Source organism: Phoxinus phoxinus (genome assembly GCF_949152265.1).
Source record: "Phoxinus phoxinus genome assembly, chromosome: 19".
Lineage (NCBI taxonomy): Eukaryota > Metazoa > Chordata > Actinopteri > Cypriniformes > Leuciscidae > Phoxinus > Phoxinus phoxinus.
In genome coordinates, this window is record NC_136894.1 from 3,629,189 (window position 1) to 3,699,168 (window position 69,980).

The window sequence follows — 69,980 nt, forward strand, 5'->3', positions numbered from 1 at the left end:
ATCGATCCGAAATCTGATAGGTAGCCATACCTGTGTATGCCATACCATAAATGTGTATAAAATCATTGTTTGTTTTGCAGTTTGAGAAGATGGAGGATTACGCAGGCGTTCAGTGTGAGGTCTGGAAAAAGGTCACACAGGCTGGTCATAAGAAGAACACATATCGTCTGTGGGTCACACGTCCAGAGGGAAGTGATTCCCCAGCCGTCCCGTACCACTATGAGATGATGGGTTTCAACACACTCCTGGAGTCTCACAATGACAAATACATGATTGACTACAGTGACTTCAGTCCTCGAACTGAGTCTGACATTTTCATTACACCTGAAGGTAACTGGAGAACACACATTCAGTGACATGCCTTTGTCCGTCTCTTTTACTCTTACACACCATCTAATCAAATGTTCACTGAGGTTTTATGTGTTAGGAACGTATGAGGAGTTTCCGGATCCTCCTGAGGAGCATCAAATATTGGCCAACCCCCTTCAGGACTATGTCCACACCTCTCCTGTTAGCCACGCCCACCGCTTGTTCGGCCCCTTTAAGAAGAAGTTTGAGCGTCAGTATGGAAGTGAGAAGGAGCACGAGGACCGCGAGATGTACTTTGTACATACTCTCCGGTGAGGAAAAACAAATCTGTGAACTCGTCTGATTTAAGATGCATATGTTTGTTTTGTTTAACATCCTCTTCCTCCTCAGGTTTGTGCACTCTATGAACAGAGCCGGTCTTACGTACAGCCTCGGTATCAACCACTTCGCCGATCGGTCAAAGGCAGAGATTCCCAGGATGACAGGAGGTTTATTAATTCCAGATAAGAAAAAGGCTGTTACAAAATAGTCCTTAAACATTTCCTTGAGTCTGTTGCCAACATATTATATACAGTATGATAAACCTTCTCAGATTAAGTGTTTTTGCAAGAGTTTGTCATTAAAATCTAAAGGTTAATCATTGTTTTAAGTATGATCAACTAACTTAAACTGCCCTCTGATGAGAATAGTGGTCATTTAATATTTTTCTAAATCATCATCATCATTTGGTTTAATTGAGTATCTGCATCTTCAAGCTATTTTGACTAAATGTATAATTTTCAGTTTATGGTTTGTAGCCGGTCTTCTGTGTATAAAGTGTTGATGGTGACATTGCTTATCGAATCCCAAATGTAATTAAATACTAATGATTGAAATACTGATTCAAGCCATGAGTTTTGTCTTTGATTAAATCTACATAACATCAGTTCTGACCAAAGATTTTGTATCAAATCAATAAGTAACTTTTGTGCTAGACTATTCAAAATTCAGGTTTAAAACCAGTGTTTAATTAGGCTGATTTTTATAAAAAAAAAATTGTTTATTTTACAATATGGAAGAAAAGATCTGTTGCGGCTTCCGTTTCATTTCTACTTTAACGCTTGAGGTTTTGAAGGTTTGAAAGTGTTAAAAATTTTGTCAAATTAATTCAAATAATTTTCGGATATTCCTTTTACAGTAATATTTTAATTTACAAAACCTAATTTAATTTAGTGTGTGATTTACACACAGCATCGGATGGTATCAACAACTTCTCAGATTGATCGAAGGAAGAGTGGAGCAAATACTGTTAAAAGTTGCATGGTCATTTGCATAGATTTTAGGGCCAGTACAAAGTCAAATGTGTCTAGATGCAGAGTGTGTACACAATAGAAGATCAATTAAATACACAGGAGCTGAACCGTCTGTACGTGAAAAACGCGAAGGAAAATCCTTTTTCTGTTTTTAGTAGATCATTGACATGTTAACAGTCCCTCAGTGTTGTTGTTTTTTGTCTGAATAATGAAAGTTAATGGGGTCCAATGTTGTTTTTGACTCCACTGACTTTCTTTGTATGGACAAAAACAGTTGAAACAATATAGCTGCAAGCAGCAATCAACGGGGCCAAGCGCAAGCAAGACGACAAGACATGCCAACATGGCTGGGAGCGTGAGACCAACTGCAGCAAGGAGCAATTGAAGACATCTAAAGATGAATTTAGGCGAAACGGCTGAAAAATCAAATACATTAACCAAAAATATGATTTAATGGATTATCACTTTCGACCAATAGGTGGTGCAATTAAGAAACTGATGTGATGTGGTCAGAGTGAAGTGACAATGACACATACAAAGTGTGGTGTCAATATGTCAAGGCATTGCAGATATCATCATCATCATCATCAACTTTTATTCCAGACTCATGGTCCATTCTAGAAGGCTCAGACAAGACATACAACAAACATTTAAAATACAAAATAAAAACAGAAGAGACTACAATACAGCATTTCTATATAGACACTTATACCAGTGCTTCCATAATGATGATTGATATCGTATGGCACTAAACCTAGGATTTACCAGTACCATAATAATGCTGTTCCGGGAGTCGTTCAGGCGACAAATGAATTTGTAAACGAGTCTCCTCAATAATGCCTGAAAGGTGCTGACCCCTACCTTACAAAACAAGTCACTAGCACTGGAGCCCCTGGGTTTGTTGAGCAGAATCCTCATACAGTCATTATAAGCAACCATGAGCTTCTGCATACTTGCCTTTTTAAACTTAATCCATAACGGAGCAGTATACAAAGGAGTGCAATATGCTTTAAAAAGGCTAATTTTGACGTCATCCGTACACATGTAGTGTTTTGAGTTTTGTGATTATTCCAGCAAACTTTGTCCCTCTCCCAGAAATAAATTGAATCTATTTTTATTTTATTTTTATGTTTCTGTGCACATGTTGCTGCTCATATCTTATATAGAATATGGAAAAAATGTTCGTTTTTGTTTTAAAATACGGTATTGAGTTTTATGGCTGAGTGACATTTCCACTTGCTGATTTGTCCAATCGCGTTTCGCTCAAAGCTTAGAACAGCTTTGGATTTGAGCGAGACAGGTATGTTGTAAACGAGCTCTGAAGTAAAGTGTTTAAATATAATAGATTAAGTCAATATTTTGATCAATATCGGTGGATGACATGTTTTAATGCTGAATTGAGTCACTTAGTGTGTTTAAATATTGTTATTTTTGTGCATATTTTGGGTTTCGTGTTAATGAGCTCTTAAAGGGCACCTATTATGACATTTAAAATGTTCCTAATGTTGTTGTGGGAGTCCCCAACAACAGTTTTACATGCATGCAATGACAAAAAACACTTTTGTTTTCGTATAATATGCATTTATTTTTACCTGATTTGCTCACCGACTCTTAAATGATTCGTTCAACGACTCGTTTTTCCAAACCCCTCCTCTGCGCGACGCTAATCTGCGTTGATTGGTCAGATGACCCAGCAGTGTTTACAGAGATAATACTTATTTTTAACACGGAGTGCAATGATGCTTTTATCAATTAAATTGTATTATAATAATGATTATAGTCCACTGCTTTATAGTTTGTAGTAAAAAACGAAAAATAAGATAAAGAATTTAATGTTATGTTAGCGAGCATAGCCCATAGTTCATATTGTAAAAACATAATCAGTCTTTGTTTGCATTAGCCCGATGCATAAACATAACGTTTTTACAAAAAAAAAAAAAATGCAGTTACGTTACTACGAGGTATATTACTCTATTCTTTAGACAACTCCGAAAACAACGACAAACACTTCACATATCTCAATACAATTGTCATTGAAGACCTAGAAGCTAAACGGTGCTTACACAACAAACAAAATAATTATTAAGCATGCTACAAATTATTAATAACACTTACAGGTTGTGATACGGAGGAGGAAGCTGATGCAAATACACTTGGAACTGAACCTTCCTTCAATATCAGCCAGCTCGCGAATCCAAGTTTGATTGCATTTAAAAAGCAATCGTCTTCAAAATGACGCGAACAAAGCACAAGGCTCGGACTATACTTCTGTGGTATAGTGAATTGTAGCCACTTAGTCTTCAAATGCTCCTCCTTGGGCAGATGAAAAAAGTTTGCTTTTGAGCCGCACTTCAGAACACAGCGTCTCGTCGCCATGATGTTTCCCTGCTGGCCTTGGAGAGCAATAAGTGGGCGTATCGTATTCAAATAACTTGACAAGTTGACGTCATCTAGTCAGAGAAAAAGCTTCGGTCTTCTAACGATTCATAAAAATGACTCAGAGTCGACTCTCACTTTTGAAAGACAATAACTTTATATACGGTGCACTTTCATATTTCAAACTTTGCAGGATGTTTTTGTTCACTTAGATCTATGTTACACACTACATGAAAGGTAAATTTCAAAATTCCATAATAGGTGCCCTTTAATGTGCTGGTTCAAATTGCCGCCCGCACGCCATTTTGAATGGCGGGTTTCTATAGTAATATGGTTCTTAAATATAATTAAAAAGGGTGGATTACGCTCATAGAGTATCATGCAGTTAACTTTGTCGAAGTATATTGTCTTTATCTGTCTAAAATTGTGTATTTGTAGTCATGTGTGTACTTGAAATAGCAGATGCAGTTACAGTGTTAATGGGGACAGAGGTTCACTTTTCTATCTTTTCACACTCCTCACAGAGACCACAGAACGTACTCGGTTACTAACGTAACCTCGGTTCTCTCTAGGAGAGGGAACGAGTACTGCGTCGAAAGAACGCTACGGGAAAGTATTTCTTTGTCGAGATTGAAGCCTAAAAATTAATCCTTAATTTTGTAAACATGTAAAACGCTTTTCTGTAGCATACAACCTTAGGCGGAGCAATATCGCTCACCCATTGGCTGCTCCGCCAGAAAAGCACAGCCTATGCGAGGCCAGAGACGCTGACCAATGAGGACGCTTCGCGCCCATTCTGCGTCATCTCCCGCCGAAACAGGCGTGGCCTAGGCCTATAAATACGAGCATAGCTGTCTAACACACCGATTTTCGTCACGAAAGCGACGCAGCGTGGGCACGCACGGCATGAGACGCAGTACTCGTTCCCTCTCCTAGAGAGAACCGAGGTTACGTTAGTAACCGAGTACGTTCTCTTACGTAGAGTTCTCTCGTACTGCGTCGAAAGAACGCTACGGGAACCCCATGTAAAACGCCGTGCGTGCTCTTGGACCGACACAGACACCTAAGGGCGCGCGCGCCCTGGCATACAAGTGCCTACCCCAAGAAGTATAGGGAGAGCGGCTAAAATAGCATCATCCCTTTATAGTAGTGCCTCTAAGGGCATAATAACATATATATGATTAATATAAATATATATATGAGGGGTAATAGCATGCTCATGGGACACCATGTCAGTGAGTGATGCTTAAACATTGAAGTGACCTGGGCCGCAACGCGGGGCAGGAACACTAAAACATAGTCTTCTAGACCGAGAGCAGTTTAGCCTGCAGCGCAGGAACCTCTAGGTTATAGAACCGTATAAATGTAGACGGGGAGGCCCAGCCTGCCGCCATACAGATATCTTGTAGCGAGATTCCACTATACCAAGCCCACGAAGAGGCCATGCCTCTCGTAGAATGTGCTCTGATGCCCAGGGGGCATTCCAAACCTCTAGATGCGTAGGCTAGCGCAATGGCATCCACTACCCATCGAGATAGACTCTGTTTCGTCGCGGCTCGCCCTTTAGAGCGCCCACTGAACGAAACAAAGAGCTGCTCCGTCTGTCGAAAAACAGCAGAGCGGGACACATAAGCTCTTAATGCCCTGACCGGGCAAAGGGAGCTATTTCCGTCCTCCGAGGCCGGCAGGGCCGACAGGGAGATGACCTGAGCCCTGAACGGTGTGTTGAGGGACTTAGGTACGTACCCATGCTTCGGTTTCAACACGACTACAGAGTCGTTTGGCCCGAACTCCATACAAGAAGCTCTAACTGAGAGCGCTTGCAAATCCCCCACACGCTTCACTGAAGCGAGAGCCAGAAGAAACACGGTCTTGAAAGACAGGTGTTTCATGTCAACTGAGTGAATAGGCTCGAAAGGGGCCCCTTTCATAGCGTTCAACACTGTAGAAAGGTCCCAAACGGGGACTGAAGGAGGCCTTGGAGGGTTTAACCTCCTGGCTCCTCTAAGGAAACGGACCACCAGGTCGTTTCTGCCCAGTGAATGGCCAAGCGTTGGATTAACGAACGCTGATATGGCAGCCACATAGACTTTGAGCGTGGATGGGGTTCTTCCCTTATCCAACAGTTCTTGGAGGAAGGAGAGAATCTCCGTTTCCCCGCACTGGAGCGGTGACAGACCTTGGTCTGAACACCAGCCAGAGAACACCGACCATTTGGAAGCGTAGAGCCGTCTAGTAGACGGAGCCCTAGCCTGTTCGATCGTGTCTAACACTCCCTTTGGGAGGTTAGCGGGTACCCGTTTATGGCCCATACGTGTAGGGACCAGAGCTCCGGGCGAGGATGCAAAATCGAGCCCTTGGCCTGCGAGAGGAGGTCTCTCCTCACTGGAACCGGCCACGGGGCAGTACTCTTCAGTCGCATCAAAACTGGGAACCTGGGTTGATTCGTCCAGTCTGGAGCGACTAGTAGCACTGAGCATCCGCTTTCCTTGATCCGCTCCAGCACTTGAGGCAGGAGTGAGACAGGGGGAAAAGCATAGAGCGGACGGCGGGGCCAGACACTGGCCAGCGCATTCGTGCTCTTCGAAAAAAATTCTGGGCAGTGAGCGTTTTCCTGGTTTGCAAACAGGTCTATTTCCGCTCTGCCGAACGTTTTCCACAGCAGACGCACTGTCTGTGTGTGTAGAGACCACTCTCCCGTCGGAACATTGTTCCGTGAGAGTCTGTCTGGGCCTACATTCAGGTGGCCTGGCACATGCATTGCTCTCAACGAGCGCAGGTTGTGCTGGGCCCATACCAGTATGCGTTCCGCTAACCTGAATAGGTTTCGAGATTTCACGCCCCCCTGGCGGTTTATGTAGGCTACTACCGACATGTTGTCCGAACGGACCAGGACGTGGTGCCCTTTTATCCGGGGACAAAAACGCCTCAGCGCAAAGTCCACCGCCATCATTTCCAGGCAGTTTATGTGCGGTAGTTTGGCTCGTTCTGGCCACTGGCCAAAGAACGGTCTGCCGTCGAGCAGTGCTCCCCAGCCTGAGGTGGACGCGTCCGTGGACACCACCTTCAGGCTCGAGGAAGTCCCCAGGCTTACACCTGACCGGTACCAGTCTGACGCTCTCCATGGTGTCAGGGCTGAAATGCATTCCTGATTGACCTTGAGGCGATAACGACCGTGCAACCATGCTCGGCGCGGTACGCGCGCTTTCAACCAGAACTGCAGTGGGCGCATGCGCAGCAGGCCCAGCTGCAGTACCGCTGAGGCTGAGGCCATGAGGCCTAGCATTTTCTGAAATCTCTTGAGCGGCACTAAATGGCCGTTGCAGAAGGATTTCGCCATTTGCAGGGTGTCCTGCCTGCGCTGTGATGACAGCTGTGCTGTCATAGACAGCGAGTTCAGATCCAGTCCTAAAAAGGAGACCCTTTGACTGGGAAACAGTGAACTTTTCTCCCAATTGACTCTCAGACCTAAGCACTCGAGGTGATCGAGTATTAGTGTCTTGTGGTGAGCGAGTTCTGAAGGCGATTGAGCCAGAATCAGCCAATCGTCCAAATAGTTCAGAATTCGAATGCCTCGGAGTCTCAGGGGTGCCAGCGCCGCGTCCATGCACACTGTAAATGTACGAGGTGCTAGGGATAGGCCGAATGGCAGGACTGTGTACTGATATGCCCGGCCCTCGAAGGCGAATCTCAAAAATCACCTGTGACGTGACGCAATTTGTATGTGAAAATACGCGTCTTTCAGATCTATCGCCATAAACCAGTCTCCTCGGCGAATCTGCGCGAGGATTTTTCTGGTCGTGAGCATTCTGAACTTTCTGGTCGTGAGCATTCTGAACCGTGGTTTCGACTTTCTCCGTGAAACGGGGAGGGCGTCGATGAAACTGTAGCGAATAGCCTCTTTTTATAGTCTCTAGCACCCATTCTGAGACCCCGGGAAGTCTTTCCCATGCATCTGCACGTGTGACTAGGGGTTGAATGTAATCTGGGCCCTGGTCGCGAAATGGCGGCGACACGAGAGCAACCGTGTGCTGTAACATGGACGCCGTGGCGTGTGAGGCGGGGGGCATGTTTAACACAGTATGCATCCCGCGCGCGCTCGGCTCTCTGAGTTGAGAGAGAGCGCGCGGGGCGAGCCCCGTAGGGCTCGTTATAATTGTGAATAAACGTGGGCGCTTGGTGGCGGGCACATTTATAACACCGGGGACACTGTGTTTGTGTACTGACTGACCGTTCGTTAGTTTCGTTTTTACAGAAAACGCGGAACGTGCAGTGTGTAGTGGTTGTGGGCACTGGACAGTGGGCACGCTCACTACATGTAAAGCACAATCGGCATGAGTCGATTTTATGTGTGCAGACCCTGTGTTGTACGGGGCTGTGCTTGCACGGGTTGAAAAACCGGGCTCTGGTCGCGAAATGGCGGCGACACGAGAGCAGTCGTGTGCTGTAACATGGGCGCCATTGCAGCGTGATGCGGGGGCGCGCTTAATCGAGCGGGCAGCCCGCGCGCGCTCAGCTCTCTCAGCTGAGAGAGAGAGCGCGCGGTGCGAGCCCCGTACGGCTCGGCATGTTTGAGAATAAATGTGGGTGCGTGAACGCGGGTACATTTATAGCACTGGGGAGTACTGTCTATTAGAACTGACTGACCGTGCATCGGTTTCGTTTCATAGAAAACGTGTGACATGTAGCTTGTAGTGATTGTGGGCACTTGAAAGCGGGCACGCTCACTACATATGATGCACAATCGAAAGAGTCGATTTTATGTGTGCAAGCCCTGTATTGTGTGTACGAATAGGCACTGGTCGTGGGCATACAGTTACACACATTACATCATCGGCTGTGGCCGGGACACCGTGTAGCACAGAGAGTACTGTCTATCAGAACCGACTGACCGTGCATTCGTTTCGTTTTTACAGAAACCACGGGACATACAGTGTGTTGTGATTGTGGGCACTGAAAAGCGGGCACGTTCACTAACTTACATGTGACGCACAATCGACAGAGTCGATTTTATGTGTGCAAGCCCTGTTGTGTAGGGCTGTGCTTGTGTGTATGAATGGGCACTGAGTCGTGGGCATTACGGATACACACATTACACCATCGGCCGTGGCCGGGACACCAGAAAATACATTTTCAGATTTACCTGGGGCGTCGTGAAAACGGCGTTTGTGTGCAGGCAAACGGGCCATGATGCCGATTTGGTGACTGCAAAATACACTGGCATGGTCGCGTATGTTGGGACTGTGCGAGCGAGACATTTTAGTGAAATCCGGCCGCGGCGGGATTTTAACACTGTAACGTTAGCTTTCCTCGAAGCAGAAGTGCGCATCCTGGCTGAAAACGGGGCTTTCCGGGACTCCGCGATTTCTTCGTGAATTCAGGAAGAAAAAGGCGCGGGTCGTGAGGACGGTAACGTACGTTCCTCTGCAGAAAAGCAGCCATCCAGCCGGTAAGCGCATCGATGCTGGTCTTTCTCCGTCGACGCTCACGAGCGGCGGGGGAGGGGAGATCCTCGGAGCTCGCCCATCCCTTGCTACCCGAAGCGAGGAGAGAACAGCAGTCGTCCTCCACAGACACGGCTTCATCTTCCTCGTCCATGACGGACGCGGCGGCACACAGCGGCCCTTGTCCGTCGGTCAGAGAGTCCATGAAGCGGGCGGAGAAGCTGGCGGCAGCAGCGGCGAGCACCTCGTGGTGGAGGGAGGTTCCGGGCTCCGCTGAGCACGGCGCTTTTCACGGCGCGGCACTGCAGCGGGCGGAAAGATGCAGCTTCAGTAATGAACCCCAGGCGAGTCCGCAGAGTCACCGTAGGCATCCAATCACAGTGATGGCAGCCGCCATCGACGAGAGCTGAAGCTGCGTGATCCTTACAGGCAGGAAACACGAGCACGTGGTCCCCGTCGCTGAGCGGGGCTCTACACGAGCCACAGGAGGTGCGAGGCATCTTGAAAAAGACGCTCGGCTCTTTTAGTGGTGGAAAAACTGTGTGTCGCGACGGCGAACACACACACAAAACACACACACATAATGTAAAGGATATTCCACGCCGGAGAAGCGCAGCAGGGAACGGCGGCTGAAGGAGGCGATGACCAGCGGCTTCAGGTAAGAGGCGCGTCCTGCTGAAGTGCTGTTCCAAACGGCTGTGGCGGCTCGAATCCAATCCAACGATGCGTGCAGCTTCGTGAATTAAGAAAAATCGGTGTGTTAGACAGCTATGCTCGTATTTATAGGCCTAGGCCACGCCTGTTTCGGCGGGAGATGACGCAGAATGGGCGCGAAGCGTCCTCATTGGTCAGCGTCTCTGGCCTCGCATAGGCTGTGCTTTTCTGGCGGAGCAGCCAATGGGTGAGCGATATTGCTCCGCCTAAGGTTGTATGCTACAGAAAAGCGTTTTACATGTTTACAAAATTAAGGATTCATTTTTAGGCTTCAATCTCGACAAAGAAATACTTTCCCGTAGCGTTCTTTCGACGCAGTACGAGAGAACTCTACGTAAGAGAACTGAGAGTGTTGATTAATTCCTGTCCTGTCTTTAATAAACTGCATGTTATATTGCAACAACAAATATTACCACTATACGATCTTGTCATTGTGATGTTAGATTGAAACATACTTTTATGTATTTTCAAGCTATAAAATAATATATATATACATATATATTGCATTTTATTACATGCATTTATTATTACATTTATTATATCTATCTAATTGAATGTGTGTTTAAGATGTGTTGTATGTAATTTGTGATGTATGTTGTGAAAGGAAATGAACGAAAAGAGACACTGTAAAAAATTGTTTTATTAGTAAATGTTGTGGAGAACAGCTTTGGATTTGAGCGAGACAGAGACCACAGAACTGAGAGTGTTGATTAATTCCTGTCCTGTCTTTAATAAACTGCAGACGTGGTCCCCCAAAGAGCCTGGTGTCGGTGGTTCATTTGTGGTGCTGGGTGAAATCCGCTACACACATGTGGGATTTTCTTACCAACATGTTAGCTTGAGCATATAATATGCGACGCTGCCTGTATAGTCTGAAATATGAAATATAAAGACTGCCTGTACATAAAGCCTGAATAGTCATTTTGGCATCATGCATCAACTTTGCCGCTGCGGTATATGAAAACGGTTTCGTCTATCGACACGAAATCCATAACTTTTACTCGGCACGGTCTGGAGATGACACGATCCGATTTTGGTGAAAATCGGACGTTCGGTCTAGGAGGAGTTCGAAAAAGTAGGTTTTAAAAGAAAATAAAGATGGCGGACAGGAAGTTTGACTGACTATGGCGAAATTGGTATCTATGTTTTCAGCATAACCCAAGGAATCTATTGAGATCAGTGTCATTACTATAGGCAAATTTATTCAAAAGTTATTAGCATTTTTGGAAATTTCATTATAACTTTTGACCAAAAGGTGGCGCTGTCTCATAATCTTTTGAGTACCTTTAGGGCCTTGTACTGATGACCCATACTGAGTTTCGTAACGATACGTTCATGCGTTCATAAAATACAGCATTTTAGCACATAATTCAAAATGGCCGACAGCCAAAATGGCCGATATGGGAACATTGGATATCAGTCGACTCAACATGACGCCCTGAACCTAACGAGACCACTTTTGTGATTTTTGGACAAACCGTTCAGAAGTTATAAGCAAAAACATAAATTCTTCATATCTCCGGACCAGTAGGTGGCGCTGCGCCGAAACGCAGCATGTAGCCTCAGGTCATGCTTGTGATGACATGTACCAAATTTGGTCTGAATCCGACAAAGCGTTGTGGAGATACAGCCTTGAATCTGTTTTCGCAAGCTCTACGTAAAATTTATTTTCGCGGTATTCGAGAACGGTTATTCGAATCAACTTGATTTCCATGTCACGGTCTGGAGATGATCATTATTTTTTTATGTTTTTAAAAAAATAATTTGCATTTAAAGAAGACATTTAGTTTCATATTTACGTTTAAATATTATAGGCTAGTGTTTTTTTTTTTTAATCAATGTTGATTATGAAAGTAAGATTGCAGCATGAAAAAGATATGATACATCATGAGATGCAATATTTCAGAAATCAGAAATGCGTTTCTGCTAGCCATGACCAAACGAGTGTGAGCGAGGTGACGTGAGTCACGTGACGGTGACGAAAGCACGTCATGAGGAGTAACCGTTTTTATCTACTCACTAATATTAAAATAATTAATAATTAGTTTATATCTTATCCACTGCCCATTATTTTAATCCGATATAAAACACAGTATGTTATGTCAGTCTATTTTAATTAATTTATTTTGTGTCACGTTTAAAAAAAAAAAAATCCACAGCTCCCCACCAGGGGGGCTGATGCTATAACGAGGTGGGCTGCAGCCCCCGCAGCACCCCCCTTCCCGCGCTACTGCTTAGTCCTACAGGTTTGGAACTACATGGAGGTTAATGAATGTTGACAGAATAGAGAACTAATGCTTTAAGCATTGACTTAAGGAACCTCAGTTCTCATCATGTAATGAATGATTGTTCCTATACCTGCTTCCTTACACAGATGAGAGCACCAGAGTTGAATTGTGTGGGATTCATCAAGACTATGACAAAGAAAATAAACGGCGTGCATTTCCCTGGTTGGCACAGATTAATGTTGTTGTAAGCATAACCTTTTTATCATATGTATGTATGTATATATATATACACAGGTGCTGGTCATAAAATTAGAATATCATCAAAAAGTTGATTTATTTTAAGAATTCAACTTAACAGGTGAAACTAATATATTATATAGACTCATTACATGCAAAGTGAGATATTACAAGCCTTTATTTGTTATAATTTTGATGATTATGCCTTACAGCTTATGAAACCCACGAAATCAAAATCCCAGAAAATTTGAATATTACATGAAATCATACAGTAATTACACAGTAATACCATGGTCATAGAGCCAGGTTTTGGTTCTTTTGGCAGTGTGGGCCGGTGCAAATCCTGCTGGAAAATGAAGGAAGCATGAAGTGCTCTGAAAATGTCCTGGTAGACAGCTGTGTTGACTCTGGATTTAATAAAGCACAGTGGAGCCTGTAAAACCCCGGCTAAAGTCGCAGAATCTAATTATGAGTTTAAGAGCACATTCATAGCCATAAAAATGACAAAAATAGGTCATGTGTGTTTATTGCTGTAAATGATAGATTATACCAAGGGTTTTGAGATGCAATACTCAAATTTTGCAAGGCTTTCCGGGTGCGTGAGATCCTGAACTCCAGACGTCACGGCGGGGTGTTGCAATACCTTATCGACTGGGAGGGGTACGGTCCCGTGGAGCGCTCCTGGGTCAGGTCTCAGGATATCCTGGACCCCACATTAACTGCTGCTTTTCACCGGGACCACCCAGATCGACCTGCTCCAAGACCCCGTGGTAGACCCCGCCGTCGACCAGGTCCTCGCTTCCGGAGCCGCTCGCAGGGGGGGGGGCTCTGTCACGGAACGCTCAACAACGCCTCCTCCTGGTTTCAATAGATCGCTCTCTCCTGCATATTAAGGACTGCAATTCCCATTATCCACTCCTGCTCATTATCTCCTGATTAACCTCCTCATCATATCATTATTATCACCTGTGTACACTCAGCTCCCCTTTATCTGGACTGCTCTGTTCATTGTTCATTTGTGAAGTCTTGTTTTACCCAAACTCTGTCTCTAGCTTTTTCCCGTGTTTGCTCTTGTGTTTTTGACTTGGACTCTGATCTCGTTTATGAACCTATGCTGCCAGCCCCTGACTCACGCCTGTTTGACCATTCTTGGATTACCCTTACCTGTGTGCTGTTTTGAGTTTTATGTCTGCTTATCTCTGCTGGCTTACCTGTGTTAATAAAATACTGCAGATGGATCCGACTGCCTCAGCCTCTTCGTCACACTACCACTGCAAGGGGAATATTTTTTCCACAATTTGCAGCACTGAATTTTTCATTCTTTACTCTAAATGACTCTTCACTATGCTCGGAAAGGATTAGCTGCAAAATACCTTACACATAGGAGGTGGTCAATATGTTGTATTTGTTTTTATATTATTTTATATACATTGTATTTATAATTAATATTAGGATAGACTAGAGATATTATCTTCTATTATAATAATAATAATTACTACTATTATTATTACCTATTATCCATGTGCGAGACTTGTCTTTTGTGTGCATTTGCTTGTCAAATAATGTCAAACATTTTGTTAAAGATTATAAACATCTTTGACAAAAAACTAAACAAAACACAAGTTTGTATTTTTCTTTTTAATGATTTATTGTTCTGACAGCTCAGGTCCCTTTAAACAAAAATCTTTTTATTTAAATAAAAAATCTTTTTGTGCACTTTATTTAGCCTATATATTTGGCAGATCAGATGTAAAGCATACATGTGTATGTTTTTTTTGTGTTAGTCCATTTTTTATTATTTTTTTTATTATTACTTTAACAGCTCAGGGATGTTCAAGGAGCAACTTTCTGAAGATTTTTTTGCACTGTGAATTTGCACTGTCAGTTCTGTTTTTGAATAAAGGGTTGGAAATTAATTAAAAAAAATTATATTGTTCTCCACAATAAATCACATCATCAAACCACAGATCTCCTCATTCTACAGTCCAACCGATATAAATTGCAACCGGTGTCCAAACCATTATTCGCTGAATTCGCTGAAACGATATGAATTTATCTAATTAATATTCATGCATTAAGCTGGTGTTATAGGCAAGCAGTTTAAAAAAGTAGTGTTCTCAGATGACCCCTTGAGTTTGAGCTGCTCTCTGGACCCAAGAAAAACAAATGATTGTGGTGTTTAACTCTAAAATTATTCAGTATTCCCCAAACAAATGTGCTTTTTTCTACATCTGTATATTTGATGAAAATGATTGTACATGATATACATGATAGTTGGAGATGAATATTTTTTTTTTTTTTTTTTTTTTAATATATAATGATGTACTGATGACGGTTATTATTTTGTTCTGTGTGCCGGGAAATTGATTTGTTTTATTTGACTTAAGGTTGAACATTGACCACTGAATGTAAATAAAATAATCTAGCTGACCCCACTGTAAAAATATGTCCCCTGGTCCATTTGCTTCAGTTTTTTTAATCTCAGCTGAAGAACTGAATGAACAGCATGGAGTGTGAACAGCGGTTGAATTGGTTAATCCTTGCAATGATATGTCCTCTTATTGCAGGTAAGTCTTTTTGCTGAATCAATTTAAATACATTCTGAAATTTAGAGACAAAACATCTTTTAGCATGAAAGGAATATATTAAAAAAATGAAGGTACTATTAAAGACTTTGTGATAGACAGCTCACAAATAATTCTCATCTAAATCTGTATTTTGGCTTGGATGTATACGCATTTTCTCTGGAAATGAAACCGCAACAAAAGTTATTTTTCTTGTGATCTCCTCCAATGATCTGCTTGTCTAGGTGCTCCATCCTCCATGTCCAAAAGACACGGATCATGTCCGGAGGAGAATCTAAACATTGATGGAGGGAGCTTCGTTCTTTCAAATAACTATTCAGATGGGAGTTTTCTAAGATACATCTGTCCGGATGGATATTACCCATCTGTTCAGTCACGTCTTTGTCAATATGAACATTGGACCCCTAAGACTAGTGCCAGAAAACCCCCAAAGTGCCAAAGTAAGAAACAAGACATTATCATGTGGTTGAAACGTGATTTCACCAAGTAAAACATGTGCCTTGATCAACAGCTTTGTTGATCCTTGAACAACATTCCATTCAACCAATCAGATTAGAGGGATACGTTTAGAGTTTATGCCAAGTTTAGGCTTACAAACCAGTTTAGGAGCTTCTACATCTGTGTTATTCACCTATAATTTCCCTCTGATTTTAGGGATAAGTTATGGATAGGGTTAGGTTTAGGGGAAGCTACATTTTTGGACAGGAATATTGTTCCAGGATCACCAAAACATGTAAATCCAGGAACAGGTTATACATGGTGAAATCACGTTCACCCATATGATCACCGTGATTTTGAGTCATTATTTCATGAATAAATGCTGGACTATTTTGAAGCAAAGTTATGTTTTAAAACTTTTTTTTTTTTATCTGAGGCTGTTTCAAAACATCTCTTCTACAGTATGTGTTTATTCATGCTTTTATTCTAGAGGTCACATGTCCCAATCCTCGTGTTTTGGAGAATGGAGAGGTGACCCCATATAAAAACACGTACTATGTAAATGACACAACCACCTACTCATGTCATCCCGATTATAAGTTCCGTGGCACGGCGGTCCGTGTTTGCAAGCCTAATGGGAAGTGGAATGGAACTACACCAATCTGTGGACGTGACTGTGAGTAATTGCCATTATTTTCAGCAGTTTCCATGAATTAATTAATTAATCAGATATAAAAATGCTCATTTAGTTCCTGGTATAATATCTCTCCATATACCAGAGTCCTTGGGTTTAGCTTAAAAACACTTTGTACTGATGTGTGATGTGTATTCTGTTGCGTTTTTATCTGATGTGATGTGAGTTCAACACAGTTCCAGCAGAAATTTCATCGCAATCATATCAAATTTCATTAGAAATCTCCATGCATCTGCCTAGATAAAATGGAGGTCCACAGATCTTCACTTCCATTTGTCTCTTTGTTACTTCCTCACAGCTGATCACTGTCCTGATCCTGGCGTTCCCCCTGGTAGCAGTCGAACAGGCCACATGTTTAACATTGACGACAAAGTCACATACCGCTGTGACAGAATATTGACTCTGATTGGTTCCAAAGAGCGAGTCTGTCAGGATGGTGGCCAGTGGTCAGGGACAGAGCCGCAATGCTACGGTGAGTCTTCTGATCGCTACATTGAAGCTCCAAAATAATGTGCCTTGTATAGACTTGTGTTCTCAAAAATAAGAGATTTTGCTTTTGAAATGTGGCTTTTCTGGATAATGCACCTATAATGTTGTTGTGTAAATATTGTGCAGCACATTTCACATACGACACACCAGAGGAAGCGTCAGAAGCATTCAGCAGTGCTCTAAAGTCAAATCTAGCAGTTTCTCAACAGGATGAAGGAGGAGGTACTGTAAATTTTGTGTGGTTTATAGCCTTAATCATATTTATAAACAAACACACGTTTTTTCATCGTCATTAATAATTGGCGTGCTCAGAAAAAGAAAATAATGTGAATCCATAACGTGAATGCATAACGTGAATGCCTTGTTCCTTCTGTCTTCAGATCAGCAGGGGAAGAAAATAACTTTGGATCAGGGTGGAAAACTTGATATCTACATTGCTGTGGATGCATCTGACAGCATCGATAAGGAACATTTTGACAAGGCAAAACATACCATTAAACTAAATTCGATCTGTTCAGCATATAAAGTGATCTTGTCTCTTCAGAAAATTTGGACTAAACTGCTCAATTCATATGGATTAGTTTTAACTTTTTGAAGCATCAAAGTGGTAGTTGCGTTGCCTGTCTATGGAGGGAATAAATAAAAAAAATAATGCTACTCTGAGCAATGCCTGAACTTTGTATTTTGAGCACTTCTTGCGTCATTTTTGCCTCTTCACGATGACTCGCTTGCTGTAGTCCTCACTTGTAAGTCGCTTTGGATAAAAGCGTCTGCTAAATGACTAAATGTAAATGTAAATGCATACGGGGTCTACATACAGTGCACGTGACGCAAATTTTGTCACCACTTGATTCTTGTTGACTTTGTATGCGTAGGTTGCACATGCACATGCGCATTGTATTTGTTTTGCACTAATCAGTTGTTCAACAACATGACAACACTGGACCGGGCCGTTTTTTCACAGTAGAAAACAAAATACAAACAACAAAATACCGGAAATTGCAACAACAACAGACGCTCGCGATCATAACTTCTGGAGAAAAATAGCGCAGTCACTTGATGAATGATGAATCAATGATGAATCTTTCTAGAGCGAATGTGTCGACCACCTGCATTCACGCACATTATTAAATGGAGTATATTTTGAAAGGCTACACTTTCGACTGTTGGCCTATAGCTACTTTGGCCTTTGATGTTTTTCAAGAGGGAAAGTAGTCCCCTACAATCCACAGTATACTTGCATTCCGCTCTGGAACGGTCACGGTTCACAATCCAAGCAATTACCGGAGGATGAAATCTGAACACTGTATTAGATCTTAAAGGGGTGGTTGATTGCGATTTCACTTTTTTCATTTTAAATAGTGTGTAATGTTGCTGTTGGTGCATGAACAGTATCTGCAAAGTTGCTGCGCTGAAAGTTCAACGTAAGCAGAGATGTCGTCTTTTAAAAATCAGGAAGTTTAATGCCTACAAAAACGACTCGAATGGGACTACAACGAGATACTTCCCGGGTTTTATACGTAGCTAACCCATACATTTACATCAACCCTCCCTCCGGAATAATGCAAAAAAGGGGGCGTGGCCATATTTCTGCGGTGTTGTGGAAGAGGAAGAATTATAGTGGAGAGCTGTAGCCATGCCGTCGAAAGTGTGTTATTTTCACCCAGCTGTCATTTTCCATGTATACTTTATGAAGTAATTTTTCGATTTGATCAAGAACGTAAACCAATGCCAAAGCTGTTTGTTTATAGTAGCCAGTTAGTTCGATGCTATATTGTGTAAAAGACAAACGTGTATAAAGTTTAAAAAAATATATGTAATCGCAACAGCAAACTTCAGCTGCAGTATTACTCAGTCATTTATTCAGTTATATTAAATGTTTATTCAGGAGAAACCCGTATCTCAAAAGCTAACAAGTGTCAGCAGTGGCATTTTCAAGTAACAGCGTATCGAAATTATTATATAATAATAGTAGAATAGAATAATAATAATAAAAAAAATGTACCATTCAAAAACGTTTTGTAAGAGTCGTGTTTGGGGAGGTTCTGCTTGACTCTCGTCATTGCCGCTTTCTGGGTCTGACTCTGGCTCAAACTGTACGGCAGTATTGAAACCATTATTTACATTTGACCAGAGCACATGCGACTTTCGCCCGTAAAGGTGATGGGCGTGAAGTTTCTGGACAACTTGCACTGCGCAGTTTAGCCAATTACAACGCACCGGCCCAACTAACCAATCTGAGCCCATTGCCTGTTTCTGAGGGAGTGGTTTCATAGAATCAGGAAGTCTACCGGTCGTTCAAATGACAGAGGAGAAAGCGGCTTACAATAAAGGTCAAATTTATGAAAAATAAGTCAAAAAAAAAAAAAAAAAAAAAAAAACGAAGACATGTTATATTGCACCCCATAAATAAAATCATGCAAAGAACAAAAGCAGTAAACCACCCCTTTAATGAAAATCCTGTTTCACATTATGGAAGCAAAATGCATATGTCGTTTCATGTGGACTTGAACTCTTTATGTGTTCATGCTATCGTTTACATCTTGCTATTTGTTCATGCTATCATTAATGCTAACATAACCACATTTAAATCCAGCATTTTGATTGGATAACCGACAAATGTTGCTTCCAACTCTGAATTCTTATTGCTCTTTCCCGAAAGATTAGTTTTTACGAGGTCTCCCCAAACTATGAGATCCTGATGTTTGCTACAGACGTTCATCCGATAATCACTATGAAGAACTTTAAAAGTATTAAAGATAAAGATAAGATAACGAAGGTTTTTGAAGATCTGGACAATTTTAATTATGAAGGTAAGTACGGCTTTTATTGTCATACATTACATACATGAGTCTTATTGTATACATTGATACAGTCAGATTTAGAGATGATAATTACAGAAAAATGTGCCATGCCAAAATATTACATTTAGGGGTACAGCAACTTGTTACAGTTAATTTATGTGAGGATAGCAAGGTGTCTGAATAAAGTTGGGTAGACTTGTATATACAAGTATAACCCCTTTAAGTTAGGCTGTAATATTACAGACTAACTTAAAGGGGTCATGAACTGGCTTTTTAACATTTTTTATATTGTTGTCTGAGGTCAACTTATGACGTTCGCTTGGTTTTTACATTCAAAAACATCAAAATGAATAAGTAATAGCTAGGCTATTTTCTACCCTGGTTTTGAGCTTACTTAGCTCCTGAAACGCTTGGTTTTTATAGGTGTGCTGCATTGAAGACTTGGAAGTAAACGCCCACTATGATTGGATAACAGTTTTGCATATTATAATGAGTTTCATGCAATGTGCGAATCGGTGGGCGGGGCTAAACAGGCAGTGTTGAAGTAGGCGTTGATCTTTTTCTGCAGAGGCGGTCTTTGATACTCTTTGACGTCATCATCACTTTGAAAAACCTGTCGTTCGCTGTGCCTGGTGTCAATAAAAGCTTTTATTGGACGAACAAGGAAGTTTTTAGTTCTGAAACTTACAGGATATTCTTATAGTATGATGACCTCTTATATGTCAAAAGCTCAGGAAAATTTGATTTCTCAGTTCATCACCCCTTTACGGATATTTGTTCATTGCTATCCAATGTAGAGTAAGAATTAAACAAATCATATATTCTTTTAAAACAAAATCCCAATTCATGTTCTTATTTAGATTAATTAAAAATTTTTAATCTTTACTTTTTATTTATTTAATGTAGTCACTTGCTTTTAGAATTATTTAGTTAGTGAGAAACTTTTTAGGAAAAATGCTGATTGTAATATTTGTTTTTGTGACAGATAAAGGTGATCGCACAGGTACCAATATTGCCAAACTCTATTCAGACATTCATGAGAGCATGAAAATAGAGGAGCTCAACAATGCAACGTCCTTCCTTGAGACCCAACACATCATCATTGTGTTCACTGATGGTATTTACATCTATTCCATTCATAATTTGCATTTACTATTCAAACCATGTCAACACAAATGTATGTACATGATGTCTTTTTTTTGTGGTCCCCATGAGGAAAAACAACAACCTATAAATCACACTAAATTGTGTTTTTTGAAAATGTAAAAATGTATAAAGTTTTCTGTGGGTGTTGTTTAGGGGTAGGGTTAGGGTTAAGGGATGGAATATACAGTTTGTACAGTATAAAAATCATTACGTCTGGAAAGTCCCCATAAAACTTGAAAACCCAACAGACATTTTGAAATAAATTAGAGATCAACTTTAAAGCAAATATTCACTGTAATTTATCTCAATTGATCTCCTACTTCATAGGTCACGCAAACATGGGGGGGGATCCTATACCTAAAGTGAACAAGATCAAATATCACATCATCAAAAATGATCCAAAGCGTGAGAAGAAACTTGGTAAGCAATGCATTTTATTAATCATTATTATGAAATCAAATAATTAGGACTAGTAGTATTTTTCAAATTTGTCTTTCATTTACAAGCATTATCATCAGGGACAGCAAAAACTGCACATGTTGATTTAGAAGACTTTATTATTGATTTTGTTTATTGATACAAATGTGTCCTCTCTTTCCAGATCTTTATGTATTTGGAGTTGGAAAGGATGTAAATAAAGACGACGTGAATGGCTTGGTGTCACTGAGGGACAAAGAAAAATATTTCTTTATGCTTCCAGACTTGGACAAGGTGCAGGAGACGTTTGACCAAATGATTGGTACTGTAGCTATAATTTATATTTAATATAGATATACATTTTTAGATATTGTATTTATAGATATAAATCCTTCCTGCTTCTGTTCAATTCAAACATGGTGCCTTTAGATATGTCATAGCAGGTTTGACACCATTGACGGAAAATGTAATTAAAGGGCACCTATTATGACATTTAAAATGTTCCTAATGTTGTTTAGGGAGTCCCCAACAACAGTTTTAAGTGCATGCAATGTCAAAAAACACTTTTGTTGTCGTATAATATGCATTTATTTTTACCTGATTTGCTCACCGACTCCCAAATGATTCGTTCAACGACTCGTTTTTACAAACCCCTCCTTTGTGCGACGCTAATCTACGTTGATTGGTCAGATGACCCAGCAGTGTTTACAGAGATAATACTTATTGTTTAACACGGAGTACAATGATGCTTTTATCAATTAAATCGTGTTATAATAATGATTATAGTCCACTGCTTTGTAGTTTGTAGTAAAAACTAAAAATAAGATAAAGAATTTAATGTTATAGCGAGCATAGCCCAGAGTTCATATTGTAAAAGCACAATCAGTCTTTGTTTGCGTTAGCCCGATGCATAAACATAACGTTTTTACAAAAAAAAAATGCAGTTACGTTACGAGGTATTACTCTATTCTTTAAGACAACTCCGAAAACAACGACAAACACTTCACATATCTCAATACAATTGCCATTGAAGACCTAGAAGCTAAACGGTGCTTACACAACAAACAAAATAATTATTAAGCATGCTACATTAAAACATAAAAGCAACAATTATTAATAACACTTACAGGTTGTGATACGGAGGAGGAAGCTGATGCAAATACACAGAAATGAACCTTCCTTCAATATCAGTTTGATTGCATTTAAAAAGCAATCGTCTTCAAAATGGCGCGACCAAAGCACAAGCTCGGACTATACTTCTGTGGTATAGTTATATATATGAATTGTAGCCACTTAGTCTTCAAATGCTCCTCCTTGTTGGGCAGATGAAACAAGTTTGCTTTTGAGTCGCACTTCAGAACACAGCGTCTCGTCGCCATGATATTTTCCCTGCTGGCTTTGGAGCGCAATAAGTGGGCGTATCGTGTTCAAATAACTTGACAAGTTGACGTCATCTAGTCAGAGAAAAAGCTTCGGTCTTCTAACGATTCATAAAAATGACTCAGAGTCGACTCTTACTTTTGAAAGACAATAACTTTATATACGGTGCACTTTCATATTTCAAACTTTGCAGGATGTTTTTGTTCACTTAGATCTATGTTACACACTACATGAAAGGTACATTTCAAAATTTTATAATAGGTGCCCTTTAATTCTCGTGTATTTGTATGTGAGAGAATGCATTAGTTTGAATATGTGGAATGGACAATGGGATTTTCTTAAAAATTTCTACTTGCCGCACCTTCAGTGCTTGGCCCCTAAATATAGCTGCAAGCAGCCATTACGGGGCCAAGCGCGAAAGCAGATGACAAGATATGCCTACATGGCTGAAAGTGTGAGACAAACTGCAGCAAGGAGCAATTGAAGACATTTAAAGATTCATTTTGGCAAAATGGTTGAAAAATCACATACATTAACTAAAAATATGATTATCACTTTCGACCAATAGGTGGCGCAGTTACGAAACTGATGTGATGTGGTCAGAGTGAAGTGACAATGACACATACAAAGTTTGGTGTCAATCTGTCAAGGCATTGCAGATATAAAGCCTGAATAGTCATTTTGGCATCATGCCTCAACTTTGCCACTGCGGTATACGAAAACGGTTTTGTCTATCGACACGAAATCCAAAACTTTTACTCGGCACGGTCTGGAGATGACAGGATCCGATTTTGGTGAAAATCGGACGTTCGGTCTAGGAGGAGTTCGAAAAAGTAGGTTTTAAAAGAAAATAAAGATGGCGGACAGGGAGTTTGGCTGACTATGGCAAAATTGGAATCTATGTTTTCAGCATAACCCAATGAATCTATTGAGATCAGTGTCATTACTATAGGCAAATTTATTCAAAAGTTATTAGCATTTTTGGAAATTTCATTATAACTTTTGACCAAAAGGTGGCGCTGTCTCATAATCTTTTGAGTACATTCAGGGCCTTGTACTGATGACCCATACTGAGTTTCGTAACGATACGTTCATGCGTTCATAAAATACAGCATTTTAGCACATAATTCAAAATGGCCGACAGCCAAAATGGCCGATATGGGGAAATTGAATATCAGTCAACTCAGCACGACGCCCTGAATCTAACGAGAATCTGCCGAAACGCAGCATGTAGCCTCAGGTCATGCTTGTGATGACATGTACCAAATTTGGTCTGAATCCGATAAAGCGTTGTGGAGATAGAGCATTGAGCCTGTTTTCGCAAGCGCTACGTAAAATTTATTTGCACGGTATTCGAGAACGGTTATTCAAATCAACTTGATTTCCATAAATTTTTGTCGTCATAGTCTAAAGATGATCTGGTTCAATTTTCGTGAAATTCGGACCAAAGGCCTAGGAGGAGTTCGAAAAAGGTTTTTCAGAAAATTCAAAATGGCGGGAAAACTATTATGACGGAAAATGACGTCATGCCCTCAAATCGTCGTGAGCTCAGGAATCAGAGGAAAAAAGAATTTTGTTTCTAGCCCTTGTGGTTCAAAAGTTATTAGCATAAACATGAGTGCAACTTTGGACAGTTGGTGGCGCTAGAGGGATTGATTTGGAGACTCCAAATTTGCTATGGTGATAGTTCAGACTGTCCTCTATATGTGTGCCAAATTTCATAACTTTCCCGCAAGCGGTTCTATGGGCTGCCATAGACTCCCAGTCGGAACAATGAAGAATAATAATAATAGGAACGGGAACAGATACAATAGGTGCCTACGCACCTTCGGTGCTTGGCCCCTAATAATCCAAAATGTCTTGTGCTATGTAGAAGAAAGTCAAACAGGTTTAGAAAGATATGAACAACATTAAATCCCATAGATTCGATTAACTGTAATGCAAACCAATGAGGCTGAAATGTGAATAAAATTACGAGGTTCGTTTCACGTTTTGGCCCTTTTTGCCTTCCATAGTTTAGCCTATTGCAGATGACAAAGTACATGAAGCACTAAGTCTGAATGGACCCCGAACATCCTAATCATCTATTAGCCTATTAATGTATTTGCTCCTGTTGTAACAGCTTTGGTCTGAGACACTTTGACAATTCTACAATTTGAGACACCTCATTGTCTGAGATGGTTCACACACAGGATCCCTCACCTGCTCCAATTCTACAATTGATGACCATTTGCTCAGGATGTGATCACCCCAAGTGGGGCCGAAACAATGAAACTGTTGACTTTGTTCTTCTCTGTGAAAATTAAGCCATTTTAGGAAATGAGCATGATCAACCACCTATCTGTCGGGAGTTACAACAACCCCAGCGGTTTGACTTCAAATGGGCCTACCCTTACCTATAGCAAGATTTGAAAACAAGTCAGACACTTTATATAAACACCTGATAGTTCTAGGAACTGTTCCAGGAAAACGTTTGGCTTGGGAAACCACCCTGGTGGCTAGTTCCTGGAACAGTTCCTAGAACTATTTAATTGTTTTATACTTATTAACTATTTAATATTTTTTTATTAACAGAATTTAAATTACATCCAGCCAGGTTATCATCAACACCGTGCACGAGCGTTAACGTAAATTCTGCGATATCCGCCTTTGTTCTCACAGCAGGTGCCTGATCCACTCAGTATAAGAAAGGAACCACTACGAGAAGGAGAACTGTCCGACCTGCACTTTTTTTACTCGTTCAACAACCGTTCAACCACCGCAGCCGCCTAGTCTCGTATACATTTCAGGTCACTGCCGCAAACACTCACATAGTTTTGTTTCGGGACTGACTTTCAGACGGACGAAAGCTTATTTTCCATCTCCAGTGGATGTTTATCTGCTTTAGATTGCACTATGTGGCGTCTTCTCGCTGGGTTTGTGCTTCTGCTGTGTGCTGCAGGTAAAGAGAAAACAACATGACAACAGGAAGAAGACATTATAATAATAGTTGATCTTGTGCTTTAATGGCTGTCTGCCATATATTTCCTGTGCTGTTTTAACTCTATGGTTTTAACATTAAACATGTTGATGGAGAATGCAATAGCATATTTAGGCTTAGTAAGGTTTTAAGTATTCACAGTGTAGCCTATATATTATATTTGTGTATTTGTTAATTCATAAAAGTAAGAGTTAATGAAAATAATTGTGATACCTCTCTATTTCTTCCCCAGATGCCACACCAGTTGGTGGCAGAACAGTTCCTGATTTTGGAAAGATGTATCATGTCAAAGGTGCATTTCTGCCTAATTACACAGTCCATCCCAGTACAGTACACTTGTTTTTCAGTATGTTACATCTCCCTCTTTTATGTAGGTGAGCTGTCTTTGCCTTATTCTGATGATAAGCTAAAGGAACCGTTTGAAGTTTGGTACGACATTGAGGGGAACAGAAGTCGCATCGACTATCGTAACAGTCAGTGATCTTCTCTCGATAAAGTCACATAATGTTAACATCAAAATAAAGGTATTTATGCAGTTTCTCTTCATCGATGCTCTCTATTCAGGTACAGTGCGCACTTTTCTGATTGGAAATGACTTGGATTATGGTGCCATTTACCAGATCACACCAGTTACCACTGAGACTGAAATACAAGCTATTAAATATTTCCAGCTTAATGGTACAAAGAAGGATCCAATACTTCCACAGGCAGCACTGCCTGATCTGCAGGACTTTAAAGTATGTACTTTTTAAAGGGACAATTCACTCAAAATGTAAAAATTCTGTCATTGTTTACTCATCCTCATGTCTTTCAAACCTGAATGACTTTCTTCTTTAGAACAAACCAATGCAACAATGAGGCTGAAATGTGTATAAAATCATTTTTTGTTTTTTGGGGGGGGTTCTTTTGTGCAGTTTGAGAAGATGGAGGATTACGCAGACGTTCAGTGTGAGGTCTGGAAAAAGGTCACACAGGCTGGTCATAAGAAGAACACATATCGTCTGTGGGTCACACGTCCAGAGGGAAGTGATTCCCCAGCCGTCCCGTACCACTATGAGATGATGGGTTTCAACACACTCCTGAAATCTCTCAATGACAAATACATGATTGATTACAGTGACTTCAGTCCTCGAACTGAGTCTGACATTTTCATTACACCTGAAGGTAACTGGAGAACACACATTCAGTGACATGCCTTTGTCCGTCTCTTTTACTCTTACACACCATCTAATCAAATGCTCACTGAGGTTTTATGTGTTAGGAACGTATGAGGAGTTTCCGGATCCTCCTGAGGAGCGTCAAATATTGGCCAACCCCCTTCAGGACTATGTCCACACCTCTCCTGTTAGCCACGCCCACCGCTTGTTCGGCCCCTTTAAGAAGAAGTTTAAACGTCGGTATGGAAGTGAGAAGGAGCACGAGGAGCGCGAGATCTACTTTGTACATAATCTTCGGTGAGGAAAAACAAATCTGTGAACTCGTCTGATTTAAGATGCATATGTTTGTTTTGTTTAACATCCTCTTCCTCCTCAGGTATGTGCACTCTATGAACAGAGCCGGTCTCACATTCAGCCTCGGTATCAATGACTTCGCCGATTGGTCAAAGGAAGAGATGGCCAAGATGACAGGAGGTTTATTAATTCCAGATAAGAAAAAGGCTGTTACAAAATAGTCCTTACACATTTCCTTGAGTCTCTGTTGCCAACATATGATATACAGTATGATAAACCTTCTCAGATTAAGTGTTTTTGCAAGAGTTTGTCATTAAAATCTAAAGGTTAATCATTGTTTTAAGTATGATCAACTAACTTAAACTGTCCTCTGATGAGAATAGTGGTAATTTAATATTTTTCTAAATCATCATCATTTGGTTTAATTGAGCATCTGCATTCTTCAAGCTATTTTGACTAAATGTATAATTTTCAGTTTATGGTTTGTAGCCGGTCTTCTGTGTATAAAGTGTTGATGGTGACATTGCTTATCGAATCCCAAATGTAATTAAATACTAATGATTGAAATACTGATTAAAGCCATGAGTTTGGTCTTTGATTAAATCTACATAACATCAGTTCTGACCAAAGTTACTTTGACTTAAATTAGGCTGATTTTTATAAATAATTTTTATTTATTTATTTATTTTACAATATGGAAGAAAAGATCTGTTGCGGCTTCCGTTTCATTGCTACTTTAACGCTGGAGGTTTGAAGGTTTGAAAGTGTTACAATTTTTGTAAAATTAATTCAAATTATTTTCGGATATTCATTTTACATTAAAATAAAAATTTACAAAACCTAATTTAATTAAGTGTGTGATTTACACACAGCCTCGGACGGTATCAACAACTTCTCAGATTGATCGAAGGAAGAGTGGAGCAAATACTGTTAAAATTGATTAGTTGAGTACACAAACTTTGAAAAATTAAGTAAATAAACACCTCTCTTAATTAGAAAAAGAGTTTGAAATTACAAGTTACTTGAGTCCATTGTTTATCTACTAGTGAAATGCAGTTACCTAATAATAATGAGTTCAGACATAATGTGCTCAAGTTAGTACAAGTTTTTTTTTGTTTTAAACTCACTGTTGACTTGAATTTCTACACTAAAACTAACGCTAATAATACTATTATAAAAAAAGACAAAACGGTTGTTATTTATTCTTTATTTAGAATAAATATATATATTTTTTAATTTATTTATTTGATATTGTTTGATTATTCTTTAATAAATAACAAAATTGCTTACACATTTGCATGGATTTTAGGGCCAGTACAAAGTCTAATGTGTCTAGATGCAGTGTGTACACAAGTCCATATAAAAGACACGGGGCATTTGGGTAACTTCCCAGGCCGTCAACAACAATTATAACAAGAAGTACTATTGCGATGAAAGTAATAGATTTGGACTGTCGGTCCTCGGGCAAGTCACAGTTTTGCAAGTAAAAAGCAGAATTAGAAGTTTATAACATGTTATGTGTTGTGGCTTTTAAATAACCAGAAACCACTTCATCCTTGTAAAGTAGACAGAAAAATCCTGTTTATTTGTAAGGAGGCTGAAGAAAGTCAATGTGACATATGGCACCAAAGAGCGACTGTGCGCGAGCTTTGATGAGGAGGTTCAAGATCTCAATGAAGAAGATTATTAATGAAGGCCAAAAGGGCCAAAACACGTAAATTATGTGTTAACGTGATTACGTGTTAAGACGTTCGTTTGGGCCTTTTGGCCTTTCATAGTTTATTATTGCACATGAGACATTACAAAGTACATGAAGCACCGAGTTCGGAATGAACCCCAAACATCCTAATCATAAACCTTTTATCCCATGACAGTTTACCACCCCTAATGTAAATGAAGTTGCTCCTGTTGTAACAGCTGTGGTCTGTATGTTAATGAATTTGAGATACCCCATTGTCTGAGATGGTTCACCTGCTCCAATTCCACAGTTGATGACCATTTTCTAAGGATGTGATCACCCCAAGTGGGGCAGAAACAATGAATCTGTTGACTTTGTTCTTCTCTATGATAATTAAGCCATTTTGGGGAATGAGCATGATCAACCACCTATCTTGAACTGGGTCGGGGCAGACTTTAATTTCTAGTAAAAGCTCTTTTCATGCAATTTTAATGTTATATTGTGTTACTTTTATCAAAATTGAACCGATAAACTTGTTGGTATTTATATAAAGCGTCTGATTTGTTTTCAATTATTGCGTTAGTGGCCGGGTTAAAACCTTTCTCAGAGATCAAAAGGTACTATACCCTGAGCAAAGCATTGTTAAACATGAGTGGAATACAAATACCAAAACCAGCTGACAAAACCAAAAGATAAGACAAACGGTTGGTGATCAAGAGGGGGACAAGTAGGCCTTACATAACATATTAACATCTCCTCAATCCACGTTTGAGCAATAGTACCTAGGTTGTACGTTAGGATACTTGAGTAACACTATTAAGTTCACCAGAGTTCAGTTCAGTTTATAAGCTGTCAGATGAGACCAAACATGACATACAGTAGTTACATGTTAGAAGAACACAAGTAAATATGTCATTGAGGTGTAAATAGCTCAATCAGCATATTGATGAATGTCTTGCATCAGATAGGCATTTGAATAGTGATGATGAAGGCCACTGTCCCACTTTTAATTTACATGTATACCTTTAACCGGATTTCTGAAGTATAGGGCAGTAAAGAGATCTACCCTTATTTCACTCAACCCCACAAAAGTCAATCAGGTTCGGAAGACATGAGGGTGAGAAAATGATGACAATGTTTATTTCTCTGTGTTTACATATGTTAATAGAAATCTATTCACATATTGGCCTATATCGGAAGAACTCAGGAAAGATCCTCCGCTATACCTTTAAGAAGAATGGAAATAACAACCTGTTTATTTTATTTAAAAAATGAAGAGAAAATAACATATTCACTTTACTAATAAACCACTCTGTGACAGATGGCTTTAGTTAAACTTATGATAGGAATACATTTTTATACTAACAAACTGCTGTAGTAAGAAAAATAAAGTTTGTAAACATAATTTAATTGCTTAAACAAACAGTTGCACCCTAAAAAGTAGAAAAAAAACTTGAATTATGTCAACAGACCACAAAATGAAGATGAACATATTGTCTTATAAACTCCCCTGTATCCGTACAATATGTTAAATAAGCCAGTGTGTGAAAAAAGTGAGGAAAAAAGTCTGAATTGCTATAGATAAACTCTAGAAAAATGTTAGAATTGTGAAATTAAGTCACTATAAAATGTTTTAAACCAGCTATTCATGTGTTATATGTGATGATTTGTTGTTGTTGGTGTACAGTTATTCACTGTCAGTTGCTCATCTCATGTTTCAAGCATTTCTGAAAGTTACTTCCCATCTCTCATTTCAATACACTTTCATTACGCTTCATCTTTTTTTCGTTTTGACGCTTGATTCTGATTTACAGGATTCGTGTAGTGAACAATCTTGTTTAATATATGTTTTACACCGTGAACCTCTAGTTAGAAATTAAGTCAGCACTTTTAACCGCCATAAAATCAATAAAGGAAATTCCTCTCAGAAAACAGCTGACTACAGTCATGTGACCCAATAGACCCAGATGTCATATGACTTTAATTCAGCGCCTCCTTCGCGTGTTTTGTTCGTGTAGTTTAGTTTCGGGACTGACTTTCAGACGGACGAAAGCTTATTTTCCATCTCCAGTGGATGTTTATCTGCTTTAGATTGCACTATGTGGCGTCTTCTCGCTGGGTTTGTGCTTCTGCTGTGTGCTGCAGGTAAAGAGAAAACAACATGACAACAGGAAGAAAACATTATAATATAATAGTTGATCTCGTGATTTAATGGCTGCCATACATTTCCTGTGCTGTTTTTAACACTAAACGTGTTGAGGGAGAACGCAATAGCATATTTAGGCATAGTAGTGTGTATATTAGGGTTGTGTATTTGTCAATACATAAAAGTAAAAGGTAATGAAAATAATTCTGAACTCTGTTTTCTTCCCCAGATGCCACACCAGTTGGCGGCAGAACCGTTCCTGATTTTGGAAATATGTATCATGTCAAAGGTGCATTTCTGCCTGATTACACAGTCCATCCCAGTACAGTACACTTGTTTTTCAGTATGTTACATCTCCCTCTTTTATGTAGGGATGCTGACTTTGCCTTATGCTGAGATAAAGGAACCATTTGAAGCTTGGTACGACCTTAAGGGGAACAGAGGTCGCATCGACTATTATCATGGTCAGTCATCATCAGATGATTAAATCAGGCAGTATTGAAATTGAATAGATTATGTATGTAGTTTCTACTAATTGCTGCCATCTATACAGGTCAAGTGTGCACTTTTTTTATCGGAAACGACTTGGATTATGGTGTCACTTACAAGATCACACCAGTTACCACTGAGACAGAATTCAATACTATGAAGTGTTTCCAGCTTAATGGTACAAAGGAGGATCCAATACTTCCACAGTCAGCACTGCCTGATCTGCAGGGCTTTGAAGTATGTACTTCTTAAAGGGCCAGTTCACCTAAAAGTGAAAATTCCCTTATCATTTACTCATTCTCATGTCGTTCAATCCTGCAACAAGGCTGAAATGTGTATAAAATCATTGTTTGTTTTGCAGTTTGAGAAGATTGAGTATTACGCAGGCATTCTGTGTGAGGTCTGGAAAAATGTCACACAAGTTGATCATAAGAAGAACACATATCGTCTGTGGGTCACGCGTCCAGAGGAAAATGATTCCCCAGCCGTCCCGTACCACTATGAGATGATGGGCTACAACACACTTTTGGGATCCCACTACGACAAATACATTATTGACTACAGTGACTTCAGCCCTCGAACTGAGTCTGACATTTTCAAACTACCTGGAGGTAACTGGAGAACACACATTCAGTGACATGGCATGTTTCCGCCACTTAGAGACCATCTAATCAAATGCTCACTCTTGTGTTTAGGAATGACCTGTGGTAACTTTCCTGGTCCTGGTATGGAGCATCATTTATTGGCCAACCCCATTCAAGACCTGGTCCACACCTCTCCTGTTAGCCACGCCCACCGTATGTTCGGTCACTTTAAGGAGAAATTTGAGCGTCAGTATGAAAGCGAGAAGGAGCACGAGGAGCGCGAGCACAACTTTGTGCATAATATTCGGTGAGGAAAAAAACAACAACAGCAAATATTCCTAGAGATTTGGTGATTTGTAATAAAGTTGAGGAAAAAAGACCCCAATTATTTTATTGCAAATCTGTTTTTTTTAAACGACATCCTATGAAAGGCTGCTGTATTGTGAATAGTTGTTAGGCACAACATGCAACCCCCATAGCCATGATTATATTCACAAAACAGCATGACCTGGATTGCCATTATAATATTAAAATGTATGTAAAATGTAAATATTAAAGGCACACATTTTTGGGAGAAACATTATTTAAATTTTTAAATGACATTTATTATGTTTGACGACAAGCAGAATCTGATAACAAATGGTTGCTTTATTTTGGTTGCATTAGTAGCATTGCTCTTATTATGACAATAGTATAGTGATTGGCATTTTTAGAAAGGCTAGTTTTTAAGTGGTATATTATATGAGGGTATTTGTGGCAAATAGCCTTTTAAAATGGTCATACATTGTTTTGAGTTTTTGGTTACACTTTATTTGTAGGTGTCCGTGTTTCAGTGTAATCATACATTTGAGTACGGAGTAATAATAATTAGGGATGTCCCGATCAGGTTTTTTTGCCCTCGAGTCCGAGTCAGAGTCATTTAATTTTGAGTATCTACCGATACCGAGTCCCGATCCGATACTTCTATAATACATTTTAAAAAAAGAATAAAGAAGGGCAAAAAAACAGATCCAGGATGTTCCTTATTTTTTATTTAATTCACTTTATTTTAACATTCAACAACTCTGTTAACAAACAGAGCACTTCTGTGAGGTAGCTTAAACAATCAAGTAATAACAAATTCTTAACTTTTGGTGATGTCAACAAATTGATGTCATGCCGCACGCGTTGCTGTTTCTGTGTGGAGTCAAAAGGGTCTAACTCTGTGCCACCGCATAACTATAGAGGTGTTAAAAAAATGATGAGAATATATATACTTATTTATCCGAGTCCTGATCGGGAGGTAACGTCCGATTCCGATCGAGTCTGAAACCACGTGATCGGGCCCGATTTCCGATCACGTGATCGGATCTGGACATCCCTAATAATAATTAACTACATGTACTTACTATAGGTTTAGGGTTAGGATTGGGGTTTGATTTAGGGTTGGTTGCATGCAATTATGCATAATTTATAGTTATTACAGTAACTACATGTAACGTGTAAGGGCACTGTAAAAAAAAGTTACTTTATTACTAATATTGAAGGGAAAAAAAGATTTGATTTGAAATAAAGACTATCTTTGAAAAAATTACTAGGCCTTTTTTGATTACAGTACATAGACATTTCAACTATCTAGAAACAAATGAGAATATGGAGCCATAATAAACTTCAATTCCAGAATGAGAATGATGAGTTTTACATCCTTTTCTTCTTCAGGTATGTGCACTCTATGAACAGAGCGGGTCTGTCGTTCTCCCTCTCTGTGAATCACCTGGCGGATCGGTCTCAGGAAGAGCTGGCCATGATGAGAGGATGTAAAAGATCTCATGGTCACAGAAAGGCTCAGTCTTTTCCCTCTGAAATGCTCTCTATAGCCACCCCTGATTCAATAGACTGGAGGCTGAATGGTGTGTAATTCTTGTTCGTATCTGTAGAGTTGTGTGTGAAGCCAGAATCTTTCTATGCATGTTTAGTATTGCAGGAGTGATTTAAGTGATACGCAGACACTGATATGCTCGTATGTATCTTCAGGTGCCGTGACGCCTGTGAAAGACCAGGCCGTGTGTGGATCCTGCTGGAGCTTTGCCTCCACTGGAACACTAGAGGGAGCTCTTTTCCTGAAGGTAAATCTACACCACAAACTCCAGACTCCATGGCTGCGCTCCAGTCCAAAATTGTCATGCCCTTCACTCGCTAACTTCCCTCCGTCTCGTTCACTCGGATGTGGGTCATTGCTTACGTTGCACGACTACTGGTGGAAACTGCAATGGGCTGAACTGGAACGTCCTAAGCCCTTGATCACTTAGAATCAGCTGGAGTTGATTTATTGTTTAATTTTTTTCCCTTTAAGAATTTGTTTAATGCAGCATCCAAATGTATATAGGAGTGTTTGGGTGGTTTTAAACACAAAAATTATAATTAATATATCATAGAGTTGTTTGTTGTGGTGGTGATTAGACGAGATCTCTCGTGATGTCACATTTGTACTGCATTGTGGGACATATCGGTGCCTGAAGTGTACATATGAATGGGCTTTATGCACAGCTGCACTACTTCCTGAACTTTAGCCAGCTCATTAGTTTCCTGTCTGCCATTATTGGACAAACTGATTAATCCAGGTGTGCCTGACCAACAACAATAATCAGACACACCTGGATTAATCAGTTTGTCCAATAATGGCAGACAGGAAACAGAGGAGCTGGCTAAAGTTCAGGAAGTAGTGCAGCTGTGCATAAAGCCCATTAGACTCGCTCCCTCGGTCAAAATCGAGGGAACGAGGGTCTGTCCGTCCATATAAACTTCCCTCGTCCACTTTACAAAGTGGAACTCACTTCAAAATGGTGGCAGGGATTCCCCCTAGGGGAAGTGCTTAGGGAAGTCCGCAAGTGCATGTCTACAAGTGGACTGGAACGCAGCCCATATACACATTATTTTGTAAGAGTGGACATGGCCATTTTTAAAGGGATAGTTCACCAAAAAATTAAAATTCTGTCATTTACTCAAATTGTTTCAAACCTGTATGAGTTTCTTTTATCTTGTCTTTGCAATGTGCAAATATTTTATTAGATTAAGTAGAATGCTCTTTAATGAAGTTACCTCACTTAAGGACTTATTTAGGAAGATTATGCCTGAAAAGGTTTTGGATTTTTTTATCATGTTAATTAAAAAAAATCTTGTATAATGACTTTTGTTTATTTTGTTTTTATTGTATTTATATAATATTTGTATTTTTGTAATTAAATTTTTGCCTTGAAAATAGCTTTAAATGCTGACATGGCACTAAATGAAACAATCTGAATCTGTCTTTGCAATGTCCAACTGAATGGAGTTGTTTACCTCATGACACCGATTTGAACTAGTCCTTGTCTTTCCCTCTCTCAGACGGGACAGCTGACATCATTGTCCCAGCAGATGCTGGTCGACTGCACGTGGGGATTCGGGAATAATGGTTGTGATGGAGGAGAGGAGTGGAGAGCTTTTGAGTGGATCATGAAGCATGGTGGCATTTCAACCGCTGAGAGCTATGGAGGATATATGGGCATGGTGTGTGTACATACACCTCACACACATCTCCACTTGGCACAAACGTTTCTGACTGATTCAAATAGTTCTTTCGGTTATAATTTACCTCTATGATGGGAAACAATATTCCTGATGGCATGAAAAGGTCCACCTATTATAATTTGCTTTCTAGAAAGTAGAAATGAAGATACTGATGGTTAAAAGAGTCACTAATCGGATGACTGTGTGTGTTTCAGAATGGTTTGTGTCATTACGATAAGTCCTCCATGGTGGCGCAGTTGAGCGGTTACACTAACGTGACCAGTGGTGATATTGAGGCACTGAAGGTCGCTATCTTTAAATTCGGTCCTGTAGCAGTCAGCATCGACGCCGCTCACCGCTCCTTCTCCTTCTACAGCAACGGAGTCTACTACGAACCGGCCTGCAGTGAGTCTTCACACACTCTGCCTCACTAACTTAAATCCTAACACTTGTTCTGCATATATATATAAAAATATTTTTTTACAAAATGTAATATTATTGATAAACATAGTAATTTTCAAAATGTTTCCTTCTGCAAAATGTTATTTCAGATTTTTTTTTTGTGTGTGTGTGTGTGTATATATATATATAATTTTTTTTTATGAATAAGTTTTGCAGAAATATGTATATAAACTATAAATAATTATAAACAATAGGGATTTTTTCCATCTGCAAAGTGGTTTTATATATTAAATAGTTTCTTCTTGTTATATTATAAAGAAAAAATGTTTTGCAGATAGAAACATTTTGGGTATTATGTATATTAATGTTTATATTAACTACAAATATTCATAATTAAAAACTAAATATTTACATGCTTCTATCTGTTTGGGACCCATGTATAATGATTAATATACATAAATAACAACTAAATGTATGTTTCCATCTGCAAAATGGTTTTATATATTATATTTTTTATTATTATTTTATTCTAAAATAACATTTTGCAGCGGGAAATGTTGCATTTTGAAAAAGAGCACATTTCCTTTTATGTCAGCATTGCCTGTATACTGCAGTCATTTTTGTTTCCCTCGTTACATCCTAAAAAAACAATTATGATAATATTATACAGTTTATATTTCATACTCATGCATAGTATTTTGAACATAGAAATGTCTTACAGATTGCTTTAAATCAAGTATATAATACTCTTTTCTATAGTAACCAACAATTGATGTTTAATTTTTCTATATCCACAGAAAACGGGATGGATGACTTGGATCATGCTGTGCTAGCAGTCGGTTATGGGATATTTAAAAACGAGGCCTACTGGCTCGTGAAGAACTCCTGGTCCACTTACTGGGGCAATGATGGCTATGTACTGATGTCCATGAAAGACAACAACTGTGGTGTGGCCACTGATGCTACTTACGTTACATTAGCTTAATACACACACACATCCTTCCAAGAAAATCACACAACAGCGGAATTGTTTTCATTGGTTTTATTTGATCCTGGATTATTGATCACAGTTTTATTGTGCTTCAGTCGGAATGTCAATACATTGGAAGTCTTAATAACAAACTGCTTGTTCATTGTGAAATCACATTAAGACTTGCATCATGCAGCAAAAGTAACACTCACTCATACTTGCTCATCCACAGGCAATGATCAGCAACTAGCAGGCCTTTATAACAGTTTCATTGGACGCTAATTGCTTTATTCTCATATCATCTCAGTGTCTTTTCATTTCCTCACATTGCAAGACCTTGCCTTTCACAGGAGAAATCAGTTAACATCTCATGACAGAGTAAGAGCCTTAAGATCCTAATAATCATGCAGTGATATGAAAAATGTTTTGGTTAAAGGGATAGTTCTATTGATGTGCATCCTGAGACAAAACAGTTCAAACATGCATTTTAGTCTGGGACTAGGCTTAACCCTGGGTGTCAGTGTCATTGGTTGGATGAGTGCAGCGCGTTCCCTGTTTATATAAATGCTATGGCATTACGCATCCTTAAATTATGCATTACTGAAGGTACTATCAAGTTTTCCTGAATTAACTTTTCGGAAAATAAAGGTAAGAATGAAACACCAATTGACACGTTTTCTGTCACCATTTGACATTTTTCCTCATCAAACGCTGAAACTGGAATCTGTTTACAAATGAACAGTGTTTCCGCATGACTGTCCACAGCACGTAAATATTATAGGACACCGCACCTATTTATAGGACAGCCCAAGTGTTTAAATTGACCTGGGGGCGAGTAAATAATGACAGTCAGTGGAACTATCCCTTTAAGATCTGATCCCCGTCAACATTGAGAACATTAGATCAATTGCATTAGGCCTATGATAAAATAGTTAATTTCTATCAAACAATTTCAAGCAGTAAAACTAAAATTCCCTGTTTTTAAAAATGTAATGTCAGTATAGAAAGTTAAAAACTAGATTGTCATTTGGCAGTGTATGCAGTAGTGTATGTATCATTGGCTCAAGCAAAGTTGGAAAGACATGGCATATCAATCCCACACTGACATTAAACCACTTTAATTGTGCGTATTATGACGTTTTTTCATTAAAATCAATAGAAAAACTAAATGCAGACAAATCAACACTAAACAAGATACTTTCCCCTGTAGCTACTGAGACTATTCAGGATACTAACATGCTAAGAAAACAATTTCAAACAGGCAGAGGTTTTGGGAATTGTCATCTCAAGCTAAACTAAATGCAAGCCAACATTAGACAAAGTTACACTGCATTACAAAGAAGGCACTGGTTTTCTTTCTCCACTAGACCAAACACTCAGAAAAGTTGCTAGTGGGAGGGACGTTCTCATTCTAAAGAGCATCTGATTGGACGAAAATCTCTGTAGTGCAGGATGAGTCATAGATATTTTTGGTCCTTTTACCAAAAAGAAAAAAAAATCACATTTTAAATATGAATATCTGTTAAAACTGAATTTATTTACTCTGTTTTGCACAGAGAGGCCAGATAAACAATTTGGGTGGATAGAGAGAAGCGATGCACCAATCGCATTGCTTTCAGAGCCACTCATGCATGTTTTAAACTTTACACTTTAGTTTTATTAAAACTGCTAGTCCTGATGTAATTCAGTTAAATACACAACCTACAGCCATTCCCCCCCAAAAAATATGAAACGTATCAAAATGTATCAACCTGAACCATTAGCAAGTTTCAGTGTCACCTGCATGACTGATAAAGAAAAACACTACAAAGAGAGACTGCAGAGTCATGTATGCCTATCTGGACTCATCTGCTAAACTCTGCAGTTCCTGTCCTTCTGTGCTGCTTGGTGATTGGCTGGTATGGACGGGAATCTGTCCGTCATATTTCAGAGTAGACCTAAATGAGGAAAAAGAGATGAAACTAGTGAGAGATGAGTTAGCAGGGTTAAAGGGCTTTCATTTTTGGGTGAACTGTCCCAAGTGTATGAGGAGGTGTCATTGTGTACTTCTCTGTATCATAAATGCTGTCCGGTAGTGGTTGATTGGCAGTCTCAGGTAATGCTAGGGCAATCACTGCAGCAAGCAGAGGCGTGGAGCCAAATATCACCATCGGCACAACAGGTGTGTGGCGTCCGAGCAGGTTTATCAGTGGCGCTAAAACTCCACCCATCCGTGCAAACATCGAGGAAACGCCAATACCCGTTTGCCTGTAGACACACAAGGCATATCAGAAATGATTTCCACACAATGTTTGACAATAGCAAGCAGCTCGTCACTCCCACCGGAGGCTGCTTTGTGATATATAGTCATCTGTACATCTGTACATTCAAAGCAGCTTTATGAACATGTTTAGAAAGAAACCATAGTTAGTACAGTTACAGTCGTGTTTACAGCGCCTCGGGCAGTTGATTCTCGCTGGTTGTGTAAGGGACGTTGCATTTCTGATACGCGCTCTAAAAGGTTGACCAACCACGACAGACTGTGACCGGAAGACCAATCAGAGCAGAGTGTGCATCTCGGAAGGCGGGTTTTAAAGGGGTGGTAAAGTATGATTTCACTTTTCTAACTTTAGTTAGTGTGTATTGTTGCTGTTTGAGCATAAACAACATCTGCAAAGTTACAACGCTCAAAGTTCAAAGCAAAGGGAGATATTTGCTTTTAAAGAAAAGGACTACAACAAGCGGCTGGTAGGGACTACACGACATTCCTCACGGGTTAGTGACATCACCAACCCTAAAATGTACATAAGCCCCGCCCCCTGAACACACAGTCCTATGTTGAGAAGAGGGAGAGTTGTTGTAGTCGAGCACATTTGTGATTTAGCTCAAACTTTAGCATCCATCTTTTCACATGCAATAGAAAGTCACTCTGTGTGCATCTCACAACAGTTCCTATACGAGCGATTTATAGATTGAAGATAGTTAACTCCACATCAGCAACATAAACTCATCAACTAACCATTCAGAGACGTCCTGTTGCTTCTACATGTTGTCACTTCTTCTTGAGTCTCTCCATCTTTGTCTGACTCCATTTTAACATTAAAGGCAAAACAGTTTCTGTCATTTTAGTGTGTCTGCGTGAGGTAATCGCAGCTGCTAACACACACACACACACACACACACACACACACACACACACACACACACACACACACACACACACACAAGCTCTTGAAACCCCGCCCTCTGCAGTAGTTCATTTGCATTTAAAGGGCCAGGCACAAAACGGTGAGTTTTTGCAAACCCTCAAAAAGTGACAACTTTAACATGCTTTATAAAAATATCTGTGGGGTATTTTGTGCTAAAACTTCACACACACACTCTGGGGACATCAGAGATTTATTTAACATCTTGTGAAAATGGCATTTTACCACCCCTTTAAAGAACCCAAAAATAAGGGTACGTTTACACGACAATGATGATGTGCTAAAAACGAAAACGTTTTTTCCTTCGTTTTTTTTCGTGTACAGACGACAACATTGTCAAGGCGATTCCCCGCCCCGTTTTGCGACACATGGATCCGCAAAAACGACAAAAAAATGCTGTATTCTGCTGCCATGCCAGTAGTTGGCGATGTCACTTGGTAAAGATACACAATGCGCCTGTAGACTGAACACGTAATACGCATGCGCATGACGTCACCATTTTCACAAATTCATGTTTTTATTTACATGGGGATAATAACTGTATCGACTTGCATTTTCAAGCCCCCAAAATGCTGTTGTTGTGTAAATGAATGACCAAAACGCATGAAACGGACCCTAAAACAGAGCATTCAGACAGAGGGGGGAAACAGGTGCTGCAACAATGCAAACTAATGAAAAATAGGGAACATTAAATGATGTAAATGTATTCATAAACCCCATAAACAAAGTATGCACCTGTAAATGAGCATAATATGACCCCTATAAAGAAACAGTTTTATCAAAAAAATTGATAGAAAGTCATGCTACAATGCATTACACAAAATGCGATTATATATATATATATACACAGTCTTTTCTGTCACTGTGTGAACTATTTCACATGAGCTTGATGATTAGTTCATTCTGAACACATCCACATACTAATTATAAAAGGGTGCGCACTTATGCAGTTAGGTTCATTTTTCTTTTTTATCTGAATTGTGTCACTTTGTTTTTCAGTGGCATTGTAATTTTTACATTAATTGTGCACAAGTTCTGATATGATTTATCTTTGTTTAATTTTTTTACATCACAAAAAACTTTTTTTTAACAGGGGTGTATAGACTGTTTAATTTCCATATATGATGCGAATGCGAGTACCTGAGAACAGTTGGAAAAAGTTCTGCAGAATAAATATAGATGATGGCAAAAGACGCTGTAATTCCAAATTTCCCCACCATGGCCAAACCAGTTCGGATATGAGCACTGTCTGAGAGAAAGAGAGTGTGGAAAGAAAATGATGGAAACGAGAGTAGGAATGGCCACAATAGCGCAAGAAAATACTAAACCCTTGGGAAAAGAAGTAAAAGGACTAGAAAAGTGTCTCTGGGGATGTTTGACTGGTCACCTGCTGGGACAGTGAGGGTCAGCAGACACGCACCGCCTCCCACAGCCAGGAACACACTCAGCGGGATTCGTCGACTGCAGGGCAGGAGAACCAACACCAGTGACCTTGCGGGAATTTCCACCAATCCAAACATGAACTGAGTGAGGTAAAGGTCAGATCCAAGGTCAGACACACCCAGAGACAGACCATAATACACCAACACATTAACAAACCTGGAGAAACACAGAGACAAAAAGTCAATTACGGGAGACCTTTATGTGTGTGTGAAGGGCATGACTTCAAACACTGAATACTGTACATATACACTGTGCTTCTTCAACTCTGGGCATGTGGACTTTTACAAAATAAACCCTTAAAAGACACTTTTCACACTGACTGGAGACTCTTTATTTTTGTTTTTTAACTAAAGTCATGGATTTTCACCACAGTGTCAATTCCACCACATCTCAGATTATGTAATTAATATGTAATTGAATTGCATTTAAAGGGTTTGTTCACCCAAAAATGAAAATTCTGTCATTAATTACTCACTTTAATTTGGAATTTCGTTCATCTTTGGAACACAAATGAAAATCTTTTTTGATGAAATCTGAGAGCTTTCAGCCCCTCCATTGACAGCTACGCAACTACCACTTTGACGCTTCAAAAAGTGCATAAAGTAATCGTAAAACTAATCCAAATTAATTTAGCGGTTAAGTCCAAATTTTCTGAAGAGACTCAATCGCTTTACACGAGTCAAGTCAAGTCATCTTCATTTATGTAGCGCTTTTAACAATGTAAATTGTTTCAAAGCAGCTTTACAGAGATAAACGGATAATTTAAGGTAACAGATTGATTTGACTTCATAGCGGTTCTTGAATAAAGATATTTTCCAGCTAAAGTTAGTTTTGATTGATTCACTTCCGTCGCAAGGATCATTAGTTATTAAATTAGAGACCGCTAAGACGACACCGTTCTCTCTACAGACTTTAACCGCGAACCTGTGAGAAATGATGATGGCGCTCACGTGCGCATCAAGAATTCATTCTATAGTTATGTGCATTTGAATATATGTGCACAGGTTTGTAATTCCCTACAAACAAAGCCTTAACAAACTACTTGTCTGGCCTTAAACATTTTTAGACAGAATTTTATCACTTCAGGGAATACACGAAACCGAAATCATCCCGACAACGCTTTATCTGTAGAGGTAAAGGAGAATGAATCTCATTGGTTCTCACACATCAAGTGAACTTGAGCTTCTGTTTAACACAACTGATGTGTGAGTTGATGAATGTTTATAAGTGTATAAAAGCCCAAAGCTCAAGCGATAGAGTCTCTTCAGAAAATTCAGACTAAACCAATTCAATTTAATTGAATCAATTCAACTCAACTGATATGGATTAGTTTTACAATCTCTTTATGAACTTTTTGAAGTGTCAAAGTGGTAGTTGCGTATGCTGTCAATGGAGGGACAGAAAGCTCTCAGATTTCATAAAAAAAGATCTTCATTTGTGTTCTGAAGATGAAAAGTCTTTCGAGGGTAAATAATTAATGACAGAATTAAAACATTTTGGTTGAACTATCCCTTCTTTTTTTTTTTAAGAAATAAAATGGCAGATTCCTTTCTACTTTCAATCCTAGAATTTTATGTATCCTAAATATATGCAGAATTAAATAATATTTTCAGTCTTTTTTGCAGAATTTTAAAAAATTACAGCTTGTTTGGAAATGACAGCTTGAACAGAAATATTCGATTTAAGGGGTGACATGTACCTTGAATAATATTAAAATTATGATGAATTTTCATGTTATGGGAACAGGGTAAAACATTAACATAAAGGGCATTTGAAATGCAGCAGGAATAAAAAAAAAGAAGGTCTCTCAAGTCTCTTAGTTTTAATAAACATATATAAATAGATATAAAAGTGCCTGAAGTTGAAGAAACGTGTAATTTATTGCAACTATACATCTACACACAGCTACATCTCACCAGATGTAGAAGAGTATGAGCGTTCTCCTCCTCATCTGGGGAGTTCGGAGCAGATCGACAGCTGTATATTGACCTTGCGGGCCCTCGTATTGCTCCACCTGTGATAACAGAAGTTATAACATTGCAGCAAATGCTATAAAAACATCCTGTTTTCAAAACCAAACATTAATAGACACACATTGGGAGAAACCTTGGTAAATGCACTTGATGATCTGATGATGTGAAAGTCATCTCCTCGTTGCCCTGGTGTTGTGAACCAAAGCTTCAGACTATCACTTCCTAAAGACTACAGACAAAGGCTCCATGGTTTCCTAGGGTGGGGGATGGTTGTTGTCATGGTGATGCTAACAGAGCTATTAAGAGTTTTTATGGGATTTGAAGATTGTGCCAGAGGCGTGACGGAAAAAAAAGCCAGAAAGAGTGAAAGCAAGTCCATGAGAAAGTGTGTGGTACCTGAACAGAGGGAGGCAAGGTGCGGCCATTGACCGTCGCCGCCTCACGCAGAAGATCAATCGCCTCTTCCTTTCGGTTATTCACCAACAGCCAACGCGCTGAATGTGGAAGAACCCTGAGAAAAAGGAGGAGAGGAGAGATTTATGTTGTCAGAATGATAAAAGCGGAGGAAGTCAAGTAATGAGAGAGAGAGAGAGAGAGAGAGAGAGAGAGAGAGAGAGCCTTGTTGTGTAATGTCAGATACATATACAAATTATACAATCAATGTTTTTATAAATATTTTATAATAATAATAAATGTACACTTTTATTTAAGTTTAAATCCAGTAAAAATATAAGACGATTAAAATGTTATCATCTTTTGAAAATGTAACATCAAAATAAAGTTACAATAACTTAATATAATACATAGGCCTACAGTTTGCACAAAAGTTCAGACAAAATAAAAAACTGTTTACCAACATTGATCAAAATAATAAATAACCAAATCATCATATTAGAATGATTTCTGAAGGATCATGTGACACTGAAGCCTGGAGTAATGATGCTGAAAATTCAGCTTTGATCACAGGAATAAATTACATTTGCCAAAATTTCACAATGTCTTAATAATCAGCCTTGGTGAGCATAAGAGACTCCAAAAACATAAAATGAAGATGCTGTCAAATCGATAAATCACATGATCTAACATAAAAGTTTGCGAATCTATATATATACATGTACATACACATATATTATATATTTACAAACTTTTATGTTAGATGCGATTAATCTCGTTTAATCGATTTGACAGCCCTAAAATGAAGTTATTAACTTGATGTATTCTTCTGTGTTGTCTCACCAGATGTAGAATATGAAGAGAAAGCCTGGCGCAGAGATGGCGAGCTGCAGCTTCCTCCAGTCTCTGATGAGATAGGCTACACCCGCCAGCAGCATGTAGCCGAAGCCGAAGAAGTAGTCGGTGAAGATGCCGGCCAGCATCCGTCTCTGTGTGCAGGTCCACTCTGTGCCTGTGGAGGGAGGTTAAGTGTTTGGGGGAGGTTGGGAATGGGGTTTACGGGCTCAATCTAGGGTATTTAGATCTATGGTAAAGAAGAAATAAGTTTGTTACTGTTGGCATTTAATCTCAACATCACATTGAGCAAGAGTTAGGTGTGTGGGTTTGACTTAAAATATCATGTAGTGTTTACTAAAAAATATCATCAGTGCACAATCAAACATCTAACCTTTTGTATAAGTATACAGGTGAAACTCAAAAATGTTGAATATTGTGGAAAAGTTCATTTATTTCAGTAATTCAACTTAAAAGGTGAAAATGATATATTATATAGACACATTACATGCAAAGTGAGATATTTCAAGCCTTTATTTGTTATAATTTTGATGATTAGGGCTTACAACTTATGAAAACCCCAAATTCAAAATTAGAATATTGTGAAAAGGTTTTCATAAGTTGTAAGCCATAATCATCAAATTATAACAAAGGCTTGAAATATCTCACTTTGCATGTAATGAGTCTATATAATAAATTAGTTTCACCTTTTAAGTTGAATTACTGAAATAAATGAACTTTTGCACGATATTCAAATTTTTTGAGTTTCACCTCCTCAATTATGGTAATTAATGTTCAACACGTGTTCTATCATTAGTGAATATCTACAACTATGTCAAGTTATCATCTTTTCCATTTGATGGAATCGTGCTGATCAGTGCTAACTAATTCGATGGATAAGTAAATGTTTTATTGATATGAGAGAGAGACTCCATCATGCTGAGGCTCACCTAGCACAAATGCATTGATGATCACACCCGACACTGTGATTCCGATGATGAAGCGCAGGGTGACATAAACAGGGAAGTTTGGAGCGAAGGCAGCGGCCACACCAAACACTGTCTGAAGCGCTAAAGACAAGAGCATGGCAAACCTCCTCCCATACCTGAGAGAGAGAGAGAGAGAGAGAGAGAGAGAGAGAGAGAGAGAGAGAGAGAGAGAGAGAGAGAGAGAGAGAGAGAGAGAGAGAGAGAGAGAGAGAGAGAGAGAGAGAGAGAGCTGTGAGCAGGGCATGACTAAGTTTCCCACAGGTTATTTAGGGCTGAGCGAACAAAGCGCACATGTGAAGTGTGTGTGTGTGTGTGTGTGTGTGTATACCTGTCTGCCATCGCTCCAAACACTACAGCTCCAACCAGCAGCCCCAGCATATAGACCGACGAGCCCAGACTGTTCAGACCTGCCTTCTCACACACCAGATCCCACTGCACACCAGATCCCACACACACAAAACCCTAATATTAGTGCATGAAAAATCATTACTGGTTTATTTTTTAATTTTTTTAATTTAAAATTTTTTTTGCACTTGTTTCTTCCTCGCAAATCTGTTACAGATGCAATTTTGGAAGAAGAAAAGAAGATACACATGTGATGTGTATATGGTGTATACACGTCCTTGCTGAGTAAAATAATTTATCATTTATTTTAAAAATCTTACTTGACTCAAATAAACATTATTCTCAACTACGTTATGAAAGATATAACATAATGAATTGACATGCCATTCAATACAATGTATACACTGTATCTATATATTTGCATATTAATGTGTTCTTGGGGCAACATGCAATAAAAAAGTGTAATAATGGGAGTAATAATAATATTATTACTCATATTTCATAAGAATATTTGTATAGGCTATAATTTATTTCCCTATTCCCTTGTTGTGTCTCCCAAAATGCCTGATAAACAAGTTCAGATGTCTCTACAGTGGATGTATGAAATGAATGCCCTGTTTTGTACAGATTGTTTGCCCTGCTTTGTAAGTCATATGCCAATAATCAATGGATGCTTATTTATAACAAACAATCTGAAAATTAGTCAGTGTTAAATGATAATTACAAAATATGATCATATTATGGCCCCCCGGAGGACTTATATATTATCTATGTTTTGTAACAAAGTTTTATTTTATTAGAACTACATGTGCATTTACTAGCCTATATTACGATATAACATTTGGTTTAGTCAAATAATATTTATTGTGCCCATTTAAGAATATATGAACGTCACATTAACCCGTGTTTACCTCACTGACAGTGGTGCTGTGGAAGATCTCGTGGTCGTACACCCATCCTGTCTCACAACTGGAGCGTGCACTACGGTTCTTTCCTGAAACTACCGTGCACGAGTCCGCGTGCCCCGGCAGAAGAGAGATGCTCACATTTGAAAGGTTGGCGGCGATAAGCGACCAGTCCTCGTCCATCCGCGAACCCCGGCAATAGTGGGGTGGCGTGGCGCCTGTGAAGACGCTCGCCATCATGTGGAATGCGAGAAAGATCTGCGGTAAACATATCCACACATACAAACGCTTCTGGTATCTCCCAAAGCCACCGACTGTGACCAGCAACTGGTCGAAATTCATTCTCGAGCTTGGATAAATAAGGCTTGAGGGAAACGAGCCTTCACACCCCCATCAAAACATGATCAAGAGAACAGTGAAGATTGTAACGTCTATAAAAACAGCAAAATTAAAAAGCATTATTTATTTTCTATCCTGAGGAACGCGCGCAGAAATCAATAGAATATGTTTACGCAGCACGTGCCATTGTTGTTGTTAATCTACAACATAATTTTAGGGACAACAAAATTATATTTGGTCGCACAAGCAAGTCCTGTTCAAGACTGTTCAAGTGAGTTGATGTCCACTTTCCATGGCTCGCGACAGATCTGTGTGTAAAACACCACACACACACACACACACACACACCGCGCTCTCAGCTTGTTACAAAATCGTAAAGCAACTAGAAAGGCTGGAGCAGAACAGTCTCGTCTGGAATGGATCGATGTTACTTTTACTAATTTGACCAGAAACCATGAATAATAGCCTATAAAGGTTCATAAAAAGCAAGTTACACTATTGTCTGGAGTGAATTGGCTGATTAGTTTGGAAAATCCATTTCGAGCATTTTGTGCAAGTGGCGTCTTGGTCTAAGTGGGACACGCGCATAATGAGACTGTAGATCAAAGCTCGGTGTAAATGAGTCCCACGCGACACACTGCACCTTACTGGGAAAAACAACCTCCGGCTCAGAGACGGGGACTTGGAGAAACAAGAGCGTTCCTTCAGGGAAAAAAGCTGATTTTCATTCCAAATACCATATACTTTTGAATTAAAACCTTTATATTATATGTAAAAACATAAACAACCAACAGAACAACAACAGAAAATGTATAGACATGTTGCTTACAGTCAGACATTTTTAGAACAAAACACTGAAGTGTCTTTATTCTGAGCTGGGATGCAGTGCCTTTTGTGTCCACAGTAAATATTATGTTGAAAAATTTCGCATTTTAAACCTGTCTTAGTCATAAATATAATGCCATTTGAATTCTAAGCAGTTGATTAAACAATTTGAACAGCATTTTGAACCATCAAATATAAAAAATTGTCATAGATGTCTTAAGGCATGTGTATCCCAATTTCATGATAAATACAACACTTACTGTTACACTGTTGTGTATATCAGTAAAGATTCACTATTTATTCTTTTTAATTATTACATGACCCAAATACCAGCTTACCAACAGAAAAACAAAATTAGAATAAAATTAATTAAAAAATGCACACAAATGCATATCAATAAGGAGTAGTAGTAAAAATGTGTAATAAGTATATAAAAAGCAGACAACTAAACATCAATAGAAAGGTCATAAATAAAATAAATAAAATAAAACAGATTTTACCATTTTAAATATTATAATTTTAACACAATTATTCACCACAGGGTGTTAGAAGCACTGAGCAGAACAAAACAAACATTACGTTCAGCCAATGTTGCTGCTTCTGTTTTCATTATTGCAATGTTTTGTGTTTTTCTGTTCATGTTCAACCATGTGACAAAGTAAGAGTGCTGTATAGCAATAATGTTAAGCAACATTCAGCAACTGAGACAGATGACCTTCTGACTACATTTGTTGTTTCCTATATTTCCACACTTAACACAATAAAATTGCTATTAAACAAATTAAAATATACATTTTTATACACTTTTTATATCTACACTTATATGAGAGTTGCATTCTGAATACAGGAAATTGTGGGGGACTAAACTCACTTTCTATACTCACAGTATGAAATGCTCCCCTAGAAGATATAGAGTCCCAATGTGCAAACTAAATCGGTATAAGAATTCCTTTGTGCCTGTATCCGTACGATTATTGAATAATTGTTTATCTTAGCAGTTTTAAATTTGTAATGTCTTCAATCAACTGTCTTTCTTATATGTTTATGCAATGTAGTCCACAACAAATTTCCTTTCGAGGACAATAAAGTATACTACTACTACTACTACTACTACTATATTATCCGTATTAGATCTAAATTTAATTAATTATCACATGTGTCAACATTTATAGATAAGATTATAGATAAGATTGTATCATCATTATTAACTAAATGAACAAAACGAAAAGCATCTGTATCCAACTAACTTTTTATTTGTTAGTCTTGCAAAGATGACCTGCTGCCACAATGTGTGATCATACAGCGTTTACTCAGCTGATAAAACATTTGGCCTTCATTTGAACTGGTTTGAGTGGAATTTAAGCTGCGGTGCTTGTTTTTGAGCAGAATGTCACTGTCCACACGCTGTGAGGCTGGAAGGGTTCATGAGGACTTCAGTTAACATGACCATTCAAGGCTTTTTATTACATTTAAATGAGTCTCTTTTGAGTTGACACATGCAGGGACAGCATGTACCACAGTCATTACATATTTAAAACAGTAATATACTAAACCTAAACTAATCTTGACAAACTATATATCATTTGAAAGCTCTAGTTTACATATTTGGTGACTGATTTTCAAAATAAATTACAGAGGAGCCGTAATTTATCAATTTGCAACAAGAATATTTTCATACTCCTAACGCGTGTTCAGACCTTTATTTTGAAATAGTGATGAACATGAACTTGGAATCCAACATATGGAAATGGCGGCGCCCTTATATGGGCAGTAATGTCCACTAGTGGAAAAGTTTAGTACTGCGCCCAAACTAAATCTCACTGAAAGCTTATTTTTTGAGATATCAACCTAAAATTTGAAACACAACTTGTTCAGATTTTTGGCTTTGATTTTTTTTTGTTGCATTTTTAGAGCCCACCAGGTTTTGAAAATATATATTTTATATAAAATATGAATAATTCAATTTTTAACATTGTACATTTTCATAAACTCAAACTTCTATAATTAATTTCACTTCTACAAAAATCTGCCAAATGTCTTCTTTAAAACAAGACCAATCTTACTATATTCCAAAGCATTCTTGAATTACAACCATTTAAGTTCGGGATGTGCATTTTAATGTCTATTAAAATGTCTATTTAATGTCGCTTAAGGGGTTAAGTAGCCTACTTACTTTCCCCCCACAAGTTAAAAAAATTAAAAAAAATCTTTGAAATGTATTATTCACTCTTTTGTGACGTGTATCCGAGTGAAACGGCTTCTCAAACAAGAGAAAATGTTGGGCGGGAAATTGATTGGATGATTAGGGTTTGCTATTGGTCGATCTAATGTGAGTGACAGGTTGCCCCGCCCTTGAGCCAGTAAACACATCATCAGAGAAGAGATGGCTGCAAGAGAGAGGGTAACGCATTAAAAAATAATGATGTGCATTGTGCACGGATCAATCGTTTATAATAAATACTACAATACTCCATAAAAAAATAAGAATTGTCCATTTTGATTTCATGGTGATGTAGTGAGGTCTAGGCTACTCAATGATTTTAAAATATATGCTATTTTAAATACTCAGGTGAAACTCCAGACAGAGGGACCCTATAGCTTGAAATGTTTCAGGTCAAGTAGCTCACCCAAGTAGCCTAATAAGCAAATTATGAATTTGATCCATATATTGATTATTATTTAGCTTTGAATATGAACTACAAATTATGGGATCTGATTTCTCAGCACGACCCATCATCTTAAACCTAAAGAAATTACATTAACCAAAGAAATGAACACAACCCAGCATCCCATAATGCCTAGCGCGCGGTGCATGGAGCGCATAGAGGCGTGAGCAACGTCATTTCCGTCAATCTTGAACATGGAGTCGAATGGACTGAGGCTGAATTTCTGGGAGAACGGACCGAAACCCGGTCAGTTTTATTCATTCCCGGGTAACAGCAGCGCGGCTCCAGGATGTGGACCCATCAAACACACACTGTAAGTTCATCCCGACGGTTCAGTTTGGCGCTTTTCGGTCGGTCAGTTTGTGGTTTCGATTTGCCTCTTTCTCTGCTGCATCATCATGGAGGAAAGTGGCTGTTTACCCCCGAACATTGTCTCAAATATATATATTTTTAACATTTCTTCAAAATATTTATATATATATACCCTGAATATAATTTATATCTGTCTCTTTTTACACGCTTGATCTATTGAAAAAGTAATTGAATGGTTCGGTGATCAGTTAGCTTGTTAGCAACAATGCTAATGAATAGGCAAATATCAAAACTGGTTTCTTTTTTTAATAGACGCAAGTTATACAATATAGTACAATATTATATAACGAATGTCTTGGCGAAAGTGTGGACGTAAACGAGCCAAGTAAAAGTAATTTAAAAAGCATTATAAAACCAATAATTGAAATAAAAATACACAATTTAAAAATCTATACAGTCAGTTAATGCATAGAAATGCACAATATACAAGAACACATTAGATATTACAATGTGCAAATGTGAAAGTTGTGAACTTGAAACGCCGTCAGTTGGTTTTAAGGTACGTTAGTAATAAGTTGGTATGATTAGGTTAAAATATTAATAATGATGATGATACATAAGTTACACTACTGTTTACAAGTTAGATTTACTATTTCGTAAATTTATTCAGCAAGGACATTTAGTCATTTATTATGTTTCAAAAGATTTCTGTTTAAAAAAAATTGTGTTCTTGTGAACTTTCTATTCATCAAAGAATGCACTTTTTTTTTTTATTGTTTCCCCCCAAATATGAAGCAGTACTTTTTTGAACATTAATAATAATAATCAGAAATTATTAGAATGATTTCTGAAGGATCATGTGACACTGAAGACTAGAGTAATATAATGGTGAAATATTTTTTTTAAATCAAATAAATGCAGTCTTGGTGAGCATAAGAATCTTTCTAAAACATAAAAAATCACAATCTTTGTATGTATATGTCTGTCCGTTCAATTTGTCTTGTTTTAATTCATAATGTTGAATGATTTTCAGCAACCCCATGGTAACGGGCACGTCAGTGCTGGGTGTGAAGTTCACCGGTGGTGTGATCATTGCTGCTGACATGCTCGGCTCCTACGGGTCCCTGGCGCGCTTCCGCAACATCTCCCGACTCATGAAGGTCAACAACACCACCATGCTGGGAGCCTCCGGAGACTATGCTGACTACCAGTACCTCAAACATATCATCGAGCAGATGGTGTAAGTATACACACGGTTGAGTACTTTGTCAGTTTTGAGGGCTTATATCAGTGTATGCGAATAGGCAATAACTTGATGTGTGTTTGTTTTAGGATTGATGAGGAGCTTCTCGGAGATGGACACAGCTACACCCCTAAAGCCATCCACTCCTGGCTCACACGGGTCATGTACAACCGCCGTAGCAAGATGAACCCCTTGTGGAACACAGTGGTCATTGGTGGATTTTACAATGGAGAGAGGTGGGACAGTTTCCAGACAACTGAACGTCAGCATGTAACGAGAATCACGACCCATCAGACTTATTTAATGGGATAGTTCACCTAAAAATGATGGTTACTGACATCCTTCAAAATATCTTTGAGGGGGAGTAAATTGATAAAATTTTCATTTTTGGGTGAACTATCCCTTTAAGAGTAAAACATTAAAAAAAAGTAGGTAGGGACTTGATTTTTTTTAATCTTTTGAGAATTGGATTCTTATGGGTAAAAAAAAAAAAAAGAGGAATTAGTAATGTGAAGTTTACATTATTATAAATATTACATTTGATACGTTTTTTTTTTTTTTTAAATAACATGCACAATAAGAATGTGTTGTCAAGTCAAATGTATTTGTATAGTGCTTTTAAACAATATACATTGTTTCAAAGCAGCTTTAAAGAAAATCATGATGTTAATGTTTATAACATCTTAATATCTTCTTCATGCCTTTAAATGGCTGCATTTAGTAGAGCTGGGGGATAATAGTTTACATTTTTTTGACGATACAGACAATCAAGCATTTTCATTTTTATTTAACCAGATGAGCACATTGAGAACACTTTCTCATTTACAGTGGCGACCTGGCCAAGATAAAAGCGTCGAGGTACAAAAAAAACCAGTTACACATGTAATTACAAGACAAAAGTACACAGTAAATGCAGGTCAGCAGATCAAACATTTAAAATTTTGTACAAATAGTGCAAAAAGGTGTCAATATATGGAGGTAAATAATTGGTAGATAAGTGGCGTTGCTCTGTGCCATACAGTCAATGGAGAAAAAAAGTGTAGAGGTCTAAGGTAGAGAGATACTGTTGTCGGGTACAAAATGGCTATGCTTAGAACAATATGAAAGGTGGCAAATGACCATTATCAAGCAGTTGAGAGATGCTATATATAGCTTTACATGAGTGTGCTGTGTGTATGCAGATAAAGTTAGATCTAATTATCCAAATTGATATATAGAGCTGTGTGATAATTAGGGGTGCAACGGTACAGATAGCCCACTGTACGGTCCGTACCTCGGTTTTTGGACCATGGTCTCGGTTCGGTTTCGGTACATGTTTTGTGCAGAAAGAGACTGCTATTTCATCCCAAAAATATTTTATTTTTCTTATGAGCATAAACAGAATGCCACAGTAGGAAGAACATCAATGTGTATGGAATAAATTAACACTCTAGTCTGTACTGAACAACACTAAGTAATACAACCTCTTCAACTATCACTTATGAAATACAAAATGTAAACAAACACACTTTAGAATATTCAAGCGTTTTTTTGGGCTTATTAAAAAAATATGGTTGCTTGTTAGGAAAATCTGACAAGCAACTTCGTTTTCTTTACATCTATGGTCACGGTTGCCGTTTTCACAATCTCCAATACATTGATTGACACTGTCTGCTCACAGCTATAGCCAATCAGTGCAATAATATAAGTGCTGTGGCATAACTCGTCAAAACATTCCGCCGAATCCGCCCCCAAATCCCCCTCATTGGAGGAAAAATCACGTTCAACGTGCAGGCGCGCGCGACGCTGTAAGCTATGATAGACGTAAATAAACACACACATTGCGAGAGTTGGCAACTGTGGCGGGCTTTCGTCTGCCTGGACAGGCAAACGCACGCACCTGATGGCGTGTAAAGCAAAAACTAAAAGGATCAGCGCGAACTCAATGGCAAAACCGAAGTCCCGCGGGACACGAGGGTAGATTGTCCCGTTCAGGGCTGACCGAACGGTCCGGGATTTTACCGTGTACCGTTGCATCCCTAGTGATAATACATTCTTATGTGACGCTGTAATCATCAGTTATGCAGAGTGCAGATGATTCTTGCTCTATATGATATATTGATTTACATGAGTATATTGTATGTATGCAGGTAAATGAGGATTTACTATGTATCAAACTTTTAATATATCGCTGGCCGATAATATAGTGTAATTTTTTTGACGATATAACAATCAGTCAGTAGATATTTCCTATATAATCCATACCAAATAATGTGAGTGTACTTTATGTATCTGGTTAAGGATGGATACTTGTTATTAATTATTAATTTGAGTTATTAATTCAGTATCTGGTGAAATTGAGAATTATGAAACCTGTTTTTTTCAATTTATAACAATTTGATGTAGTGACACTATAGTTTTATAGTAAAGAGAAACAATTTCGACTTTAATTGAGTTGTCTTTTATTTAACTTTCACTGAAATTGAGAATTATGAAACCTGTGAGTTTTTTCAATGACAAGTATAGTACTATAAATGTAGTTTTATAGTAAAGAGAGACAATTTTTGATTTCATAATGCCTTTTAATTGAGTTGTCTGTTATTTAACTTTCACTGAACACAATTTTTCTGTGGTTCTCTTAAGCTTTCTTGGTTACGTGGACAAGTTAGGAGTTGCATATGAAGCCCCGACAGTAGCAACAGGATTTGGTGCTTATTTGGCTCAGGTAAGTTTCCTTATATTTTTTCCATCCGATTATCTTTCTTGTTAAATTACGCTAAAACTCTTATCATATGAACTTGTGTTTTTGCAGCCCTTGATGAGGGAGGTGCTGGAGAACAAGGTGGAGATCACAAAGGACGAGGCACGAGCACTGATAGAGCGATGCCTTAAAGTGCTGTACTACCGTGACGCCCGCTCGTACAACAGGGTGAGACATGCTTTGTTCTTTCGGCTTATTGTCCTTCATGAAAAGACCATTATCTCTGGTATATTTCATCGTATGCGACTCAAGAAACCAGAAATAACACTCATTCTTTGGACTTGCTCTAGCATGAAATTGCCATTGTAACAGCTGATGGCGTGGAGATTATTGGACCACTGTCTTCTGAAACAAACTGGGACATTGCTCACCTGGTCAGGTAGGCTGAAATCACATGATGCATCTAAATATTTGCTTAGCATTTAGGGATTTATAGACATTTTCATATGACCGATCAGTAAAACTCCGATATTAAATATCATAACTGTATTTCTACATTCAAATTAGTACAATATACACTTTTATTCTAAAGTTTGGGGTCGGTAAGATTTTTCAAAAGTGTCTTATACTCACCAATTTTGATTAAAATACAAAAATATTGTGAAACATTATTTAAACAGATTTCTCAGCATCATTACTCAGTCTTCAGTGTCACATGATCCTTCAGAAATTATTCTAAAATTCTGCTCAAAATGCATTTCTTTTTATCAATGTTGCCATTAGTTGTGCTGCTTCATATTTGTGTGGAAACTATGACTGACACATTTATGAATAAAAGCAAAAAATCTTGGTAGTGTATTTAGTGTTATGCAAGATTGTTAAATAGTAAAACATTGTTAAACATTGTATGATGTATATGTACATATTTAACATCAGTTTATATACATCATGATTGCTAAATTATTTTATTGGCTTGCTAACTGCTGTTTGTTTTTATTTTGCAGTGGTTTTGAATGAATCCTGTTCTGCTGAGCCCGGTTTTGTCACATCATCTTTGGACATGCTCTCAGCTCCACCAGATCATTATTATATTGTCAAGATTAGTTGGATGTGTTTCTCGCTCTTTTGTTATTCATAAATAAACGTAATAAAAGTTGTCTACTGTGTCTTCGTTTTCCTTCTTCGTGTATAATTAATTAGTCGGTTGATCAAATCCAGTCACTTGCTCTTTTGGGTCAGTGCTAAATATATTTTTATACAGATGTTCAATGCAAATTAATTTATGCCTTGCAAGCGTAAACATTTGAGTTTGTCATCCATTTTACATTGTGGTTTCAAATTCTGCTGATTTGTCACCAACATAATGTGTTTTTATCAGAACTTTTATCAAATTCTACAAAAAATGACTACAAACGATAAGTAATGTTTAGCATTCTATGCCATATTTTTCCACAAAAAGAATGTTACATTCTTGCTGTTTAATTTTTAACTTTTTCCTCAAAAAGATAACTTAAGGAAATATGAAATAATTGCAGCATTTTAAAATGCTGAATAATTTAATGAAAAAATATATAGCAAAGATAAAAAATACATCACTAATAAAAAAATTTTTGGTCAGAACAAGGAAAAATGGCCAGAAATACTAGCCTAGCAGAACCATAGTGGAATAAAATATTCACATTTTATTACATTTTTAAAAACACCACCGTGAATACATCATTTTTGTCATGTGACCATATACACAAATATGATCATAATATACAGCTACCTGTGATGAAGAGGTGCATGTGAAAAAGGTTTTATGCAGTTTATACAAAAATGTATATCAGTGTAGCATACAATGCATGTATAAACTGACTGTATTGGTCAGATTTTGCGAGACAACTAAAATAGCTTTTTAGGGGGGAAAAACTGCTTAAATGACATGCCTAAAAGAGTTTATTCATTAACATGAATCAAGAATGTTACAGTATAATCCTAAATATAGTAGGTAATGATTTCAAATCATTTCTATATACATTTATGCACATTATAACAGAGATCAAACCTGATGCAGAGGAAAACAGTGATAAACTAAAGCACAAGGTGTAACAAGTTGCACATTAGTAGTTCAAAGATCAATAGAAGAACTTCAAGCTAGGGATCTTTAGCACCCATCAATGCAAACAAATATTTACATATGCAACCATACAGACATATGCAAGCAATGACCTACATTTACTTTTTCAAAGAGCAGTTCATTTTATTCTCCAAAAATAAAATCATCAGCAGAAGGCACACAAAACGCTTGCATACGGTTTCCTTTTATATGATAACTTAATGTCCCATTATCTCTGAATCCTCAAAACCATGGAACGACTCCAAATCGCTGTCTTTCTCAAACATCTTTTTCAAGAAAATCATGCTGGACTGTGGAGAGGATTCTACAGAAACGACACCGGAGACGTCAGCTTTCTGCTCGGCTTTATCTCCTTGCAGTTTACTGACCAGGAGAGCTTCAGTGAGACTCCGCACGAGCTCCGAAGGCTCCTCGGACGTCACCTCTGGGTTTGAGCTCAAAACCCGATCGAAAGAGCGGAAGAGAAGCTTGGGCTCTGCTTTAAGGACATCCAGGAGCTCGACGAGCCAGCGAGAGAGAAGATGGGCAAGGTCTGCTGGTTTGGCTCGAACCAGTTCCAGTGGCGCCGTCGTCACATGCTCGCTCCATCGAGCCTGCAGAAACTGCGAGGGATCGGACCTGGAAGAGTGTTCGTGCTGTTGAGCGCCGCCAAGAACTCATTAGACGTGTGGCCTTTGTACGTGTCAACTATCAGCAACCCTTTGCCTCCAGATCTAGGTTTGACATGCCGACACCACACCTTGTCCAACCAAAGCTGCAGTCTTTCTTCATCCGTGAAGCCTTCTGGTCTAGCCTCCAGGATGATGAAGTCTGGCAAGGAATGTGCATCTGGCTTAAGAGGTTCGTTAGTAGGCAGTTTAGGTACTGGGTAGGATTAAGGGATGTAGAATATGATCATGCAGAATAAGGCATTAATATGTGCTTCATTAGTACTAATAAACAGCCAATATCCTCGTAATATTCATGCTAATAAGCAACTAGTTAGTAGTTAGAATTGGACCCTAAAGTAATGTTAAACTCATCGCTGATGCTGTTGTTAAACTCATCGCTGTTGTTAAACTCATCGCTGAACTCATCGCTGAATGCTGTTGTTAAACTCATCGCTGTTGTTAAACTCATCGCTGAACTCACCGCTGAATGCTGTTGTTAAACTCATCGCTGAACTCATCGCTGAATGCTGTTGTTAAACTCATCGCTGAACTCATCGCTGAATGCTGTTGTTAAACTCATCGCTGAACTCATCGCTGAAAGCTGTTGTTAAACTCACCGCTGAATGCTGTTGTTAAACTCATCGCTGTTGTTAAACTCATCGCTGAATTCATCGCTGAACTCATCGCTGAAAGCTGTTCATGAAATGCTCAAGACGGCATTATATACTATTTGCACAGCCATTTAAAAAATACAGTAAAGTTACACATTACTGTATTTAGTGAGGTAACTGAGTACAAGACACTGAATGTTTCACATTTTTACTGCATATGCTCTTTGCAATTCTAATTTGTTCACAGCATTGTGCAAAAGAAAAAATACACCCTTATTTACAACAAACATAAACTCCCTTTGGGAAGAGCTGTGCACAACTGTAAACAATATTGCAGTACATATTGGAACTGAACATACAACATACATAGTACTGTAATCATTCATGCACATCCAGACGTTCCTCTCTGTCTGGCCACATAATTTCATCTGCATCACAGCGAATATCATCTCTTGCAATGCAATCCAAAACAACAACATGCTTGCTCAGATGGTCTCAGTTAGACCCCTCTCATTCTCAGGGATTATGTCCCTGTAAAGAGTGTCTAACAAAGTCAGCAGATGTTTTGTGTTGTATGGAGCAAGACGGGGGATATGCCATTTATACACACCTGTTCTCCCGACGAAATGTTTCAATAATTGAATTTACAGTGGTTCTCCCAACATTTGGCTGCACCCTTCAACCAGCCTCAGGCGTTGTGAGGCCGTGATTGACAACATGATCCACAATTTTAGGGATCCGCCTATGTACTTGGCCTCTTCTTCCCCTTCTCCTTCCCCTTCCCCTTCCCCTTCAATTTAGGAGACATTTTCAGGAAAAAAAAAGATTAAATGTTTTTTGTAAAATTTGCTTGACAGATTTTAACAACTAGTTCAACATTTTTGTATGTAATGACTCAAGCAATGAAAGGAGGACTATTAGTTTTATATGGAATGACTATTCAGCATTCACAAGTATAGTTAATTTTGACTGACATGACATAAGCAAATGATAATGTTAGAAAACAGCAGAGAGTTGTATGAAAGCAATTGATGCATGTCCAAAAGCATTTGCAATTTGTTCGAAGGAATGAGAAACTGCTACTATGATGTGCACAAATGACTAAATGTTGTGGAGGTTGAACTAACTGTTGTAAAAATGTAAATAGTGATGTGAGAAATGCACCAAAGCGACTGAGAAAAACTGTAATCGCTGATGCTGTTGTTAAACTCATCGCTGATGCTGTTGTTAAACTCATCGCTGAATGCTGTTGTTAAACTCATCGCTGAATGCTCATCGCTGAATGCTGTTGTTAAACTCATCGCTGAATGCTCATCGCTGAATGCTGTTGTTAAACTCACCACTGAATGCTGTTGTTAAACTCATCGCTGAATGCTCATCGCTGAATGCTGTTGTTAAACTCACCACTGAATGCTGTTGTTAAACTCATCGCTGAATGCTGTTGTTAAACTCACCGCTGATGCTGTTGTTAAACTCATCGCTGAATGCTCATCGCTGAATGCTGTTGTTAAACTCATCGCTGAATGCTGTTGTTAAACTCACCGCTGATGCTGTTGTTAAACTCACCACTGATGCTGTTGTTAAACTCATCGCTGAATGCTCATCGCTGAATGCTGTTGTTAAACTCATCGCTGAATGCTGTTGTTAAACTCACCGCTGAATGCTGTTGTTAAACTCATCGCTGATGCTCATCGCTGAATGCTGTTGTTAAACTCATCGCTGATGCTCATCGCTGAATGCTGTTGTTAAACTCATCGCTGATGCTCATCGCTGAATACAGTAATATTGTGAAATATTATTTAAACAAACTTCTCAGCATCATTACTTAGTCTTCAGTGTCACATGATCCTTCAGAAATCATTCTAAAATTCTGCTCAATGCATTAATTTGTATCAATGTTGCCATCAGTTGTGCTGCTTCATATTTGTGTGGAAACTGTGATACATTTATGAATAATCTTACTGACCTCAACTTTGAATGGTAGTGTATTTAGTGCTATGCAAGATTGTTAAATATGTATGATGTATATAGATTAGTGACCAATTCTAACTAACTAAATATTAACTATGACTTCAGCCTCAAACTCATAATTACTGCTTATCAGAGCCGGACAGTAACGGAGGACATTTACTTGAGTACAGTACTTAAGTACAATTTTGTACTTTTGATCTGTACTTTACTCGAGTATCATTTTTGGGGAGTACTCATGACTTTACTCAAGTACATTTGAGGGGCAAATATTGTACTCTTTACTCCACTACATTTCTATCCATAACTGTGAGTACTGAGTACCCGTTACTTCTTCTAAAAAGGAAAAAAGAAAAATCTCGGAAACCCTCAATTTGTTGTTTCCCTCTCAAACGTGACTGGACTGTGCAGGCGCCACTGATTGGGACAGCCTATCAGCAATCAGCTTTCAGAGGTGTGGTTCAGAGTTGTGTCAGAACATTGCTATATTGCCTTCTTTGCTGGTTTAGGTTTATTGATTTGATTGATGAAAAAACAGAGAAACTCACATGTACACACAATTGTTAGCTGAATTTTCTTTTCTGATATAACACATTATTGTAAGCTGAGCATTTGCTGTGATGTTCTTGAGTATGCGGTGTGTTTAACACAGTCAGGTTCAAATGTGGTTGCAAAAAATCCATTAAAACTCTAGCAGAGGTTTGTCAGAGCGTTGCCATTGTGCTATTGCCTTGCATTGCTTTTATTTAATGTTAAAGGGATAGTTCACCCAAAAATGAAAATTCTGTCATCATTTACTCACCCTCAAGTTGTTTCAAACCTGTATGAGTTTCTTTCTTCTGTTGAACACAAAAGAAAATATTTTGAAGAATGTTGGGGACCAGACAGTTTCTGGACCCCATTGACTTCCATAGTAGGAAAAAAAGATACTATGGAAGTCAATGGGGTCCAGCAACTGTGTGGTCACAAACATTCTTCAAAATATCTTCCTTTGTGTTCAACAGAAGAAAGAAACTCATACAGGTTTGAAACATCTTGAGGGTGAGTAAATGATGATAGAATTTTTATTTTTGGGTGAACTATCCCTTTAAATAAGGCAAGATGAAAATGACTTGATTTTACTTTCAATTCCTTTTACATTCACCAAGGTATTAACATTTTTCATAACTCCATGTTGGACGTTTCTGTACATAAATGTAAGCACTATGGCAGTAGTAATGCAATATTTAGAAAATGTACTCTTGTACTCTTGATACTCAAGTACTTTTAAAAACAAGTTCTTCAGTACTTTTACTTGAGTAGACATCTGACTGTAGTACTTTTACTTGTACTCGAGTAAAATTTAGCAAGAGGTATCTGTACTTTTACTCAAGTAATGAAGCTGTGTACTCTGTCCGCCTCTGCTGCTTATTAATAGTTAGTAGGCAGTTTAGGTACTGGGTAGGATTAAGGGATGTAGAATATGATCATGCAGAATAAGGCATTAATATGTGCTTCATTAGTACTAATAAACAGCCAATATCCTCGTAATATTCATGCTAATAAGCAACTAGTTAGTAGTGAGAATTGGACCCTGAAGTAATGTTACCCAATTTCTTTTTTCTTACAGATAAGGTAATCTAAATGTAAACATAAGAGAAATGACCATGCACAATTAAATATTAAAGGAACACTCCACTTTTTTTGGAAATAGGCTAATTTTGCTGCTGTTGCTAATAAATGCTGATGCTGTTGTTAAACTCATCGCTGAATGCTGTTGTTAAACTCATCGCTGATGCTGAATGCTGAATGCTGTTGTTAAACTCATCGCTGAATGCTGTTGTTAAATTCATCGCTGAATGCTGTTGTTAAACTCACCGCAACTCATCGCTGAATGCTGTTGTTAAACTCATCGCTGAATGCTGTTGTTAAACTCATCGCTGATGCTGTTGTTAAACTCATCGCTGAATGCTGTTGTTAAACTCATCGCTGAATGCTGTTGTTAAACTCATCGCTGATGCTGTTGTTAAACTCACCGCAACTCATCGCTGATGCTGTTGTTAAACTCATCGCTGAATGCTGTTGTTAAACTCATCGCTGATGCTGTTGTTAAACTCATCGCTGAATGCTGTTGTTAAACTCATCGCTGATGCTGTTGTTAAACTCATCGCTGAATGCTGTTGTTAAACTCATCGCTGAATGCTGTTGTTAAAGGGGTGGTTTACTGCTTTTTTTCTTTGCATGATTGTATTTATGGGGTGCAATATTAACATGTCTTCGTTTTTTTTTTTTTTTTTTTATTCTTATTTTATTTTTATTCTTATCGCTGAACTCATCGTTGAATGCTGTTGTTAAACTCATCGCTGTTGTTAAACTCATCGCTGTTGTTAAACTCATCGCTGACTCATCGCTGAATGCTGTTGTTAAACTCATCGCTGTTGTTAAACTCATCGCTGTTGTTAAACTCATCGCTGAACTCATCGCTGAATGCTGTTGTTAAACTCATCGCTGTTGTTAAACTCATCGCTGTTGTTAAACTCATCGCTGTTGTTAAACTCATCGCTGTTGTTAAACTCATCGCTGTTGTTAAACTCATCGCTGTTGTTAAACTCATCGCTGTTGTTAAACTCATCGCTGTTGTTAAACTCATCGCTGTTGTTAAACTCATCGCTGTTGTTAAACTCATCGCTGAATTCATCGCTGAACTCATCGCTGAAAGCTGTTGTTAAACTCATCGCTGAATTCATCGCTGAACTCATCGCTGAAAGCTGTTGTTAAACTCATCGCTGAATTCATCGCTGAACTCATCGTTGAATGCTGTTGTTAAACTCATCGCTGTTGTTAAACTCATCGCTGTTGTTAAACTCATCGCTGAACTCATCGCTGAATGCTGTTGTTAAACTCATCGCTGTTGTTAAACTCATCGCTGTTGTTAAACTCATCGCTGAACTCATCGCTGAATGCTGTTGTTAAACTCATCGCTGTTGTTAAACTCATCGCTGAACTCATCGCTGAATGCTGTTGTTAAACTCATCGCTGTTGTTAAACTCATCGCTGAATGCTGTTGTTAAACTCATCGCTGAATGCTGTTGTTAAACTCATCGCTGAGTGCTGTTGTTAAACTCATCGCTGAATGCTGTTGTTAAACTCATCGCTGAATGCTGTTGTTAAACTCATCGCTGAATGCTGTTGTTAAACTCATCGCTGAATGCTGTTGTTAAACTCATTGCTGATGCTGTTGTTAAACTCATCGCTGAATGCTGTTGTTAAACTCATTTGGTGCTTATTTGGCTCAGGTAAGTTTCCTTATCTTTTTTCCATCCGATTATCTTTCTTGTTAAATTACGCTAAAACTCTTATCATATGAACTTGTGTTTTTGCAGCCCTTGATGAGGGAGGTGCTGGAGAACAAGGTGGAGATCACAAAGGACGAGGCACGTGCACTGATAGAGCGATGCCTTAAAGTGCTGTACTACCGTGAATGAATAAATGTATAGCAAAGATAAAAAATACATCACTAATAAAAAAAATTGTGGTCAGAACAAGGAAAAATGGCCAGAAATACTAGCCTAGCAGAACCAGCAGTGGAATAAAATATTCACATTTTATTACATTTTTAAAAACACCACCGTGAATACATCATTTTTGTCATGTGACCATATACACAAATATGATCATAATATACAGCTACCTGTGATGAAGAGGTGCATGTGAAAAAGGTTTTATGCAGTTTATACAAAAATGTATATCAGTGTAGCATACAATGCATGTATAAACTGACTGTATTGGTCAGATTTTGCAAGATAACTAAAATAGCTTTTTAGGCGAAAAACTGCTTAAATGACATGCCTAAAAGCGTTTATTCATTAACATGAATCAAGTATGTTACAGTATAATCCTAAATATAGTAGGTAATGATTTCAAATCATTTCTATATACATTTATGCACATTATAACAGAGATCAAACCTGATGCAGAGGAAAACAGTGATAAACTAAAGCACAAGGTGTAACAAGTTGCACATTAGTAGTTCAAAGATCAATAGAAGGACTTCAAGCTAGGGATCTTTAGCACCCATCAATGCAAACAAATATTTACATATGCAACCATACAGACATATGCAAGCAATGACCTACATTTACTTTTTCAAAGAGCAGTTCATTTTATTCTCCAAAAATAAAATCATCAGCAGAAGGCACACAAAACGCTTGCATACGGTTTCCTTTTATATGATAACTTAATGTCCCATTATCTCTGAATCCTCAAAACCATGGAACGACTCCAAATCGCTGTCTTTCTCAAACATCTTTTTCAAGAAAATCATGCTGGACTGTGGAGAGGATTCTACAGAAACGACACCGGAGACGTCAGCTTTCTGCTCGGCTTTATCTCCTTGCAGTTTACTGACCAGGAGAGCTTCAGTGAGACTCCGCACGAGCTCCGAAGGCTCCTCGGACGTCACCTCTGGGTTTGAGCTCAAAACCCGATCGAAAGAGCGGAAGAGAAGCTTGGGCTCTGCTTTAAGGACATCCAGGAGCTCGACGAGCCAGCGAGAGAGAAGATGGGCAAGGTCTGCTGGTTTGGCTCGAACCAGTTCCAGTGGCGCCGTCGTCACATGCAAGGCATTAATATGTGCTTCATTAGTACTAATAAACAGCCAATATCCTCGTAATATTCATGCTAATAAGCAACTAGTTAGTAGTGAGAATTGGACCCTAAAGTAATGTTAAACTCATCGCTGAATGCTGTTGTTAAACTCATCGCTGATGCTGTTGTTAAACTCATCGCTGAATGCTGTTGTTAATCTCACCGCTGATGCTATTGTTAAACTCATCGCAACTCATCGCTGAATGCTGTTGTTAAACTCACCGCTGATGCTGTTGTTAAACTCATCGCTGATGCTGTTGTTAAACTCATCGCTGAATGCTGTTGTTAAACTCATCGCTGATGCTGTTGTTAAACTCATCGCTGATGCTGTTGTTAAACTCATCGCTGATGCTGTTGTTAAACTCATCGCTGATGCTGTTGTTAAACTCATCGCTGAATGCTGTTGTTAAACTCATCGCTGATGCTGTTGTTAAACTCATCGCTGATGCTGTTGTTAAACTCATCGCTGATGCTGTTGTTAAACTCATCGCTGATGCTGTTGTTAAAGGGATAGTTCACTTTAAAATGAAAATTCTGTCATCATTTACTCACCCTCAAGTTGTTTCAAACCTGTATTAATTTATTTCTTCTGCTGAACACAAAGAAAGATATTTTGAAGAATGTCAGTTTTTCCTACTATGGAAGTCAATGGGTACAGACTACTGTTTGGTTACTGACATTCTTCAAAATATCTTTCTTTGTGTTCAGCAGAAGAAATAAATTAATACAGGTTTGAAACAACTTGAGGGTGAGTAAATGATGACAGAATTTTCATTTTAAAGAGAACTATCCCTTTAAACTCATCGCTGAATGCTGTTGTTAAACTCACCGCTGAATGCTGTTGTTAAACTCACCGCTGATGCTGTTGTTAAACTCACCGCTGAATGCTGTTGTTAAACTCACCGCTGATGCTGTTGTTAAACTCACCGCTGAATGCTGTTGTTAAACTCATCGCTGAATTCATCGCTGAACTCATCGCTGAATGCTGTTGTTAAACTCACCGCTGAATGCTGTTGTTAAACTCATCGCTGAATTCATCGCTGAATTCATCGCTGAATGCTGTTGTTAAACTCATCGCTGAATTCATCGCTGAACTCATCGCTGAATGCTGTTGTTAAACTCACCGCTGAATTCATCGCTGAACTCACCGCTGAATGCTGTTGTTAAACTCATCGCTGAATTCATCGCTGAATGCTGTTGTTAAACTCATCGCTGAATGCTGTTGTTAAACTCATCGCTGAATTCATCGCTGAATTCATCGCTGAATGCTGTTGTTAAACTCATCGCTGAACTCATCGCTGATGCTGTTAAACTCATCGCTCCTTTGAGTAGGTCCGTTGGGATGAAGACAAACCTACAATGACAGTGATTGGTTAAATCTCTAGCATTTTCAATTGCTTTTATGAGCTCTACACAATTTAAGCTCATACAGCCTTTTCCTTGAGTTAAAATAAACTATCCCATTAAGCATTCTTGTTCTGTCATCATTTACTCACCCTCATGTTGTTCCAAACCTGTACGACTTTCTTAAATTAAGATATTCTGGTAACACTTCACAATGAGGTTCATTGGTAAACATTAGTTCATCTATTAACTAACATGAACTAACAAAGAGCAAAACATTTGTTACAATATTTATTCATCTTTGTTAAAGGGATCCCTGGGCATTAAGTCATGCATGGCTTAAAATAACGAAAATGATGCCTCTTACTGAAATATGTAGTAGAAAACCCATCAAAGATGTATTTTTTTTTTAAACATCGTTTTATACATATTTTGAACTATAAGATGCGCCATTATTTTGATGACGTAAAACGGTTGCAGTCCGTGAGCTACTAGCGCTATCTGTTGCTATTTTTACCGCAATACATCTCGAATTAGACAACTCTGAAAATAAAATACAGACATGATGACCACAGCTACTGAAAGAGCTTACAGATGGCGATGGATATAAGTATAGGTTTAAACCTAATTGCTGTACCATGAATTTTTCCCCACAAGGAGTGTAAACAACCCAGAAATCGAGGGAAATCGATTTCCCTCGATTTTGTTGTTAAACTCATCGCTGATTCTATTAAACTCATCGCTGAATGCTGTTGTTAAACTCATCGCTGAATTCTTAAACAATGTGCTATCTTCATGTGCAAGGTGTCATCTTTTTCAGAAAAAGATTAGCTTTCAACAAATTACAGTTATTGACCATTATTGTGTGTGGTGAATTTGTAAATAGAATTTAAATAGACAAAAATAAAAAAAACGAGAATAATTTTTTTGATTTTTATTTAGAAAAAAACTGAAAAATCACGAACGAAAGAAACTAACACTTTAAAGTTGAAGAATGAAGTATAATACAACTATACACGTCTTTTTTGTGACATTGGGTTGCACAGTTTTCATTTAGGACACTTTTTTCATACATGCACACATACAAATGCGTCCATTCATATTAGGCACGCACACATACACATACATACACCTCATGTAAAGATACGTGAAAAAGTAACGGCCATCCGCCTCCCAAGTTTCATTAAAAATCATCCCAATCACCTCTTCTGCTGTCTACCACTTCTTTCACCATGTATTTGTTCGTGTCTTTTATTATTTTATGCAATCCAAAACACTCTAACCTGCCGCGCTTCGCATCTCTCTGTTCAAATCCTTCCTTCCCGCTCTGCCAGAAAGCCGGCTGTCATTTGTTGACGGAAAGCATGACGTTACCGTAATAAGCCGTATATTGCCGAAAAGCGCATGTTGTCTACTGTCAGGGGCAATTTGAATGGTTTTGATAGCGCAAACGGTTGAAGAGTTACGGTACAATGAATACAGCTTGCTGATCTGTGTCGGCGACGACACGTTCGGTTCTAAAGGGTTAAACTCACCGCTGAATGCTGTTGTTAAACTCACCGCTGAATGCTGTTGTTAAACTCATCGCTGAATGCTGTTGTTAAACTCACCGCTGAATGCTGTTGTTAAACTCACCGCTGAATGCTGTTGTTAAACTCACCGCTGAATGCTGTTGTTAAACTCACCGCTGAATGCTGTTGTTAAACTCATCGCTGAATGCTGTTGTTAAACTCACCGCTGAATGCTGTTGTTAAACTCATCGCTGAATGCTGTTGTTAAACTCATCGCTGATCCTGTTGTTAAACTCATCGCTGAATGCTGTTGTTAAACTCATCGCTGAATGCTGTTGTTAAACTCATCTCTGAATGCTGTTGTTAAACTCATCGCTGATGCTGTTGTTAAACTCATCGCTGATGCTGTTGTTAAACTCATCGCTGAATGCTGTTGTTAAACTCATCGCTGAATGCTGTTGTTAAACTCATCGCTGAATGCTGTTGTTAAACTCATCGCTGATGCTGTTGTTAAACTCACCGCTGAATGCTGTTGTTAAACTCATCGCTGATGCTGTTGTTAAACTCATCGCTGAAATATTTGCTTAGCATTTAGGGATTTATAGACATTTTCATATGACCAATCAGTAAAACTCTGATATTAAATATCATAACTGTCTTTCTACATTCAAATTAGTACAATATACACTTTTATTCTAAAGTTTGGGGTCGGTAAGATTTCTTATACTCACCAATTTTGATTAAAATACAGTAATATTGTGAAATATTATTTAAACAGACTTCTCAGCATCATTACTTAGTCTTCAGTGTCACATGATCCTTCAGAAATCATTCTAAAATTCTGCTCAATGCATTTATTTTTATCAATGTTGCCATCAGTTGTGCTGCTTCATATTTGTGTGGAAACTGTGATAGATTTATGAATAATCTTACTGACCTCAACTTTGAATGGTAGTGTATTTAGTGCTATGCAAGATTGTTAAATATGTATGATGTATATGTACATATTTAACATCAGTTTATATACATCATGATTGCTAAATTATTTTATTGGCTTGCTAACTGCTGTTTGTTTTTATTTTGCAGTGGTTTTGAATGAATCCTGTTCTGCTGAGCCCGGTTTTGTCACATCATCTTTGGACATGCTCTCAGCTCCACCAGATCATTATTATATTGTCAAGATTAGTTGGACGTGTTTCTCGCTCTTTTGTTATTCACAAATAAACGTAATAAAAGTTGTCTACTGTGTCTTCGTTTTCCTTCTTCGTGTATAATTAATTAGTCGGTTGATCAAATCCAGTCACTTGCTCTTTTGGGTCAGTGCTAAATATATTTTTATACAGATGTTCAATGCAAATTAATTTATGCCATGCAAGCGTAAACATTTGAGTTTGTGATCAATTTTACATAGTTTCAAATTCTGCTGCTTTGTCACCAACATAATGTGTTTTTATCAGAATTATATCAAATTCTACAAAAAATTTCTACAAACGATAAGTAATGTTTAGCATTATTTTTCCACAAAAAGAATGTTACATTCTTGCTGTTTAATTTCTAACTTTTTCCTCCAAAAGATAACTTTTGTTATAACATTTTATAATAACACATTTATAATTTTATATGATAACATAAAATGTTATAAAATATATAACATAACATTTTAAAATGCTGAATAATTTAATAAATAAATGTATAGCAAAGATAAAAAATACATCACTAATAAAAAATGTGGTCAGAACAAGGAAAAATGGCCAGAAATACTAGCCTAGCAGAACCAGCAGTGGAATAAAATATTCACATTTTATTACATTTTTAAAACACCACCGTGAATACATCATTTTTGTCATGTGACCATATACACAAATATGATCATAATATACAGCTACCTGTGATGAAGAGGTGCATGTGAAAAAGGTTTTATGCAGTTTATACAAAAATGTATATCAGTGTAGCATACAATGCATGTATAAACTGACTGTATTGGTCAGATTTTGCGAGACAACTAAAATAGCTTTTTAGGGGGAAAAACTGCTTAAATGACATGCCTAAAAGAGTTTATTCATTAATCGCTGAATTCATCGCTGAACTCATCGCTGAATGCTGTTGTTAAACTCATCGCTGAATTCATCGCTGAACTCATCGCTGAATGCTGTTGTTAAACTCATCGCTGAATGCTGTTGTTAAACTCACCGCTGAATGCTGTTGTTAAACTCATCGCTGAATTCATCGCTGAACTCATCG

General features: G+C 38.4%; 5 protein-coding genes across 8 annotated transcripts in view; 4 read left to right on the plus strand and 1 right to left on the minus strand.

The window, feature by feature from the left end:
• The window catches only part of LOC306986856 (counting factor associated protein D-like), a 2,293-nt gene extending 1,103 nt beyond the window's left edge, over nt 1–1,190 (plus strand). Inside the window, exons 5-7 of the mRNA XM_079590584.1 lie at nt 81–330; nt 428–620; nt 700–1,190. Coding sequence (XP_079446710.1) covers nt 81–330; nt 428–620; nt 700–838 — 582 coding nt within the window. The 3' untranslated portion in view covers nt 839–1,190. The remainder of the gene's footprint in view (nt 1–80; nt 331–427; nt 621–699) is intronic.
• A 13,888-nt stretch (nt 1,191–15,078) lies between these two features.
• On the plus strand, nt 15,079–21,613 carry bfb (complement component bfb; the record flags this gene model as incomplete). Its single annotated transcript, XM_079591269.1, has 11 exons — nt 15,079–15,167; nt 15,410–15,625; nt 16,114–16,299; nt 16,616–16,789; nt 16,933–17,028; nt 17,187–17,332; nt 19,469–19,619; nt 20,596–20,727; nt 21,084–21,176; nt 21,358–21,495; nt 21,603–21,613. Exons 1-11 carry the CDS (start codon nt 15,098–15,100, stop codon nt 21,611–21,613), a joined length of 1,413 nt encoding a protein of 470 aa, XP_079447395.1. The 5' UTR covers nt 15,079–15,097.
• Nucleotides 21,614–24,398: 2,785 nt separating this feature from the next.
• On the plus strand, nt 24,399–38,261 carry LOC306986854 (digestive cysteine proteinase 1). 3 transcript variants are annotated; one of them, XM_079590581.1, is made up of 11 exons: nt 25,338–25,494; nt 25,766–25,825; nt 31,180–31,272; nt 31,362–31,534; nt 31,659–31,908; nt 31,993–32,188; nt 33,580–33,770; nt 33,895–33,986; nt 35,245–35,406; nt 35,622–35,811; nt 36,606–38,261. In XM_079590581.1, the coding sequence occupies exons 1-11, from the start codon at nt 25,449–25,451 to the stop codon at nt 36,791–36,793; spliced, it is 1,641 nt and encodes a 546-aa protein (XP_079446707.1). In that variant the 5' UTR covers nt 25,338–25,448; the 3' UTR covers nt 36,794–38,261. The 3 variants fall into 3 exon arrangements, with proteins under 3 accessions (XP_079446706.1, XP_079446707.1, XP_079446705.1); XM_079590579.1 differs by lacking the exons at nt 25,338–25,494; nt 25,766–25,825 and adding exons at nt 30,590–30,807; nt 31,038–31,097; XM_079590580.1 differs by lacking the exons at nt 25,338–25,494; nt 25,766–25,825; nt 31,180–31,272; nt 31,362–31,534 and adding an exon at nt 24,399–24,506 and having other exon boundaries at nt 31,623–31,908.
• Nucleotides 38,244–47,526, minus strand: LOC306986855 (solute carrier family 22 member 13). Of its 2 annotated transcripts, XM_079590582.1 has the most exons (10): nt 46,852–47,526; nt 45,924–46,027; nt 45,557–45,711; nt 44,616–44,784; nt 43,776–43,890; nt 43,323–43,420; nt 41,351–41,562; nt 41,104–41,212; nt 38,825–39,025; nt 38,244–38,715 (listed from the first exon to the last, which is right to left on the minus strand). In XM_079590582.1, exons 1-10 carry the CDS (start codon nt 47,185–47,187, stop codon nt 38,613–38,615), a joined length of 1,602 nt encoding a protein of 533 aa, XP_079446708.1. In that variant the 5' UTR covers nt 47,188–47,526; the 3' UTR covers nt 38,244–38,612. The 2 variants fall into 2 exon arrangements, with proteins under 2 accessions (XP_079446708.1, XP_079446709.1); XM_079590583.1 differs by lacking the exon at nt 38,244–38,715 and having other exon boundaries at nt 38,835–39,025; nt 41,104–41,208; nt 46,852–47,260.
• Nucleotides 47,527–50,807: 3,281 nt separating this feature from the next.
• psmb4 (proteasome 20S subunit beta 4) lies at nt 50,808–56,066 on the plus strand. Its single transcript, XM_079590763.1, has 7 exons — nt 50,808–50,988; nt 52,021–52,227; nt 52,320–52,466; nt 54,853–54,934; nt 55,022–55,138; nt 55,261–55,349; nt 55,915–56,066. Exons 1-7 carry the CDS (start codon nt 50,870–50,872, stop codon nt 55,925–55,927), a joined length of 774 nt encoding a protein of 257 aa, XP_079446889.1. The 5' UTR covers nt 50,808–50,869; the 3' UTR covers nt 55,928–56,066.
• Nucleotides 56,067–69,980: the final 13,914 nt, after the last annotated feature.

Bases quoted from the DNA above. Each gene is read 5' to 3' on its own strand.
- LOC306986854 (XM_079590581.1), top strand. From the start codon at position 25,449: ATGTGGCGTCTTCTCGCTGGGTTTGTGCTTCTGCTGTGTGCTGCAG. The intron at 31,535-31,658 runs GTATGTACTTCT...TTTGTTTTGCAG, and splicing joins CTGATCTGCAGGGCTTTGAA to TTTGAGAAGATTGAGTATTA. The intron at 32,189-33,579 runs GTGAGGAAAAAA...TTTCTTCTTCAG, and splicing joins AACTTTGTGCATAATATTCG to GTATGTGCACTCTATGAACA.
- LOC306986855 (XM_079590582.1), bottom strand. From the start codon at position 47,187: ATGAATTTCGACCAGTTGCTGGTCACAGTCGGTGGCTTTGGGAGATAC. The intron at 44,785-45,556 runs GTGAGCCTCAGC...CTCCCTCCACAG, and splicing joins CATCAATGCATTTGTGCTAG to GCACAGAGTGGACCTGCACA. The intron at 43,421-43,775 runs GTACCACACACT...CTGTTATCACAG, and splicing joins CCTTGCCTCCCTCTGTTCAG to GTGGAGCAATACGAGGGCCC.
- psmb4 (XM_079590763.1), top strand. From the start codon at position 50,870: ATGGAGTCGAATGGACTGAGGCTGAATTTCTGGGAGAACGGACCGAAA. The intron at 52,467-54,852 runs GTGGGACAGTTT...GGTTCTCTTAAG, and splicing joins GGATTTTACAATGGAGAGAG to CTTTCTTGGTTACGTGGACA. The intron at 54,935-55,021 runs GTAAGTTTCCTT...GTGTTTTTGCAG, and splicing joins TTGGTGCTTATTTGGCTCAG to CCCTTGATGAGGGAGGTGCT.